Genomic DNA, 72,089 nt, shown 5'->3' with positions numbered 1-72,089 from the left:
ATCCATTCTGATCTCATTCCAGCATAAATCAGGAGCCACTCCTGTTGAAGTCAAAGGAGTTGCATCCTCTTTAGAGTGGGTGTGAGAGTAAGTTCAAACCCAGTGTGACTTTTCTTAATGCATTGTGCTAAAGTGTGGAAGCATTCTTAATATATGTTTCGGATCACCATTCATCTAAGCACAGTGACTCATGGCTCCATTAAATGTGTTTTCTTCCCTCCCCTGCCCAGATTTATTTCTATTTGCTTATATTTTTTAATAAAGACAAACAAACCATTTCAATGGAAATTACCTCATGAATAAGAGGAAAGATATCCTCAGCAGACATATTCAGGGCAGCGCTAGGGACAATTTTTTGTCTGACTCACCACGTATAACCCTCACAGGGTATAAAGGAGCTCAGAATCTGGCCCCGAGTGAAGATTATTTTATTTTGTAGCCCACATGATCCAATTTCTGCTCATTTGCATTTGTCTGCATGGGTATAACAAGGTAGAAACTGCTCCCACATGCTAGTATGTCAGGTCTGTTTAAATTAAAGCTAGTCTTCAATAATGGCCTAGTCAATGGATGGACAAAACACTGCACAGTCTACTGTGATGTCCATAGCAGAGCTGGACAGGCACAAAGACCATTCTGTCCTCCAAAGGTAAGCACATTTCCCACCTCACTCTCTACCACAGATAGAGAGAAATGGAGGAGGGAGGGCTTGATGTGGGATATGAGTGGGTATGGCATAGATTCATAGATTCTAAATCCAGAAGGGACCACTATGATCATCTAGTCCAGGATTTCTCAATCCATGGGTCAGGACCCAAAATTGGGTCACCAGAATGTTTCAAAGGATTAGGGGGCAGCTCTTGTAGCTCCTGTCCCATGGGTCTGGCTGGGCTCACTTCCCTGTTCCAGGCACTGCTACCTCTGGGGTCCCAGTGCTACTCAGGTTTGGCTCAGCCATCATGATAATGGGAATACAGGGAGACCAATTTTGAGTGAGTGGCACTGCAACCCATGAGCAAGGTCACAACTCCACTCAAACTAATTTGGTCCAGTCAGGGGAGCAGGGCCAAACCTGAGCAACACTGCAACTCCAGAGGTTGCAACACCCGAAGCAGAAAGCAAGCCCAGCCAGCCCCACAGCACAGGAGCTGCAGGAGCCACCACTGTGGGGTGAGTGTTGGCAGGGCTGTACCCAGGACAGGGCGAGCGGGGCAGCCATCCAGGGTGCAAAATCACAAAGGCAGAAAAATGGACGGGGGGGGGGGGTCAGGCCAGCCCTGCACAGCAGGGCTTGGAGAGGGAGGGTTACTTATGCCCCTGACTCACCTCAGCAGACCACCCAGCCTATCTGGGTTCAGGGGGTGCAACCAAAAAATCTGGGATGGACACATGACCCTGCACCCCACCCCCATGCATCCCCTTGGGGCAGAAAAATAACAGGGGGGAAAAGGAGTGGGGGAGAGAAATATGCTTGCTTGCTCCAGGCGCTAAAATGCCCAGTTACAGCTCTAAGTGCCGGCAGGACACAACCCCTTGAGGGAGGAGAGGCAAGATACGGCCAAAACCACCCCAGGCCTCCATCCCAGACAATTTACTGGGTCACGACAGACTATAAATATGTACAAATGGGTCTTGAGCCCAAAAAAGTTTGACAACCACAGATCTAGTCTGACCTCCTGCATACGCAGGCTGTTGAATGTTTCTCAGAAGCTGGATTAAAGTATGCCTTTAGGAAAAATATCTAATCTCATTTTAAAGACTTGAAGCAATGGTAGGTCTACCACCACCCCTGCTAAGTTGTTCTAATGCTTAATTATCCTCACTGCTAGGAAACTGCATCTTATTTCAAGGTTGAATGTGTCTAACTTCAACTTCCAGCCATTGGATCTTGTTCGCCTTTGTCTATGTAAGCAGAATCAGGATGAGATCTACCCTGACATCTGGTGGTGAGTCATGGTGGGTTGTGGAAAAGAACTTCAGGGGCTAATCTCATTTGCATAGGTACACCCACCCCGCCTAGACGGTCACTTTGGCTGCTGTAGGAGCCCCAGTTTCTCTGTTATTGGAGAAGGAATAAACTGTTATTATCCTGATTATGTGGATCAAGGACAGTGGAACTGTACTTGGCCTTTTGTTATGATGGAGGGTCTCACCATCAACTAAGTAGTACTCGCTAGGCAAGGCTCAAGGGTTCCAAAACCCAGTGAATGGAGAGAGGCTAGAGACAGGTATTAATACTTGGTGTATGGGTCCTATGGTGAGGGCCTTGTATGCTAATTGCACTTCCTTCTCTCTCCACTGTGGAAAATCAGAGCTAATTTTGATTCTATTAGGAGTCTAGTTACAGGCTGCTGAGCAGAATTCACTTTGGGCCAATGGTGCACTAGTACTGAGGCTCCCCTGCTAGAAGCTGAAATCACAAAAGAGCTAAACTTACTAAGAGCTGAAATCACTGAGTGTTGTGTTAAGTAGTGGGGGAGTCTGAAGATATAGGGCAGAGCAGTTTGTGGGGTGGCTGGCAGAGCAGAGCAGTTTGTGGGACAGCTGGAGTAGCTCATGGGACGGCTGGCAGAGCAGAGCAGCTGGTGGAGTGGAGCAGTTTGTAGGATGCCTGGAGCAGCTCATGGGAGCAGCTGGCAGAGCGGAGCGATTTGTGGGATGGCAAGAGGAGCGGAGCCCTATGGAGAGGTGGGGCGATCGGCTTTGGACCATGTAAGGTGCCCTTAACCCCCCCCCCCACATCTCCACCCAGGTTGGGAGGTTAATCTCTGCAGATAAACTTTTGAACTCTGGGGCTGCACTGACCAGGGGCAGAGACTTTTGGGTTGTTGGACTTTTAGGACTTTGGGAGATTTTGGGTTGCTGGACTCAAGAAGCAAAGGGAAAGGACATGCCCCAATTTGCTTGGGATGGGTTTTTTGCTCATGGGTTGTGTTATGAATCCTGTTGGTGGTGTCTCCCCAACATAATGCCACATTGTTTCTCTCTGTTATTAAAAGGCTTTTGGTACACGCTGACTCTGTGCTTGCGAGAGGGAAAGTATTGCCTCTTGGAGGCGCCCAGCGGGGGTGGTATATATTTGTCCCGGGTTACTGGGTGGGGGCTCGAGCTGGTTTTGCATTCTGTTATTGGAATGGAACCCCTAGATACTCGGCCCTTGTTGCTGCCAACTCTGACAGGCAGAAGGGTTACATCTTTAAAATTGAAAAGCTCCCCGCTGTCAGGTATCTTTTCTGTGTGTTAGGACCTCTATTACAATGATTGAGTCACCACTCAACTTCTCTTTGAGAAGCCGAATAGATTGAACTCCTGAAGCCTCACATCGTAAGGCTTGTTTGACACCTCTGTGACCATTTTTCTGGCCCTCCTTTGAACTCTCTCCAGTGTTACCACATCCTGACTGAACTGTGGTCACCAGGACTGGACAAAGTATTCCAGCAGTAGTCTTACCAATGCCGTGTACAGAGGCAAAGTCACTTCCCTACTTCTACTTGATAGTCCCTTTTTACATATCCAAGATCACATTAGCCCTTTTTGCCAGAACATTGTACTGAGAGCATATGTTGAGGCAGTTGTCTGCAATAACCCCCAACTCCTTCTCTGAGACACTGCTTTCCAAGACAGTCCTCCATCCTGCAGGTATAGCCAACACTCTTTGTTGCTAGATGTATTATACTGCATTTGGCTGTATTAAAACACATTTTGTTGGATTGTGACCATTTAATCAGGCAATTCAAATCACTCTGTAACAATAACCTATCTACCTCATCATTTACTAACCCACCCATCTGTCATCTTCAAACTTTACAGCAAAGATTTTTTTATATTATCATCTAGATCACTGATAAAAATATTGACTACTGTTGGACCAACACCTAATCCCCAAGTAATAGCCCTGCTCATTGATGTCTCTCGATTAATAACTACATTTTGGGACCTGTCAATGAGACCGTTTTTAATCCATCTAATGCCTACTCTGTTAATTCCATGCAATGCAAGTTTTTTAATCAAAATATCATGTGGTATTAAGTGAAATGCTTTGGACGAATCCAAGTATACTATATCAAGACAGTTGACCTGTGCGCTTATCAAAAAAAGAGAACAGGTTTGTTTGACAAGATCTGCTTTTCATGAAACAATGTTTTTGACTGGCATTAATTAATTATTTTAGCCTCTGATTCTTTGTAGATAGTCCTGAATTAACCATTTCATTATTTTATTTGGATCGATGTCAAGATAGTTAGTCTATAGCTACCAGGGTTATTCACTTTACACTTTTTAATATTAGAATTATGTTAACAGTCCTCCAATCCTTTGGAATTTCCCCAGTTTTTCAAGATTTGTTTTTTAAATTAACATTAGTGGATCAGAGAGCTCCTCAGCTATTCCTTTAGGACTTTGGGGTATAAATTATTGGGGCTTGGCTGCCAGCCCCCAGGGGGAGCTGAAATTTGTTATTTCCACCAAGAGGAATCATTTTGGTGGAAATCACAAATTCTTCAGGAAAAATAAAATTTGGCAAGGAAAATTAATTCTGAATTAGAAAATTAATTCTATGTTTTTTGCAGTGGCGTAGAATTCCCCCAGGAGTAATCCCCATGTCATTCCAAATACAAATCAGAAATATGCATCACTATTTAGGATTTTACCATCTGTATTGAGCAATAGACCTATACCAGCCTAGGTATTATTTTATTCCCATTATGTTTTAAAATGTCTTATTACCTTTAACTCTATTGGCCATGGGACCATTAGGAAAGGGATAGATAATAAAATAGAAAATATCACAATGCCACTATATAAATCCATGGTACCCCCACACCTTGAATATTGCATTCAGTTCTGGTCACCCAATCTCAAAAAAGATACATTAGAAATTGAAAAGGTACAGAAAATGGCAACAAAAATGATTAAGGGGATATCCAGCCTATCCACTACCATGTAGACAAATGTCTCTTTGACATGCTCTATGACGAGGACTGGGGCTACATCCATTACTTTCTGCCCTGTTTCAGAGTAACAGCCATGTTAGTCTGTATTCGCAAAAAGAAAAGGAGTACTTGTGGCACCTTAGAGACTAACCAATTTATTTGAGCATAAGCTTTCATGAGCTACAGCTCACTTCATCGGATGCATACTGTGGAAAGTGTAGAAGATCTTTTTATACACATAAAGCATGAAAAAATACCTCCTCCCACCCCAGTGTCCTGCTGGTAATAGCTTATCTAAAGTGATCGCTCTCCTTACAATGTGTATGATAACCAAGTTGGGCCATTTCCAGCACAAATCCAGGTTTTATCATGCCCCCCCCCCAAATAAATAAATAATAAATTTATTTTATTTATGTGTGTGTGGGGGAAGGGGGTGAGAAAACCTGTATTTGTGCTGGAAATGGCCCAACTTGATTATCATACACATTGTAAGGAGAGCGATCACTTTAGATAAGCTATTACCAGCAGGAGAGTGGGGTGGGAGGAGGTATTTTTTCATGCTTTATGTGTATAAAAAGATCTTCTACACTTTCCACAGTATGCATCCGATGAAGTGAGCTGTAGCTCACAAAAGCTTATGCTCAAATAAATTGGTTAGTCTCTAAGGTGCCACAAGTACTCCTTTTCTTTCTGCCCTGTGTATTTTTATCATGAGCAAACAGGGGACGTAACTACTTGTCCTGAAATGCAGAGCTGTCTACTCTAGAACAGTGGTCACCAACCGGTAGATCGCGATCAACTGGTCAATCCTGGAGCCCCTGACAGTCGATCACTATCCCCGGCCGCCAAAAGTCTGGTGGTGCAGCGGGGTAAGGCAGGCTCCCTGCCTGCCCTGTTGCCACACCACTGAGGGGCTGCAGGGGCATGATGGCCACTTCCAGGAGCAGCATGGGGCTGGGGCAGGCAGGGATTCTGCCTTAGCCCCTCTGCGCTGCCGACCAGAAGCCGACCGAGGTAAGTGCCACACAGCGGGAGCCTGTAACCCTCCTGTATTCCAACCCCCCACTTCTGAGCCCCCTCCTGGAGTCAGCACCCTGTACCCCCTCCTGCACCCCAACCCCCTGCCCGAGCCCTGAGCCACATCCCAGAGCCTGCACCCTGCACCCCCTCCTGTACCCCAGCACTCTGTCCCAGCCCGGAGCCCTGTCCTGCACCCAAACACCCTCCCAGAGCTTGCACCCCTCACCCACTCCTTCACCCCAATCCTCTGCCCCTGGCTCAGCCCAGAGCCCCCTCCCACACTTTGAACTCCTCAGCCCTAGCCCAGAGCCTGCACCCTGACCCCCTGTGCCACCCAGTAAAAGTGAGTGAGGATGGGGAAGAATGAGCGGGGCGGGGCCTCAGGAAAGGAGCGGGGTAGCTCCTGGGTTGCACTTAAACTCAAAAGGTGATCTTGTGTGTAAAAAGGTTGAAGACCACTGCTCTAGAATCTGCATTCGTTCTCTACTTCAATGGTCTGTTTAGGCCAAACCCCCATTTTCTAGGCTGAAGGTTCAGTGGAAGGTGTTAACTTCAATAATATCCCTAATTGTGCCATAGTGTGTTGGTGGGAGAAATTTCTTTCTGAACCCAGGTAGCAGGATAATTTCTACCCTTTGCTCAGGAATAGTTGCTGTTAGAAGTTACAAAATAACATTTCAGCAGAAGATCCACAGTTAGTTATATTAACAGGAATTGAAATGGAGTTTAAAAAATTTCCATCCATTCCATAATTTGCAGATTTATCAGGGCTTAGGTACCATGTTGCGCAAATATGTAAAATGGATGGGTTACTTCTAAATCAGTCTGAGGAATTTCTATAACATAATATATTTTATGTCAATGGAAAATTGGGGTTTCATTTAAATAAAAAAATTTCTACAGAAAGTGGCTGCTTTCCTCAAAAAATTACAAATTTTCATCAGGAAACTGAAATTTGTTGGCTGAAAAATTTTCAGGGTTTTGGCTAGTTGATGAAAGGTCAAAACTTCTCTGCTTATGTCAAGGTTCCTTCCCCACTCTGAACTTGAGGGTACAGATGTGGGGACCAGCATGAAAAACCCCCAAGCTTATTTTTACCAGCTTAGTTTAAAACTTCCCCAAGGTACAAACTATTTTACCTTTTGCCCTTGGACTTTATTGCTGCCACCACCAAGCGTCTAACACATATATAACAGGGAAAGAGCCTGCTTGGAAACGTCTTTCCCCCCAAAATCCTCCCAAACCCTACACCGCCTTTCCTGGGGAAGGCCTGATAAAAATCCTCACCAATTTGCATAGGTGAACACCGATCTAAACCCTTGGATCTTAAGAACAATGAAAAAGCAATTGGGTTCTTAAAAGAAGAATTTTAATTGAAGAAAAAATAAAAGAATCACCTCTGTAAAATGAGGATGGTAAATACCTTACAGGGTAATCAGATTCAAAACATAGAGAATCCCTCTAGGCAAAACCTTAAGTTACAAAAAGACACAAATACAGGAATATACATTCCATTCAGCACAACTTATTTTATCAGCCATTTAAACAAAACAGAATCTAACCCATATCTAATTAGATTGCTTACTAAGTTCTAAGACTCCATTCCTTTTCTGTTCCTGGCAAAAAAACCCACACAGACCGAGAGAACCTTTGTTTTTCCCCCCCCTCCAGCTTTGAAAGTATCTTGTCTCCTCATTGGTCATTTTGGTCAGGTGCCAGAGAGGTTATCCTAGTTTCTTAACCATTTACAGTTGAAAGGGTTTTTCCTCTGGCCAGGAGGGATTTAAAGGTGTTTACCCTTCCCTTTATATTTATGACAGCTTAGAATTTTGACAAAACGGGAGGGGGGGAGGGGGAGAGAGAATTTTGACCAGTTCTTATAATCACTGGATGGATAATTAAAGTAAATGGAGTTTATATTATGAATGCATATGGCCCAGTATATTTATATAGGTTAGAGACCCATATCTGTCTTCATTATATTTGCTGTGGGACAAAAAATCCTCGGCTGGCATAAATCAGGGTAGCAGCTTGACTTCAATGGAGCTATGCCAATTTACGACTGGTAAAAATCTAGCTTTCAATCTTATTTATTTTCCCTCTCTCGCCTGTCTGCAACAACAACAAATAAATTCAATTGTAGCGCTAACAGAAATTAAAGAAAGCTTGGGGTGGTCATACAGACATTTCTGCCAACTATGTTTTTTTGCAAAGAAGTAGACTTGCGGCATTATAAAGAAGAAACATTAAGATACACAGTAAAGCCGTATTAAAGTTTCACAGCACCAAATCTTACAAAGATAAAATAAGCATGAGGGACGAGCCAAGCCTAGCCTGATCTGGCTTTTTCCTGGACTGGTTGGTTCCTAGGTTGGCTCATGAGATGAGCACCAATGAGATAATTCTCAATTTGCAACCCTTCTAGGGTACACTGGTTGCATAATGTCCTCCATGCTTTATGTCACTGTTGATGCAAGAATCCAATAGTGCTTTCCCTATCAGCAAACCGTGTACTTTCAGATATGTGCATTCTGGACTATCACAAATGCTCTATGCCTTTAAGAGCCTATTAACATATTAACTTTTCACCAGCTAAATAACTTTCTATTATAATCAAAAATATACACTATAGACAGGAAGTATCCTGTTGGCTGGCATTTGTAGTACATGGATAACACAAATGAATGGATGGCTCAGGGGGTGGTCACGTAGGCAGAGAAGAGACCAGCATTAGCCAATTCAGGAATAGCTCAAGAACCTGATAGGAAGTGGAGGAGGTGATGGGAGATCAGCCAAGTTGGTTGCAAGCACTGCATGAAAATCACTATAAGATAGAAAATGGCACTGCCCTAAAATTGTCTCACCTGTAGTAAATTCATTTGTGAAAGGGGAGGAAGGGGAACCTCACTGGTGGATTAACGTGGAAAGAATCTGGCAAACAATCTGAATTCATCCCTCTTTTGTGCAAATGAAAAGCCCGATTGTGTTGATTCTGTTATGTGTATGAAACTGTTATCATGTTCTCACACATACTTGTGCAGAGAAAGGAATTCACAAACTGGCATTCTTTCTGGGAAGCTCTCTGGCATGTTATGCAGGAGGTCAGACGCGATGATCACAGGGGTCCCTTGTGAGCTTGGAATCTATGAAATAGCTTGGCTCAAAGCATTCTTTCTAACCAGCCTCATAAAATAGGTACAACTTGTAAAACAGTGTAATTCCATTGTATATCTGTGTTGCACATACTGAGTGGGGACAGGAAGGGGTTATAGTAGGAAAATTAAGTAACAGAAACATGGGTTATAAAACTTTTCCCGCCTCCTCCACCATCATTTCATTTTACAGTCTTTGGTTTAGTTACTTTTCCTCTTATACACCATTTCCAACCTCACACTTCGCAAGTGTAGGTTTTCCACACACTGTTCCATACAAGTCACACCATTTCACAGCTTACACTTTTTATATATTTATTTATTTTTGCGGTAGGGCTACTTTCGTGAGAAACGCTTCCACGAGCAGACCCAAAATGAATAAAATGGCAACTTGGGTAAAATAAAGGAAACGGAGTTTTAGAAAAAGAGCTTTCTGACAAAAGATGGCAAGTGAAAAAATATCTGCCATGGTAACGTAAAGGTATAGAATTTAAACGTCGTACAGCCTACCCCCCTCTTATACAGGATTGTTCCTTTAAAAAGTGTATAAAAATATGTATTTCAAGTGCATTTTGCAGTGTAGTTTCAAATATCTAATCAATTTCCTTGCAAAAGTATTTCACAATATAATAAATCTCACTGCTGGGATGTTCTGCTTGATATTCAACCTAATTTTTTCCTTTTAGTTTTATCCCCATGATTTCTATAGATACCTTCATGTACCATGCTATCTGAGTGATCTTTCACTTTATACTCTTCAAATATCTATAGCTCCTTATGTCCCCTGCTTCTTGGCTCTTAGCCAAGCTCTATTTCTCTCTTTTAAGCTTTCTTTATAAGTCGGTCTCTCAAACCTCTTAATCATTTTTGTTGCCCTTTCCTGAACTTTGTCAATAGCTTTCTGATAATGAGGTGATCAGAACTGAACACACTAGTCCAGGTCCAGGTGTGGTCTCATTATAGAATCATATAGAAAGCAATTATCTGCTGCCCTGCTCTCGGATTTGATGCTTCTGGATATACAACAAGATCTTTGAGTGAAAATGTCCCCTGTGCTCTTTGGGGCAGGATTGTCTTTTTGTTCTGTGTATGCAGAGCATCTGGCAAAACGGGGCACTAGTGCATGACTGGGGCTTTTAGGTGCTACAATAATAAAAATAAATAATAATAAAAATAATGATCAAAGTAGCACAAAAATCACATTGCCCTCTTTATTTAGTTTATTGCTGTATTGCATTGCAAGCACACATCAAATGTGCTGTTATCTATCCCACCAAAATCTCTTTCAGCAGCATTGTATTGTCAGCTTTCTCCCTCTGGCTCAATATCTGTTTCAGATGATTTTTCTCAAATGAAGTCACCTGCATTGTTTTTAGAGCTGAATCTCATTTTGCTATTTTTGAGCCATGTTTCTGACCTTTCTAGGTGTGTCTGTATTATTCCTCAGTCCTCTTGGGTGTTTTCAAGGCCTCTCAATTTGGCATAGTCTGTGAATTCCATCATTGTACAGCTGTTTACTCACTCTTTCACTGCATTAAAGATGTTAAACCAGGCTGACTTCTTCCGCCCCTCTATACCCTTCTCGCCAACACAATGCGTAGCTATTAATTAAAATACTTGACAGTGGCCCCACTTTCACCTGGAAGTGTCCAATTTTCAAGATAAAGTGTGAAATTTCATGGCTTTAATTTTACAAAATTCAACCAGTTTTGCAAAATCTAAATAAAATCCCCTTCCTTCAATCCTGTGTTTTTTTTAATTTTATTTTCAACTATTTGCACAACATATGGTTAGGTGTGCAATAGAACTGTGCCCCCTTTGTTTGTTTTTTTTTCCTCTCTCTCTCTCTCTCTCTGATTGATGGGTAGCTCCAAACTGCATGTAGAGGACTAGGACCACGTTTGGATAACTTGGTGTCTTTTTTTGTGGGTAACTTCTTCAGTATAATCAAAGCTGGGCCACTCAAGTTGGCTGCTAGTAACCCTCTTTTTCTGTCCATCCTCACAGTCATTTATTTGATCTATCATGTTGAATTGAGCCAAATAAGCCTCCCAAGGACTCTTTTCCTCAAAGAGCAGGACTTTTGCATCATTTCGGGTGGGACAGACCAGACTCTTCCCTCTGTGGTTCTATGGATTGCAAATGATGTAGAAAACTGTTTGAAATGTCCAGTCTTACCCAAGTCCCTATGGCTGGCTAACCTCCATGTTAAAGGGTCCCCTGCCGCCTGTGGCTTGGAGTCCTGGGGGCCCCCTCCACCCGCTACTCCAGGGTCCCCACCGTGCAATGGCAGCCAGGAGCTGTGGGGTACCCACACTGCCCACGGCAGCCCAGAGCTCCAATCCGCCACAGGCAGCGGCGGTACCCTGCCTCTTTTAACTTTTAGGCACCCCACCGCACAGCCCCACCACAACAACTGCTCAGTTCCCCTCGACCCTCCACTGCCCAGTGCTCCTCACCTCCTCACTGCCCGGAGGCCCCACACAAACTCCTCCAAAGACCCACTATCCTGTGCCCTGCCCCCCGGCCTCACTCACCATCCCCACTGGGAAGTGACTGTGTCTACCGGGCTGTGCGAGCCAGCAGTGTGGCCAGGACTGGTCAGGGATCACTCTGGCCCCTCGGGAGCAGCATGATCAGCCAGGCTGGAGCAGGAGTGCGGCCTGCCAAGGCTGGACTCCCTCAGGACCCACTTGCCCAGCAGGGCCCCCTGCATTGGACTGGTGACCCCTTTCCCTGCCACAGGGGACTGCTTTGCCTTCATTGTTGGCAGGACCTGACGGGACCTAGGAGCAGCTAACTTTGAATTTTTAGGCGCCCCTAGAATGCCAGCGCCCCTAGACATATGCCTACTGTGCCTAAATGGAAATCCGGCCCTGCTCGTGAGTCTTCTCTGAACCCTCTCTAATTTATCAACATCCTTCTCGAACTGTGGGCACCAGAACTGGACACAGTATTACAACAGTGGTAACACCAGTGTCAAATCCACAGGTAAAATAACCTCTCTACTTCTATTCTCAGCTAGTATAAATTGACTGAACTCACTTCTACGGGGCTATATCAACCTACGCCATTAAGAATGTGACTCATAGGATATAAAAGCATTGAAATGCAGCAGCCTCTGGGGGATAGAGGGAAGAAATTAACCAGCATACTGCACAAGAAAAGGGGCACAGAAATTATGACTGTTTCCTTGGGGGCAATCCCTAGTCTTATGAAAAATGCAATGAGATTTGTAATGGCCATGCCGATCAGGTGGGACTTGGTTTTTTAAGAACTAATCCGAAAGGGTCTGAATCTCAGATTTTCTCTCTTGAAAAGATGAGCTGAACCAAGGCTGCTGGGATTTGATTATGTGGCTGCCTGGAATTTTGGTTTTTCAGATATCATTACCATTATCAATATCACATCATCATATCAAACCTTACTCTTACACCATTATACCTTCCCCTCCAGCAAATGTGTCTGTTTATATCTTATTATTTAGACTGTCCATGATCTGCCTGATTTGATGAGACAGGAATCTCCATTTCTCTCACTGATGTCCAGCCAGGGGAATAGCTTATATACTTGTTATAGGCTTCCTCTAGTTATATCCTGTCTTTGAAAACAGCAAGAAAAATACTGCAATTACCATATTTTGATTAAAGACAATAAGCCAAACACTGGACTGGACTGCTAACATCTGATGGGAGAGACCAATCTAACCTTTTTAGGTTGTTGGACAAGTTCAAGTCTAGAACAGCTTTGGTTTTGTCAGTTATTCACCCTCCCTTAATTTTTTTAATCCCTTTTCCCCTTTAAAAAGTGAAGTTTCAGTTTATTTAATGCAAGATGAAATTTAGTCTTATGATCAAAACAAGCACTGTACTGTAGTATGACATAAATTGTCATGGATTAAACAGGTTTAGACCTGACAGAGTGTAAAGTGTCCGAGTCATTCAAGTATAAAAGAGATGAATAGCATCATGTCCATTGTGGCATGTAAACCTGTCAGCTGCAATTGTTTATGTGGCATTCTGGGGATAAGCAGAAGAATTAAAATCTGCAAATCACAGAGGATCCGATTCTGTGTTACATTTGCTCCTCTGTTGTTTGCTGCAGCACTTGTTTTATAGCAGGCTTTAAAATGTTTCCCACAGCACTGTTCATTTGCATCAGAAAACTCTCTCTACATCATTATAATTACGATTGTACAGTGCACAACCTCTGAGAAAAATATATGTCTTGATATTGGAGGAATAAATTGCCCTACGGAGGGGGAAGAACAAAAACTGGATTGTCAGCAGCAGCAACAACAAAGAGTTAGAAATGCTTTATGGTCCTAATGCTTTACTCAGCAAACCCTTTCTTGTTTAATTAGCCCTTCCAAAGTGAATGGACTGCTTGAGTGGAGATGGGTTTGCAGAATCTGGCCCCAAATGCACATCTTGGAATATATTTTTAAAAATGCAATGGACAAGTTGTCCATAAAACACAAACCAACACCACTAACTGACACCACGGTTAGCAGATGCAGCAGAGAAACCAAGGGAATGGAGAACGAACTTGTATGAGAGAAATCCTTCTAGCCATATATAGCTGAGGCAGACCGGCTGGAAGCTTGAACCACTGTTGCCTGTGAGTGAGGAGTCTGGTCTCCGAGCCTGTGAATCAAGCAGTTTGTGTAAACACTAAAATGGATGCAATTCTCACTTTAAACTGTGCCATTTATTTGAAAACCAAAGTAATGTTATAATCCTGAGCCTTTGACCTGCTGCCCTGCTACTGCTGAACTCGTAAGTCCACCTGAGAAACATATGAATGTGTGAAGAGGTAGATACCCCACCATGGATCTGTCCTGGGGTACCTGCACTGGAACCAAATGCAGTGGTTGGGTTGGGGTTCCCATACCAGCCACTAGTAAGGTGGGTGAAGCCCCTGAGAAGAAGGTAAGGACAACTCAGAGCTCTCTGAGAAGTGTGCACGGGCCATGAGGCCCAGGGTCAGGCTGTAGACCTTTTTAAGGACAAAGGACTGTTATTAGTTGGACTTTCTGTTACCTCAGAAGGAGTGGAACCAAACATGACCTGGCTGGAGGACTGAGTCACGAGAAGAGGCAGACCACAGTAAGACTGGACCGACCGTCAGTAGGAGGGTCTGCTTCGCCATGCCCAGCAGTGAGTCAGCTCTTCTACAACATGGCACAATTCACTCGTGTTATAGCAGCATGAGCTCCTTGGATCGTAGGTGCTCTCAAAAGGTCAAGTACAGATATATTAAAGTTAGGGAATGATTCTGATTGCTCTGTGCCCATGTGCATGCTTCCTGGTAATGGCTAGCAGAAGTGAGACCGTTTGCCTTACTTGATGGAGGGAAGGACTGACTTGCAGCCACTGGTGGGGCAGACAGCAGTGATGTGGTGGGGGCTACAGGTTGAAATCCTGTTTTCAGTGCTTAAATGTTATTTAATCTTTGGCAAAGCAGGTGGCAATGAGTGCTCCCTTTGCCCAGACCAGGACAGCAGTGTGGTGATGGAGAGGGGGCGCTTAGTCCGAAGTCAACAACTAGAAGTAAATTCCAGTGTGATTTAATCCTGTAGCACATTCTACTGGCTAGGGATGAAATTCACCCCTGGGCAAGAGGCTTATGTACTACTTAACTGCCACTTTAGACGTAAGTGATGCATACGCCCATGTGCTGACCTTTTGTGCAGGGGTGAATTTCACCCTTTGTGAGCCAATTCCTACTGCCAAGTACCAGTTCAGATGTAATGGAATGAATATAAAGATTTCAGTGTGACAGTTCTTTCCCTGTACCACACTGCTGGAACTTCTGGCAAGGTATCCTGCAGCACATATCTGCCCTTGCCATTCTGCAAACAGATACAAGTCCCATTGCTTTGCTTACAAAAGGATGTATTGGAGGTCTCTGTTGTGGAGCAGGCATATACGTCATCCCTGAAACTTTGGCTTATGCTTCATCTTGGAAGCTGTTGTGTTTTCTTCTGCAACAGCCCATTTACCAGGCAGTAACCTTCCCCACTCCATGCAACAATCTGTATCCTCTCAATGTGATTACAGTCCATTTCATTCCATAATAGGTTTCTTTTATTATTCCCTCAGGCATGCAAATCAAATTTTACTCCGTACCAAAATTTTTGTTCTACAGAAGATGTTGGCATCGAGCGCAATGAAAAAATAGCTTTGCTGTGTTAATAGAACACCCCCCCCCCCGATGAAAGCAAACATCTGTCAAAGTTCATTTGCTTCAGTGGAAAGGCAGTAGTGTGTCTTAAGGGAAAGCGTATGATAAAAGCAGATAGATTATTTTGCAATTATACCTTTCTCTGTCTAAAAGTTTAATTAGATAAGCTGGTGCACAGAGATTGCTTCATCATCCATCTGTCCTGTTTATCAGTGTTGTAAATACAGTGGATGTCTTGACAAATTTGATCAAAACAGCAAAAGTTAAAGGGGGTGTTGGCCATTTAAGCCAGGTCCAGAGAACAAGAGAAATCTTTAGTGAGCCTCTCTTTTTAGGAGGGCTGCCATTGGTCAGTCCTGGTGCCTGTGTCAGTGGCTGGGATGGGCCAACCTGAGAGCAGCTATCCAACAAGAACTGGCTGCTGTTTGTATGGCCAATCTCTTACGCCATTTTAGTTTCTTCTTGCTGCATGTGGTTCCTATTAAAAAAATATAAGGGTAATGATTTAATAATTATTTTACCCCCAGACATACTGAATGTAATATCTATTATTTGCTCATGCTGTACAGCTGGTGAGGCCCACAGCCTCCAGACCACTGCTGGAGAAGGTTCGGGTGATAGATCACGTCTTCTTCTTTCCTCCTTGCCAGCGCACCTCAGTCACTTTGAACTGTTTTGACCTCACTTTTGAGGTCTCCCGTTGTTATATAGGGCCATGCTCATGGGATGCTTGGGCTGGTGTGACATTTACGTCCTTGATTGGGTTGTTACTAGGCCGATTAGGCTATGGTTAGTGGTCCATTGCCTCAATGTGCATTGCCAGCAGCTCCTTGGGGATCTTTCAAGGTATCTCTCACAGAGTTTGGTGCCTGAGAAGACAGGGTCTCACCAACATGTCTGTGTAACTGAGTACAGATTTGGATAGCCTAGCTTGTGATCAGATATGATAACCGAGTTAAAGGAACTGGCAAATAGGTGTGGAAAAAGGATTGGAAAAAGGCAAATATAGTGCCCATCTTTAAAAAAGGGAAGAAGGAGAACTTGGGAAACCCTGGGAACTACAGCCTCACCTCAGTCCCTGGAAAAATCATGGAGCAGGTTCTCAAGGAAACCATTTGGAAGCACTTAGAGAAGAGGAAGGTGATCAGGAACAATCATCACGGATTCACCAAGGACAAGTCATGCCTGACCAACCCAATTGCCTTCTATGATGAGATTACTGGCTCTCTGGATATGGGGAAAGCAGTGGATGTGATATATCTGGACTTCAGCAAAGCTTTTGATACGGTCTCCCACAGTATTCTTGCCAGCAAGTTAAAAAAGTATGGATTGGATGAATGGACTATACGGTGGATAGAAAGCTGGCTAGATTGTCAGGCTCAATGGTAGTGAACAATGGCTCAATGTCTAGTTGGCAGCTGGTATTAAGCGGAGTGCCCCAGGGGTCGGTCCTGAGGCCGGTTTTGTTCAATATCTTCATTAATTATCTGGAGGATAGTGTGGATTTCACCCTCAGCAAGTTTGCAGATGACACTAAGCTGGGGGGAGAGGTAGATATGCTGGAGGGTAGGGATAGGGTCCAGAGCAACCTAGACAAATTGGAGGATTGGACCAAAAGAAATCTAATGAGGTTCAACAAGGACAAGTGCAGAGCCCTGCACTTAGGAAGGAGGAATTCCACGCGCTGCTACAGGCTGGGGACCGACTGGCTAAGCAGCAGTTCTGCAGAAAAGGATCTGGGGATTACAGTGGATGAGAAGCTGGATATGAGTCAGCAGTGTGCCCTTGTTGCCAAGAAGGCTAATGGCATATTGGGCTGTATTAGTAGGAGCATTGCCAGCAGATTGAGAGAAGGGATTATTCCCCTCTATTCAGCACTGGTGAGGCCACATCTGGACTATTGCATCCAATTTTGGGCCCCCCACTAGAGAAAGGATGTGGAGAAATTGGAGAGAGTCCAGCAGAGGGCAACGAAAATTATTAGGGGGCTGGGGCACATGACTTACGAGGAGAGGGTGAGTGAACTGGGCTTGTTTAGTCTGCCAAAGAGAAGAGTGAGGGGGGATTTGATATCAGCCTTCAACTACCTGAAGGGGGGTTCCAAAGAGGATGGAGCTAGGCTGTTCTCAGTGGTGGCAGATGACAGAACAAGGAATAATGGTCTCAAGTTGCAGTGCAGGAGGGTTAGGTTGGATATTAGGAAACACTATTTTACTAAGAGGGTTGTGAAGCACTGGAATGGGTTACCTAGGGTAGTGATGGAATCTTCATCCTTAGAGATTTTTAAGGCCCAGCTTGAAAAAGCCCTGGCTGGGATGATTTAGTTGGGGCTGGTCCTGCTTTGAGCAGGCAGTTGGACTAGATGACCTCCTGAGGTCTCTTCCAACCCAATCTTCTATGAGTCTATGAAAGTTGAACAAGCTGTCGTGCCCCTCTCCTGTTCCTGTAAAGTTATTACACCGCTCCCTGTTTTCTGCTGTTTTCACCTTTAAATGACTGCAACTAGGCATATATGCCTTCATCACATTTGGTTTTGTGCAGAACTCTGATAAAGGTTTATGTGGTAGTACCATATGTGGTGATGATATCTAGAGACCTCGACCGGCTCCCCATTGTGCTAAGCACTGTGCAGACACAGAATAAATCACAGTCCCTCTCCCAAAGACTTCACAGTCTAAAAGACAAGACATTACCAGTGGATGAGAAACAAAGGGACAAGGGTGAAGAGGATTATAAACATAACAGGCTGTTTTATCCCAGATAAGTTGTGTGACAGGTTCTTAGCCATTCCGGAGCTGGAATCACAAGAAATCAGACAGGATGTAGATTTCTGGATAACTGTAAAGTTATGATGCTTTGAGTGCCTCATCTCCTGATACCCAATTCTGTCAGGGCTTCAGGGATTTGCTATGTACATGAACAAAGCTTGGTGGTCTCTCTAACGGCTGGAACAGTGGATGACAATGAGGTATAGTAAGGATGTTAGTCTTCTAGAATTCTGCCCCATATCTATTTAAGGTCCTAAGGCCCCATTGCAATAGTATCTAAGCCTCTCACAATCTTTAATGTATTTATCCGCACAACACCCCTGTTAGTTAGGGAAGTGCTATTATCCCCATTTCACAGATGGGGAACTGAGGCATTTACAGGAAGTCTATGGCAGAAAAAGGAATTTTACCCTGGTCTTCTGATTGCCAGGCTAATGGCCTATCCACTGGCCTATCCTTTCTTGCATATGTTGCAAAACTATGGTTGCTCCATTTTTAATAGTGGTTTCTATCTTTCCTGCATGAGCAGCTTTTTATGAAGGCCCAGTAGAAAACGATCAGCTAAATATGTCTCTTTTATTTGCAAGCCCCAACACCAGAATGCTTACAGGGAAAGAAGCTTTGTGCTCCCACTATCGGAGAATTGGGAAAAGCTAGCTCTGGCAGGTTTAATTTGCCTATTATAATTTGTCCCATATGCAGTTCTGTACAGTGTTTTTATTGTTGTATTTGTGATGGAGTGGGAATTTTCTGTAATATTTTGTATGCATACTGTGTGTGCCTCAGTTTCTCCTATGTGCTCCAGGGTTAATTAGGTCGTGGGAAAAGGTTGCTTACTCTCTGCTGAAACCCAGAGAGACAGGTGTGACTGATGCCTAGCTGTGTGGGGCCAGGACCCCATGTCCACAGAGAGTCCGAGAAGACAATGACCACTCCAATTGCCTGGGCATTTGGTACCTAGCAACTAACGACTATGGATGGCCCACCTCTCCGCAGGAAGGCAGCCATGTTTGACCAGCTGGAGAAGAAAGGGCTGAGGAGGAGGGCCAAGTAACAATGGTTGCCCGGAACAAAAACAAAGGACGAAGGAGGGGCCAGGTGAGGGGTTGTTCAGAGCAGGCTGCTGGAAGCTTGAGACTCTCCTGAACTGGGAGAAAGAGGGATCAGAGGGCTCTGGGATCATCAAGATGGACCATGTGGTAACTTTCTGCTGTCTGTGCTAACCTACAGACTTTCTATGCTGTGTTCCAGCTGACTAATAAACCCTTCTGTTTTACAACACTGGTTGAGAGTCACTGCAGATGCTGAAGTGGGTGTGGGGTGCATTGCTCCCTTTGGATGTACAACTCTCTCTCAGGTGTCCAACTCAGGTGAACTCACTGAAGGGAACTTCTGGTGTAAAGCAGGCGTTCTGAAGGCTCCAAGGTTCAATCCCAGGAGGTGGTGAAGCCAAGTGACTGATCCTAGTGAAAGAGTGTGATCCTAAGGGGGGCTGGCACACTGAAGGGGTCCTCCCAGGGACTGTTCCAGAGCTGTTCAAGAGCATTGGATCTGTGGATCCATGACAATATTATTTGGCGCTTTTGTTCTGGCTTTTGAAATGATGTTAAATGGTGCATCAAAATGTATTTTTTTTATAATTGGGGATAACCTGTGAAAGGTAATGGGGAAAGCAGGTCACCCTAAGCTGATAGATAGGTGGTGGATGCAGGGTGGCAAGCTGAAATTCAAAAGGTGAGATGAGGTCAGAGGTTCACTGTATCTCAGTTTCACAATCTATAAAATTCATATAATAATTCTCTCTCTCTCTCTCTCTCTCTCTCTCTCTCAGGGATGTGGTGAAGTTTAGTTCATCCGTGTGTGCAAAGTGTTCTGAGATTGTCTGGTGAAAGGTACTTTATAGATGCATATTAGTAGCAGAAATATGTAAGATATTCACACTGAAAGTCACCAGCATATGAAATGCAGCTGATTTCAGGTTTGGTTACAGGCTTGAAATTCAGACTATGCCTGTTGATAAATTCAGTAATGAATCCCATCTGATATATGGCTTTGCATCAAAATAATCTGAAAATGGGGTTTCCAAGGGTTTTTTCCTTAATTTTACTTTGGGAGTTATTTGACCTAAAAACTCAGATGCATGAACCCATTTGGCTGAGGAATGATTATTGTTATTATTTGTTTCACCAGTCAAGAATATGATGATGTTGTATTTCGAATTTCCTTTAATCCAGATCTGTTCTTATCTGTTTGCCTGAATCTGTTGAACATGAGAGATTTTAAAAGAGTACTCCTTTTTTTAGACTAAGCATGGAAAATGTATTCTTTCGTGTTGTCATAGAGCAAAACCACTTTTTTAAAAAAATCAGAAGGCAAGAGAGGTTGGTTTTTCTATATGATCCACTTTTTCAAATGTTACTAAAAAAATGTACAAAAGGCAAATGTCATTGTAAATCAATATTTGTAGTTCCAGGGTGGAATGATGTTTCCAAAATTAGAGGAGCACGACATTCAGTCAGAATAACAAAACTGTAATACAGCAAGCAGAAAAACCCGCCGTATGGAATGAGTACTTTGCTTGCTGTGGGTTCGTTTCCTTTATTTCTAGGAGAAGAACATTACTGAAATATTAGTTTGTTTGTGTCTCTTTCTTTGTCTCTCCATAAACACTCAACTAAGTTCATTTCCTCAAACCATAACAGCCTTATCTGGATTTAATATCAAATGCACACAATATACTAAAGTTGCTTTTCTTTTTCCTAGTGGCTGAATTCTTGACCTCTTTTTCCCCTCTGCCAATCCTATAATTTCAGCATTCTTAACCTCTTTCTTTTCCCCACAGAGCATGAACGTTGCAATTTCGATCACTGCAGCTCTATTGTAAAAGCTGAAATAATATATAACCAGGATAGAAAGGTAGTTGTAGCGTCATACGCCTGTAGCCTTGCACAATGCAGAAGACAAACTGCAAAGTATGTTTCACCTACAGGCACAAGGCATTCTGGTTCTAATTAACTGTGGTGGTTGCTATGGCAGTGCATAGTTATATATGTATGCTGGTGTAGTCAAGTTCTTTCCTGCAGTATAGAATTTTGGACCAAAAGCACTACGTGATTATAGTCTTTCCAATAACATTCACAAGTGCAGCAAAGCACTTCAAAAGTCAACTGCCATTAGGATCAGTTTGACTTAATTTGACCCAGATGAATTCAAAATATGGGAACCTTCAGCCACAGTGTTAGTCAGATATTTCTAGGTTGAGAGGCTGGAGATAAATAAGGAGATTCAAATGGGTCAAAGCAAACTGTTTGCTTAGGGCAGGTTATGGCTGGTCAAAATTCTTTTATTGAAAAAATATTTTGATGAAAAATGGCTTTTCAAATACTATACAAAAATTTGCAAAGCATCATAGTATTTGAAATGTTCTGACTTTTCCATGAAATGATCCAAAATGAAAACTTTTATTTTGATTGATCCTAAACGAATTTTTGTTTGTTTTTGATTCCAGTCAGGTGGAACTGAAATTGATTTTATTTTTATCTTCAGTTTTTTGTGTGAATTCCAAACGACACCCAAAAAACAAAACAAAAAAAGAATGAAAGGTCAATTTCAAAATTACTCACCAAATGAAATTTCTGAAAAAAATTGATTTGGATTAATTGAAACACTCTTTTGATCATGACTTTGTTTTTATATTTTATGTTTTTAATGTTTTATTTTATATTTTAAAATTAAACTTTAATTATTTTCAAATTATAAAATAAAATTAAAATATTGGGTGTGACTGTTTCCCCCCCCATCTTTGTTAATTAGTTTGGAATTGGTATTCCAGTTAGTCTGGGATTTGGTATTAAGTTTGCTCATTCTTAACTGGCATTCTAACTGGTCATTTGAAACTGGTATTTAATTGGTATAATACAAAATTTTGAAACACAAAGTCATTTCAAAACATTCCATTTTGAGTTTTCTCTGTCTAAATGAACTTGTGTTCAAATCTATACGTGCATGTGAAAACTTTTGACAAATTAGCATTTTCTGACAGGAACTCTCCATTGGAAAGTTTTCAACTCGCTCTAGTTTGTATAAACTTTGAAACCCCCATTAAGATTACTGAGGCTTGCCAGGCTAATTCTTTCAAGGCTAGGCCCTAAACAGTGCTGAGCACTTTCATGTCCCTCTGAAGTCAATTAGGTTCTGCAGGTGCTCAACAGGTTCCAGATTGGACCATCGATTATCCCATGAGAAGAGGCTGTTGGGAATGAATGAGACAATTTCATGCCACTTCATCTGTGACTTTCGTAGAGTACATTGAGCTGCATGTTTATAGCTATGTATGAACTGAACGTCTCATTTTCATTACATATCCCTATGTCTGCTTTTACTGAATGATGGTAGTATGCAGAGCCAATGAAGAATCTCTGTATCTTCTAATACAGTGCTAGGTGTGTTTGTTGCTGGTTTGGTTAGCTGTTGAATTCTATTAGCTCTCGTATCAGTTTACTATCTGATGTGTCCTATTACTTGAGACTTGTAAATGGGTGAGTTTTCCACACTGCTCCAACTGCAGAACACATATGATGAGTTATGGTACCACCCCTTTCCTGAGTTTTGCCTTTTTTTTTCTTTTGTAACAAAGCCCTGAATCCTAGTCTGAGATCCTTCTAGGGCTGGCTGTTCTTAGGATTTCTCCCCGAAGAACTTCATACCCCTACATCTAGTCTTCTTCAGTGAGACACATAGATCTTATACTCCCGAGTTGGAGCTAATGAGACTCACCTATTCTGGCTAACAGGGCAAGTCAGCAAAATAGCTATGTACTTCCTCAAAGGGTTCTAATGCCTGATACTCAGTGAGAACTCTATTTTGCATTGACAGGGGATGGAATCAGTTACTCTAAATCCTGCCCATCACTTCTATAATAAGTTGTTTAAAAAAACACCCTACCAGCTGTTAAAATCGATAATCAGTTAATTTTTAACTGCCTTTAAATTTTAAGAAGGATACAGAGCAGCTACATATTATTTTTGTACACCTCCATCCCATCTCTCATCCTTGTTTTGTTTTCTGTATGCTCTGCTGTGATCCTGCAAACACTTAGGCATATGCTTATCATTTACACACTTTGAGTAGTCCCATTGACTTACACAGATTACTCATAATGTGTAAATTTAAGCATGTGAGAAAGTGTCTCTAGAGTCAGACCCTTAGACATCAAACTCCTGGGGCAGTGTCTGTAGGAGGCAGTTTCAAAAGCGCCCATTGGAACTTGTTGTCCTATATTACCGAGGCACTTTTGAAATCCCCATCTCTTCTCTGTTTTGTGGGGTAATTGGCATGCTTTTTGGTGCTCAGTGTATCTGACAATAATTCACACGTTAACATGCAAAATCAAGGGATTTTCCAGCGCTTTGGGCATGTTCAGTTTCTATAGCAAATGCTGGAGTTGTAACATAAATGCCCAACTGATTACACATCTCTAGAGAAGAGTGTAGAATTTTTCAGACTAGCTGATTGGGTTATGGAGATAAAGCAGGGACCTCCTTATGTCTCTGCTGAAACAATGAAATGTCTTTTGCTGTGTTTCACTCTGGACCATGGAGGAAATTTTGATGTGCAGTAGCTTGGAATCTCTGTGAAAGCATGATGCAAATAAACCCTGCTCTGAATAGCATACAACCCAGTTTTTTTCCAGCTCAGCTAACGCTGATGTGACAAAGGTAACTTTTGCTATGGTGCCTACTTCCCTGCAATACAATGCAAAACATCTTGTGTGGATTGTCCAACTTTTATGGCTAAAACTAAACACCAGCAAGGAAAACTGGTTTCCAAAAGGCCTGCAGTCTGTTCTGGGAGTCAGATATCCGAATGTGTTATTCCTGTATTCAGCATGTTCCTGTGTACATATCTACATAGACTTGCAGCCTAGATATGACCAAAGAAAAGTCGCTGGCTAGTCCAGATGGATTCACTATTGTACTTATCTGAGCATGACAGCATGTGAGTTTTTTGAGGGAATGTTTAGTCTGTTGGATTGTCTGTCAGACATGTATAAAGACAGGAATTTCCCTGTCCAATCTCCCGATAGTCCCCTCAGATAAATAGCACCTGGTGAGCCTGGATAGCCTCTTCTGATCCTTGTCCATTCAGCTGTTCTCCAGATAGCAAGCTCACAGAACTTGGACTAGATAAAGGGAAAATCTCCACATAAGTAGAAACATTCATTTCTGGGCTCAAAATATTTTTGTTAAAATAGGTCAGTAATAATACTTAGCTCTTACGCTATACTTTCTGCACAGGAATCTCAGAATGTTTTAAAAATAGGGCAAGTGATATTACACTGCCATTTTATAGATTGGCAAGCCAGGACATGGAGTGGGGAGGTGATTTGCCCAATGACTCAGTAAGTTAATGGCAGAGGCAGGAATGAAATCCAAGTTTCTCTATTCCCACTCCACTTCACTATCCAATGTCTTTGCTTTGAAGGGGTGGCTAGACCAATTTTTTTAAAATAAATGTAAACAAAAAAAAATAAATATTTGTATTAAAATACATTTAGAAACCAAATTTTATTTGAAGTAAAAGAGACAAGTGAATTTAACCCCTAACCTCAATAGAGAAATTAATTTTCCTTCTGTGTATGTGTAAGTGCCACGGTCTGAAGGAGCTCTTCCCTGTCACCTATTGATGAATTGGGACAAAAGACCTCACAAGCAGATGTATTTGCATAGACACACGCACTTTGCCTAGGTGATCCCCAGACAGACCTGCTTTGCCAAAGTGATCAACTCTGCCTGTTTTGGATTAACATTCACTTTTGTCTTGGATGCAGAGGTAATGAACTTTCAGAGTAACAGCCGTGTTAGTCTGTATTCGCAAAAAGAAAAGGAGTACTTGTGGCACCTTAGAGACTAACCAATTTATTAGAGCATAAGCTTTCGTGAGCTACAGCTCACTTCCTCAGATGCATATCGTGGAAACTGCAGCAGGCTTTATATATACACAGAGAATATGAAACAATACCTCCTCCTACCCCACTGTCCTGCTGGTAATAGCTTATCTAAAGTGATCATCAGGTGGGCCATTTCCAGCACAAATCCAGGTTTTCTCACCCTCCACCCCCCCACACAAATTCACTCTCCTGCTGGTGATAGCCCATCCAAAGTGACAACTCTTTACACAATGTGCATGACAATCAAGTTGGGCTATTTCCTGCACAAATCCAGGTTTTCTCACATCCCCCCCACCCCCATACACACACAAACTCACTCTCCTGCTGGTAATAGCTCATCCAAACTGACCACTCTTCAAGTTTAAATCCAAGTTAAACCAGAACATCTGGGGCGTTGCCAATTGTGCCCACATATCTATTCAGGGGACACCATCACAGGGCCTAATAACATCAGCCACACTATCAGAGGCTCGTTCACCTGCACATCCACCAATGTGATATATGCCATCATGTGCCAGCAATGCCCCTCTGCCATGTACATTGGTGAAACTGGACAGTCTCTACGTAAAAGAATAAATGGACACAAATCAGATGTCAAGAATTATAACATTCATAAACCACTCGGAGAACACTTCAATCTCTCTGGTCACGCAATCACAGACATGAAGGTCGCTATCTTAAAACAAAAAAACTTCAAATCCAGACTCCAGCGAGAAACTGCTGAATTGGAATTCATTTGCAAATTGGATACTATTAATTTAGGCTTAAATAGAGACTGGGAGTGGCTAAGTCATTATGCAAGGTAGCCTGTTTCCTCTTGTTTTTTCCTCCCCCCCCCCCCCCCCCCCCCAGATGTTCTGGTTTAACTTGGATTTAAACTTGAAGAGTGGTCAGTTTGGATGAGCTATTACCAGCAGGAGAGTGAGTTTGTGTGTGTATGGGGGTGGGGGGGATGTGAGAAAACCTGGATTTGTGCAGGAAATAGCCCAACTTGATTGTCATGCACATTGTGTAAAGAGTTGTCACTTTGGATGGGCTATCACCAGCAGGAGAGTGAATTTGTGTGGGGGGGTGGAGGGTGAGAAAACCTGGATTTGTGCTGGAAATGGCCCACCTGATGATCACTTTAGATAAGCTATTACCAGCAGGACAGTGGGGTAGGAGGAGGTATTGTTTCATATTCTCTGTGTATATATAAAGCCTGCTGCAGTTTCCACGATATGCATCTGAGGAAGTGAGCTGTAGCTCACGAAAGCTTATGCTCTAGTAAATTGGTTAGTCTCTAAGGTGCCACAAGTACTCCTTTTCTTTTTGAGGTAATGAACTGTTATCCTTATTGTGAGTCAAAGGCAGCAGACCAGCATTTAATATGCCCTAACGGGAGGGTCACCCAAAATGTAACCTCACTTGCTAAGAGAGGAGTAGTAATGCCAATGTAACACCAACAGCCTCCGGTCGTCTGCGGGTGGGATCGAACCAAAGACCTCTGGAGCTTAGTGCATGAGCCTCTACCGCATGAGCTAAAAGCCAATGGCCTGTAAGCTAAGGCTTTCTTTTGTTATACAGACTCAGTGCTTGCAAGTGGGGAAGTATTGCCTCTTGCAGGTACCCAGGGGTGGTGGTTAGTTTTCCCAGATTTTTGGGAGGGGGGCTCAAAACAGTTCTGTTTTGTAATGTTAAGAGGAACCCCAGCAAGCTGAACCTGGCCCTTGTTTCTGCCAACACCCTCTGGCAGAAGGGGTACGTATATATACACACCTAGCTTTTACAAAGCACTTTCTAATGGAGGTCATGACAATATTCCCATTTTACTAATGAGGAAACTGAGGCACTAAGAGGTGAGGTGACCTGTGCAAAGTCACCCAGTAAGCTAGTGGTAAAACCAGGAGTGAACCAAATCTCCTGGCTGCTCTATCTAGATATAAATATATTAAATTAGGATTGGTAAAAAAAAATGAGTGGAAAAACTTTTGTGTTGAAAAATGTCCATTTTCCACTCTCTCCTCTGAGGGCAGTTTGGTTTCACTCCCATTGGGAAAAAGGGGAGTCAGTAGCCATTTTGACAGAGAGCATCTTTGCTTAGGGCCACTGTGGCCTCAGTCCCAGATCAATAGGCGATGGCAGGCACTTGGAAAGAGCGCAGTGCTTCTGCTGAAGAAGAAATATTCAGTTATGGAGCAAAAGAGGCAAAAAAATAACCATTAATTCTTTTAAAAAATATTTTCAAAAACTACCCTTTTCACTGGATCTATTCAACATGGAGGTCAGGAGGCGGAATCTCAGGAAGGTGGTGTGTAGGTGAATTTGAGGGGCAGAAAGGAGGGGGAAATTGGTAGTGTGTGTTGAAAGGCAAGAGGGAAGAGGAGATTGGTTGTGTATGCATGCAGGGGAATAGGAGGCAGGAGAACTTGGGGCCTGTGTGCAAGGGAATATAGAAGTCAGGAGTGTGGGGGAAACTGACTAGTATGGTCTTAAATGTTTTGTGCTGTTCCAGAATGGAATAAAGGAGCCAGAGTGAATCCGGCTTGTGAATCTGCACCTCAAAGTTAAAAGTTTTGTTTTTTTAATTGATATTTCATATCTTCAAATCATTTAAAATCTCACTTAGTAACATTCTCTTTGGGTTTCTTGTTTAGTGATCATGTATAAAATTTTAATTATAAAAAACAAGGCAATTCTCAGATAAAAACTATGCTAAACTAGTTTTGGGAGTAAACATCAGTAATTTAAGAATAAAAAACATTACAGGGACATTGTAATCAAGCATTACAGACCTAAGGAATTGAAAGTTGAGGTTAAACTTAAAATACATTGAAATATGTTAAGCCAGAAAAATGCATGGTTTGGGATCCAGACACCCTTAATGCTGCCATATAGTGGTGCCAAAAATGAAAAAAAAATCCAATGTGTGTTTACAAATCAGTTTAATCTGGAGCTAATCATAATAGTATTGTTATTGCATAGTGTCACTACAGAGTTAAGATTGTTTGGGTACCTTATCTGTGCATTTTTATTCCTTAACACGTTTGGATTTATTTTAAGTGTAAAAGAGGTCCTGTGGGGGGTGGGGGGGGGGGAAGAAACAGTATTACATGTAAGCATGTAATTGAAGACTATATCATAATACATACACACAAGGGGGCCAAATTAAGGTTGCATAGGCAATTTTAATTTTAGCATTTCCTGATTTTTGTGTGCTCAACTTTGCAACCTTAGTAATATTCTTTTAATGTTGTTTTTTAGAGTCAATAATATCTATATTATTATAGACTATATTTTTGGGTGGTAGTGTGCATTCTCTGGGCTCAGGCTGGGGTGTTAAGTAAGGTAATTTTATTGTGCAATTGTTTATTGTTTGGCTGGATTTTAAGCATGCTATCTGTGTTCTTGTTATTTCTGCATGTGTATTTAGCAGTGACTATACGACAGAAGAAACAGGTTTTATTGAAGCTAGTGTGATACAAGGTGTGTACTGAAGTTCTGTAACGAGTTGGGGTTGGGAATAGAAGGGAAGTGAAATGCAGCATCAAAGGAGTAAGACCAGTTCAGAAGCTTTAAACCTTTTATCTTAGGTCAACTGCACTTTAGAACCAGGTACAGTACTTAAGGGCTGGTTTCTATTCAGTTACTTTTGTATTGGTAAAAAGTGCTGAATCGCTAGCTGTGGGACTGAAGTTCTCAGTTTAGCCCAGGGATTGTCAACCTTTGGCACGCGACCCATCAGGGAAATCCCCTGGTGGGCCGAGACAGTTTGTTTACCTGCCGCGTCTGCAGGTTCAGCCAATCGCAGCTCCCACTGGCTGCGGCTCGCCATTCCAGGCCAAAGGGGGCTGCAGGAAGCAGTGGCCAGCACATCCCTCCGCCCGGGCCACTTCCCGCAGCCCCCATTGCCATGGAACAGTGAACCGCGGCCAGTGGGAGCTGCGATCGGCTGAACCTGCAGACGCTGCAGGTAAAGAAACCGGCCCGGCCTGCCAGCGGATTTCCCTGATGGGCCATGTGCCGGAGGTTGCCGATCCCTGATTTAGCCACAGAATAGGTACAGCACAAGCATCCCCAGAGAGGGAAGATGGTCCAGTGGTTTGGGCACTCGTCTCCGACTCAGGCATCCCAGGTTAAATATGAGGCTCTACCACAGACTTCCTGTGTGGCCTTGGACAAATCCCTTAGCCTCTCTGTGCCTCAGTTCCCCATCTGTAAAATGGGGGGAATAGCAGCGTCCTACGGCACAGAGGTGTTGTGAGGATAAATACACTACGGATTGTGAGGTGGTCAGATATTATAGTCATGGGGGTTGGCATATAAGTACCTGAGATAGCAGGTCAAGCTTTGTCCGTCCTACCCAGCAAAATGACCTCCACTCTGAGCTGATGATACCACCTAAAGAGGTGCGAGGCCCCCTCAGTCTTTGCCTGTCTGCTGAAACTACCAAGAAGCGTGTCCGGTAAAGCTAATTATGAGGGTGGTTTTCCTTGCATATAGTGCTGGAGGATACGGATGAGTTTAGCCCTCCGACCTCAGTTATGGAGGAGCCCAGCTGAAGACGAACTGAGCTCCACTCGGAGTTCGGGTATTTCACAACATAGCCCTCTGCCTCCATCACTGGGAGCGGCTGCCTGCTGAACAGCTGCCTACTCCTGAGTACCTCTTTCTGGGAAGGAATTTTCACGCTGCTGGGATTTTCAGGCATTAAGGCCCCCAGTGCTAAGGCTGCCAGGGTTTACGACCTCACTGGGGAAGTATGTTAGGCGTAGCTCAGCCCACCGCTCACGCTGCTGTTGTCGGCAAGTTGTCTGCCTGTTGTGCTTCTCTGCTGTGGGCCCTGCTGGGATTGGGGTTATTGAGGTCTAGTCCATATCCCTTTTCATGTGGAACAAGGGCAGTTTTCTTGTCCCTCCTTCCAGAATAGCAAAGTCAGAGAGAAAAAAAGATCGGTGTTAAAAGAGCAAAGAGCCAGGCTGTGGCTGTTCTCATAGAGCTGCAGCAAGTCCAGTGTGCGAGCACTGTACTGAAATGGGCCTAATTCTCTTCCAGTCATAGCATCTGTGTCCAGACCAATGGATTCTTGGCCAGGGGGAGCATTTAAGTTGTATTAAGAGCAGATTAATCACATCTCTCAGGGCCTCTGAGCCCTGCAGGCACGGAGCATCAAACATGCTGTAGCCTAAGTTGTTCTTGTCAGTGCTTAGAATCATAGACTATCAGGGTTGGAAGGGACCTTGGGAGGTCATCTAGTCCAACCCCCTGCTCAAAGCAGGACCAATCTCCAACTCCCTAAATGGCCCCCTCAAGGACTGAACTCACAACCCTGGGTTTAGCAGGCCAATGCTCAAACCACTGAGCTATCCCTCCCCACCCACAGCCCTTGCTGAGCAGCATGATGGTGCAGTTTGGCCTACACAGTCAGCTTTCAGAGGGGCAAAAGATTAGCAGGGAGAGAGCTTTCTAGCATGACAGGATGGAGCCACACAAAAAACAGTTAGTGCAAGGGAGGGAGATTTGATTGCCAAACTTCAGGCATCTCCAGCAGAGGCAGGCTCCATCTGGGAACACTGGGGATTCTCCACAGCCCTCACCACAGACAGTGTTTTACAGCTGACAGTGAGCGCCCAGCCATGGTGGCCAAGTCTGTTGTGTGGGCCCTTATCAGAGGTTCTTACCGTGCCAGTCTCGGCCACAGTAGTATCTCCAGCTCTACCAGCACATTTCCCAAATAGAGGTACAAGTCTTCAGACTGCTTTAAGAATCTGAAAGTGCAGCTAGTTAGGCAAGCCTCCCTTTGATCCTATGACAATTCTCAAAAAAACCCTCAGGGCCAAGTGTTCAGAGGGCTTATCTGCTCTGTCTCCCAGGGCCTCCCTTTCTTGCTCAAAGACTAACAAAAAGAGAACAGGTTCATTCAGGAGGTCATTTTCACCCTCTGTATTTCTTTTTTCCCTTTGATTTCTCATCCCCTTGTACAAAGGAACAAAAATCAAAAAAGAAAATCCTGAACCTTCTGTTAATTGCTGCTTTTCTTTTCTTTCTCATTTTTTTTGCCTAGCGGCCAAAGCATTGGGTTGGCTGCTTTCTGATAAACCCAAAATCAATTTCCAGACAGTGGGGCAAGTAAAGATTAATTAATCCATAAGAGAGGGGGGGAAATTGTATAAAATACCCATATTTTTTGGATCATTTTTTCTGTGGTTAAAAGAGTCACTGCTGATGTTCTCAAGATGTAGTCCATGGAGCACTAGCAGGTGGTCTGCAAGCAGCTGTCATGTCACATGGTCCCGGCTCCTCCTATCTTGAGCTGCTCGATTCCATTAAAGAAGTTTAAAATCCATGGAATGCTTTCCCAGTGTTACTTCTCTGTGTAAGTATTATGCTGGTAGAGTCTAGAAATACTAGTCACAGATTATGGCCCCGTTATGCTAAGCGCTGTACACACACATAACAGAACAATGGTTCTCACCCCAAGGAGCTTGCAGTGAAGGAGATGGGACTCAACAAATCGTTGTTTGAGAGCCCAAGGAAGCAGCAAGACTAGAGCTGGTCAACGTTATTTATTCATATTTTTTTGATACATATGTTCTCTCTTCCCACCCCCCATTTTCTGATTCTTAAAGATTTTTTTTTCAGATTGTTTCCCTTCTCTTCTCTCCCTTTTTTTCCAGCCTCTTTTTCTCCCCTCCCCCCCTTTCCTCCTTCCATTTTGTCACTGGAAAAAGTGTGTGTGGAGGGGTATTTCTACATTTTGAGCCGAGAGGTGCGATGCCCAGCTCAAGGAGATATGCACACACGAGAGCGCCTCTGGGTAGTGCACCTATTCGAGGCAGCTAGCCTCTCCTGTCACTCGCTCAAGGGCAGCTAGCACAAGTACGTCTCCTGGAGTTGGAATCACATCCCAGCTCAAAGTGTAGGCATACTCTGGGGGGAGGGAAATGAGAATAAAAAGAAGAGCGAAAGGGGAGGAAGAATTGGAAAAAAATGTTGCTTTTGTTTTTGTCAAAAAATTGGAAAGTATTGAAATTGTTAATGGAAAATTTAAAAAAAAACAAATTTGTTGCAGCTTTTCATGAAATGTACTCTGACCAGTTTTTATCAGCTCTCAGTCAGATAGTTAATATATTTAGTGTAATAAGCAGCTGCCACACTAGCTGTTTTCCCAAAACTTGAATGTTTTGTTAATATGAGGGCTGCCATCTTAGCCAACATACTGGGACTGAACCAAATATCTCCAGACCTAAAAGCATGAGCTGCTAATGTTTGAATGAAAGACACAAGGCTTTCTATCTGATGCTGTAACAGACTCATAGCCTCTGTAGATTGGGCATAGAGGGACAGCTGTGATGTGTACTCCTCCGTGGTTTATAAGGGCATCAAGACAGAGGTGTTTTTTTGTGGGGAGGGGTGGGGTTTTGTTTTTGTTTTTAAGTAGATATTTGGAAGAGGATAAATAAGAGGTTCAGTGAATTTTTACAGGCAGCTCCTGTGGTATATCCAAAACCTCTGTTAAAATCGTAGGCTGTCACTTTACATTTCAGGATTTTTTCCTGGTCTTGCCTGCAGACTAGGAAGGCTCTGTGGGGAAGTATGTTGGATGGGCCTCACTGGAGTCAGTCTGCAGCCAGCCTACCTAGGGTAAGATGGTGTGAGCTGTGCCTTTCTGCCTTAGGGAGCAGTCTGCTTCGTCTCTCTCTGTTTTTGTGTGTTTATCATTCTGAATTCCAAGAATTAAAGTAGTGTTACATTGCAATCCGCTAAAGTGGTTGTTTCTATCTAACTTTTCTGTTTGTGCTGTGAACATAACAGCTCCCCATGCATTGGAGACATCAGGGGAGAAAGTGCAATTGAAAAGTAACTGCTGTCAATGCCACATGGCTATTATCCGTAGAGTTGGATGATTCCCCCCCCGCCCCCTAGCAAATAGATTTTTCACCAAAGAAATGCATTTTGGGGGCTCTGAAACTATTCGCAAATTCAAGTTGAATTCCACAAAAGTTTTGACTAAAAAAACCTTTTAAAAACTTTAAAAGACTAAATGTTTTGTTTTGACCATTTTGAAATACTTTCTTTTGACTGCATTTCATTTTCAAATTTGGCCAATTAAAAAAAAATAAAGGGTGAAAAACAACCCAAAACTGCAAAAATTAAACAAAAATAAATCAACAAAAAAGTTTCAGCATTAGCAGACATTTCAGTTGACTCTAACTGAATTGAAAAACCAAATGAACTTCAAGTCAACCTGAAACGTTTGTTAGTTTGAAACTTTTTTTTTAGTTTTTTGATTAAATGGAAAAAAAAATAAAAATTCATTTTAGCTCAAATCAAACTGAATTTTGGAGGGTCATTTTTCAGTTCGGCCCCTTGATCAAAAATTGTATCATTCACTCAGCTGCACAAATGAATGGAGAGATGGTCAACATGATTATAAACAGGAGGGGTGGTGTCTGCAAACACATTTTCTCTTAAGACATGGTAAACGCTATGAAAAAGTTGAAGAGCCCCTGTACTATGGCTTGTATCATTACTGTCGGGACTGCTTTAGCTGGAGAAAAGGCCTAATACTAGATAATACTTAATCCTGCCATGAATGCAGGGGACTGGACTAGATGACCTCTCGAGGTTCCTTCCAGTGCTTTGAGTCTATGAATTACCCTAACAAGAAAAAACTAAGGCTCTAAAATGAATAGATATCACCAGTCTCTTTTAGTCTGGCTTATCTTTATTTCTCTGCTGGTGTGTCATGATTAGACTCTCTTCAAGTTCTTAATTCTGCAGAGCTTTTCTAGCTCACAGAAACTTCTGGCTGAAGGCCCCGGACACAATTTGAGTTCCAGGGTTAACCTTCTACAAATGCTTTTTGATGAGATCAGAATTTTTGGCAAGTTATTAGAGAAACATCTTAAGGACTCCGCTGAGCTCAGCGTTCCCTCTAAGAGTGATTCAAATACAGATGCCAGAAGGCAACACAGGCACAGATGTTACACAAGTGATTATAAACTGAAGTTCAGCCAGACAATTTTTTTCTTTACTTTTCTAGAGTTAAGAAGTTATTTCCAAATCTCCCTGTCTCCTCCGGGGAACAGCAGAATAGCTGGCAATACCATTGGCTGGTTTGTATCATCCAGTTGCTCTCTCTGGGACAAATTAAGCCCTACGTGTGGACTGTGTCTGGCAGAAAAAGAGACCGAAGGGAACTGGCTTGTGCCACCCTAGTTACAGGAGTGCTGGGGACTGTTTCCTACTATAAATTATGCCCTGGATATTATGTCCTTGTCACATTCTGGGGTGCAATCCAGACCAGTGAAGAGTTGGGCCATCTTTTACCCTGTAACCGCAAGTGCCTCACAATGCTGGACCGCTGTGGGTTCTCTGCCTGGGATGCTCACAGTCAGCAACAAGCTTGCACTGTGCGCTAGTCTACACGAGAAGCGCTACATCGGGGCAGCTGCACAGCTCTAGCGCATCTGGCCCTGTGTCTATGTACTGGGCAGCCCTGGTCCAAAGCTTTGAATCTTGGAGCCTGCCTGCAATACCACAGATTTCCAGTGACTTCCATCAGCCAACTTGTGTGGTGACTCCACTCTCTCTCCAGCCCCATATTTTCTCAAAACATGTTTTTCTGAAATGTCCAGCCCTGTCCTGGAACAATCAGAGGGATATTAAGGTTCGTTGCCTCTTTAAGGAGTCAATATTCAACAGTTTGCTACTTTGACTGGAGTTACCAAACAGTTCAGTTCAAACACAATACTAGATTGGTTTAGATGAAAAATAAAACAAGTTTATTAACAAACGATGATAAGATTTTAAGCAAGTTCAGGTATAAGAGAAAGTTGGAAATGATTGCCAGAAAATAAACATGAAAATACGCATCTAAAAGTCAAAAACTTAATCTAGCAAGTTTGGGTTCAAGGCCTTGTTTACGATGGCCTTTCTCACCCAAAGTCTCCCAGCAAGAAGGTGATAGTGACCCACTTCTCTGTCAGGATCTCTCCCAGAGCCTCAGAGGTGCTGCTGCCTTTGTCATCTCAGGTGAAAGAGAACTTGGGGTTCCCTGCCCCTTTCTTTTCCATGGATCCTTTGAAATGGGTTCTTCTGAAGGGTACCCCTCCAAGGTGAAGCTTATTCAAACTGTGAGATAAGCGATATGGAGTCTGGTGCTGAAAGAGGCTCCATGCTCTTTCTTCTCCCACTTTTATGTTTGCTGAAGTGCAAATTGTTCTGTATTATGCCATCTCCTCACCCCCTGTTTACTACTTATATGTAAACTGAGGTAAACACACATTCCTTTGTTTAGGATACAACTGTTTAGCACTTTTTGCCTAGGCAGGTCTGTCTGATTTTGAACATGTGCTAATAACATCACACAGGGGGAGTTCATAACTTTACATATAGTGTTGCCACATACATTTCACATAATCTTATTGACCAGCGAGTTATTAGTTTTCCAGTGATACCTCACAAGGCATGCTTCGTACAGATATTACTACAATAGGGTGGGACTGCAGTTGTGCTTTTCGTCACAGTTCTCTATTGCTGCAGTCGGGGAAAAGCGGAGTGCAGGACTGCCCTGACCATGCCTCCTTCCACCTCCCGACTCCACCCTCTCACGCTGGGATACCCTTGCACCAGTTCTACATCTACGATCGGATGGGCCACGAACAACGCACTAGTGGGACTCTATCATCTTTGTGCAACTGGTGCAAAAGGGACATAGGGCAGGGATGAGTTTCCCCAGCAGTGGCTCTCTCCGACTGTTGGAATCTCTCTCTCACCCACATCGCCCTGTGCCACGACAGATTTCTCAGTTTGCTGGCAATTCAGAATTTTTTTTTTTTTAAATTTGAGGCTGAATCAAAACTGAGCCTCTTTGAAATTTTCATTGAACTGAAACGTTTTAAAAAATAATAATCTTAGGTCAATTGAAATGGTTTTGTTTTGGCAAACTTGAAACATTTTTTTTTTTTTACAAAATTAAATGACATTTAGAAACAAAAAGCCATTTTGAAGAGAAAAATCAAAATGTTTTGACTATTTCACAGTTTTCTATTTTTGTTTTTTGCCAAAACAAGCTGATGAAATGGACATGAATTTATGAAACATTTCAGTGTCACCAGATCTACTTTTTTTTTTATTTTTCTGAAAAAGGCTTTGTCTGAAAATTTTTTCCAGCTTCAGTTCTAATCAGTAGCGAGGGTAGTGTGTGGGATGCAGGGCAGACAGTAAGTGGCTGGTGCCAGAATGATTGCTTAATCATAGAATCATAGAATCATAGAATATCAGGGTTGGAAGGGACCCCAGAAGGTCATCTAGTCCAACCCCCTGCTCAAAGCAGGACCAATTCCCAGTTAAATCATCCCAGCCAGGGCTTTGTCAAGCCTGACCTTAAAAACCTCTAAGGAAGGAGATTCTACCATCTCCCTAGGTAACGCATTCCAGTGTTTCACCACCCTCTTAGTGAAAAAGTTTTTCCTAATATCCAATCTAAACCTCCCCCACTGCAACTTGAGACCATTACTCCTCGTTCTGTCATCTGCTACCATTGAGAACAGTCTAGAGCCATCCTCTTTGGAACCCCCTTTCAGGTAGTTGAAAGCAGCTATCAAATCCCCCCTCATTCTTCTCTTCTGCAGGCTAAACAAGCCCAGCTCCCTCAGCCTCTCCTCATAACTCATGTGTTCCAGTCCCCTAATCATTTTTGTTGCCCTTCGCTGGACTCTTTCCAATTTATCCACATCCTTCTTGAAGTGTGGGGCCCAAAACTGGACACAGTACTCCAGATGAGGCCTCACCAATGTCGAATAGAGGGAAACGATCACATCCCTCGATCTGCTCGCTATGCCCCTTCTTATACATCCCAAAATGCCATTGGCCTTCTTGGCAACAAGGGCACACTGCTGACTCATATCCAGCTTCTCATCCACTGTCACCCCTAGGTCCTTTTCCGCAGAACTGCTGCCTAGCCATTCGGTCCCTAGTCTGTAGCTGTGCATTGGGTTCTTCCGTCCTAAATGCAGAACCCTTAATCTTAATCTTAATCTGTTCCTGGTGGCCTAGCTATGTTCCTGAGATGACTAAATCAGAAGCACTTGTCTGAGTGCATGGAGCACTCTTGGGTGCCTTAATAAATCCCAGCTGAGCACCCAAGCCCTTAACCATGAACCATCCCCACAGTCTTGGTGAGTTCAGCCCCAAAGTGCTCACTGGGGCTACTTCGATACAAATAAGAAGGTGCTCTGAAAGTACCCTGACCGTCAAAGCTTCACTGAGCCCGATGTGGAGCACATTACAAGTCACTGCTCCCACGTAATCTTTTGAAAACTCTGGCATCCTTGTCTATGTGCCCCAGTGTCCCCACCTGTTACACGGGGACATTGATAATTTAACCTTTCTTGTAAACTGCTTTGAGGTCTACAAGTGAAAAGCTCTGTATAAGTGCTAAGGATTTTTATAATACTAGTTGGGTTTTTGTTTCCTTGTAGATTATTGATTAGTCTCTACCATTGTAGGTGCACACATTTATTTCAGTAGAACATGGAAAACAAAGATAAGAATCCCTATATCAAAGATGTTTATAATATAAGGACACCGTGTGATGTCATACTGAGCAAAACTATATTGTCTGGTAAACTAAATGGCATGTGGTCTTTGTAAGTGGAATGCTTCATGCAATGGGTGTTGTGCAGCAGGTTGTTTTAAAGGCTGAGAAATGAGAAGCATTGGATGCAATTTTCCAAAGAGACTTAGGTGTGCAGAAGCCTTAAAATTAGGCGCCTCTGGTATTTAGGTACCTAGCTGCTGTAGAAATCAATGGGAGTTACTGAAGATTTTATCCATCATGTATGTTAACTGGGAGAGTTGGGAAGTTAACCAGTTCAGACTGCAGAATGGGGAGAGATTTTTTTATTTCACCTTTGTGTGATATAAATCAAAAGCTAAATTGACTTATGTTACTTTTAATGCAAAGGTTCCTTGACTGTTCCAATTTTTCAGTCACACAAGCTCTGGATTGGTTCCCCCCCCCCACATACACTCCCCTTCTCATCCCGACTGCTTTATTCTTAACAAGCTACATTTTTGTCTGGAGGATGGAAAATATGCTGTTGGTTAACTTTGAGCAATAGCAACAGCATGGGGAATAACACGAAGGCACTTCAGCAAGATCAAAGAAAGCAACTTTCAAATTCTCTCCCTTCTCTTTCCACATGTAAAGGAGAGTCATGAGGCACTGGGCAAACATTGGTTAACGTCTACCAGAAGGTATCTTCTGCCTTGGGAAAAGAATCATGGTTCTGAACTAGAACTTCCCCAGGAAAACGTGCCTGCGTTTCAGACAGTGAAATACTAAGGTAAGTCCTGACTGAGCAGTAAAGAGCCATATAACTTCTGTTTCCTGGAAAAGATTGCTTAGAGGCAAACCATTTGTTCTCTGGAAAGCAAGTCTGCAGCTGAACTTCACATCTCAGCTCTCACTGCGGGAGCAGGTTACACCGTCATTTACTAGGGCACATCAATACAAGCCTCCAGATAGAAATACAGAGATTCTGTGTCAGTTAACATTGAAATGCTCCAAATCTAGAGCAAAATTTTCCTTTGGATTGTGTATATAAACTGAACTTAAATCACTGATGTTCCTTTTACCATTTTGAAAGGCTTTTTCTACCTACTAGACCTTTCAAAAGGCTGTTTTCATTTTTTTTTTTACATGTTTAGTCCCCTTTAAAAATAGGGCTGCATTGTTCCCTGACATAGTAATACCACTACCAGTATTGTGTTACAATATCACCTAGAGCAGGGGTCGGCAACTTTTGGCATGCGGCCCGTCAGGGAAATCCCCTGGTGGCCGGGATGGTTTGTTTACCTGCAGCGTCCGCAGGTTCGGCTGATTGCAGCTCCCACTGGCCGCGGTTCGCCGTTCCAGGCCAAAGGGGGCTGCAGGAAGCAGCGGCCAGCACATCCCTTGGCTTGCGCCGCTTCCCGGAGCCCCCAATGGCCTGGAATGGTGAATCACGGCCAGTGGGACCCAAGATCGGCCGAACCTGCGGACACTGCAGGTAAACAAACCGTCCCGGCCTGCCAGCGGCTTTCCCTGATGCGCCATGTGCCAAGGGTTGCCGATCCCTGACCTAGAGGCTCTGGCCAAGATCATGGCCCCCTTATGATAAGTGCTGTAATTGTCAAGAGACACTGTGTGCCTCAGAGAGCTAACAGTCTAAGTAGACAAAGGGTGGGAGAAAGCAAGTATTATCCCCATTTTACAGAGGGGAAACTGAGGCACATAAAGAGGAAGTGTTTTGCCCAGTGTTCCATAGCAAGCCTGTGGCAGCACCAGGAATTGACCCCAGCTGTCCTGGGTCCCAGTCCAGTACCTACCCACAGCCTTATTCTCAATACTAGTGAATGTGGGGAGAAAGGGAAGGGGAGGATAATCTGGTGGAATATTCCCCATGTTATTCTAGTGTGTGGGCAGGTCGGGGAAGGGTGCGAAGGGCTTCTGTCTCTGTGTAACTTTCCTCATGGGATTAATCCCAATAACTTCAGTATTACAAGAAGAAGAGTTACATCACACATGCACAAGTGTTTGCTGGAGCAGAGGCTGGCTCTCATTGCTGTATCTGGACTAATCCATGAGTTACCTTAAAAATCCTGGATATAAATATTTAAAACTATTTTCAGATTTATCAAGGTCTCATATCTTTAGGCACAAGACAAAATATGTAATCTTAAAGTAATGAATGTATAACTGCAATAAAAAAAATTCCCTTGCAGATTAAAAAAATAAAAAGACATTACCTACCAACCCAGCAAGGACACATACAATTGGAAGCACTGGACTTATTTGTGATATTCTAAAGTCTATTTCGGCAGGAGATGGCAGGAGACAGAAATCTGCTGTTTTCAGACTCCATCGCTGTAATTTTAGCAGTGCTGCAGACAGTGGAGATAAGAAGAGGGCGTTTAAAAAACTTTTTAACTGACAAAGTGACATTAATTTGAAAATAACATTTCTTACTGGGGAAATGAAAAGTGTTAGTCATGCAAATTTGCAACGCGTTCCTGATTCAAATTTCTAGCGCAGCATTGAGTTGTAAAATGATAAATCTTTCTCTGCAGAGCTTCTTTGTCTGTGGGGTAGCACAGTGTCTATATCCTGCTGTTCTGGTTGTTTGAAAGGATGTCACAAAGAAATTGGCCTTGTGCACACCAGCATGCAAACAGTCAAATGTTCTATCAACTGTCTCTTCCTTTACGATAAGTGAGAACTTTGTAAACTGAAGATTGTTTTCCAGAAGGCTGTGTTAAATGGGAAAGAGAACACTTGATTTAGACAGCAAAGGATACTCACAATGCAAGGGGCTAGTGTAACCCATCACGTCGGTGGAGGTTCATCCAGGATTCAAACTGCGGTAGGCCTCAATGCTCTGGATGAGCTTCTTCTGTCCAGGGGAAATATGTAACCCATTGATCAATATATGTTGTGTCCTCCTCTATGCCTGGTCCACAGAGACTATGAGTTTGTTGCAGCTCCCTAGAACTGAGCTTGGCTTTTTAGCTCAAACTGTAAAAGTTTATTCTTTTACCTCTGAACAGCCCAGGTTCAATCCCTACTGTTGGTCACCATGGCAGCCATATCACTGGGAACGTCTTTTGTTTGATTAAATGAAATTTTTTTGGTAAACAGGAAAGAGTTAAAATCAAAGAAAAAGGTACAGTGCGTGTTGGGGAGTGGGCGAGAGGGAGTGTTATTGTAACATCGACAGACCGCCCAGTCATCTGTGGGCGGGATCGAATCTGGCACCTCTGGAGCTAAATGCATGAGCTAAAAGCCATGTGGCTCTTAGCTAAGGCTGTAGAGCAGACTCATTAGTCTCTCTCAAAGTGGTCTCGGTGACACTAGTTGGGGCAGAGCACCACACCCAGGAGGTGTGTGGGTTACGCTATTGACTCAGTTCCTGTGGGAATCGCAGTAGAGTTATAAAAGCCCTGGCCTAAATTTTCAAAAGTGACTAGTGATTTTGGGTGCCTCCATTTTTGGATGTGCACTTCAGAACATCTTCAAAGGGCTTGATTTTTCAGAGGGTACATGCTCACTTGCTCTCAAAAACAGGCCCCTGAAAGGTGTCTCAGGCTGGGTACCCAAAATCAATAGTCACTTCTGAAAATTTAGACTGGCAGTCCTGAGATAGGATTTGCAAGGGTGTAAGAGTTGGCTCATGTGGACTCCATTAAAAAACCAGGACCAAACATAGTATTGTTATTAAATTTACTAGCCCTGATACTCTGTTTTGTCCCTTGTCCAGTCTGCAAAGAAGGTGCAAACTATAACCATTCTGATATGAGAGGAAGTTGTGTTTTAGGAACAGGACAGGATGGAACATCCTGGGTCATCAAGTCCAGTCCCCTGCTATAACAGGCAGCTTCATTGTATAATCCTATTAATAAATTTATGAAGCTTCATCTTAAAACTGCTGAGGTTGTTTGCCCCCACTTCTAGTGAAAGGCTGTTTCAGAACCTCACTCCTCTGATGGTCAGAAGCCTTCTTAGTCCCAGACTACATTTATTTCTGGCCAGTTTATAACCATTTGTTCTTGTGCCAGCATTGTCCATTAGCTTACACAGTTCTTCTTCCAGCCTAGTGTTTACCTCCCAGAAGTACTTATAACCCAATATCTTGCGGTTAAGGCTGTAGACTGAGATGGGTGATCTGCATTCAATGTCTTGCTCTCCCATAGACTAAGTGACCTTGGGCAAGTTACATAGGACCTGATTTTCAGAGAGCCTGAGGCCTGCCTGCACTTCCCATTGACTTCAGTGGGAGTTGTAGAGGTTCAGCACCTGTGAAAATCAAGCCCTACTCTCTGAGTCTCAGCTTTCCATTGGTAAACGGGGGTGGTAATACTTCCATCTCCTCACACTCTCTCGATTTAGATTGTAAACTATTCAGGGCAGGGGCTCTCTCTTATTATGCCTGTCAAGCTGTCTGGAGTGACTCACGAACATGAGTGCCATCCTCAGGGCAGACTGTTAAGCAGCAGGGCATGAACCCCAAACTGGGTGTGAGTTCTACACTTAGATTTCACTAACCAAGAACCAAGTATGAACTCCTCAAACACTATCCCAGCCTTTACATGGAGTCACAGTGTCCCCTTGGGCCCCCTGGACTATCTTGCTACCCAGGCAAGCCTGCCTTTGTGATAGATGGCCCCTTACACCAAACATCACATCAATATTCAGGTTACTCCCAGTCCGAAAGGACCAGTCACTTATCCCAAGTCAATTGTACTTCAGATCCCACACCAAAGACAATGCTTGTAGCCTATAATAAACTAACTAAAGATGTAAATAACTCATTTCTTTTATTAGTTAATACAAGTTTAACACACACACAGAGCAGATAAACATAAACCCAAATGAATTACTTTTTGGAACCTAAGACTGTAATAGAAGCTGCTGTGATATGCAAGGTTTCTATATCCTTTTGAACTAACCCAAACTAAGCAGCCTGGGGACCCCTTGCTTATGTTTAGAAATCTTGCCCTCTCCAAATTCCAAGCAGCATTGTGATAACAATTACTTCTTGATAGGGATTTTTATTTCCTTCCCCCTGAGTTCAAGTTGTGATGGGACGTGTCCACCTGTGAATCTCTTTTAATGGGTGGTAGGGTGCAGGGAGAGCCATTGACAAAGTCTTTGTTCTTTGATGTTTCACGTTGGTTTGTCTGGTTTTCTTTTGTTGGGCAGGAGATGACACCTCCTGTGGTAAACTAGTATTTCACTTGGTAATACTTGTCTCCTGACTGTAGGGGTTTCCAGTTTCATAGCAAACACTTTTGTATAGTTACAGAGCAAACATTTAAATATTACCTTATAACATGGGATACAGATATTAAAAGTGAGATTAAGGCATGCAGCAACTCACAGCATTTCATAAAGTCCAAACACATTTCTATAAATCTAATACCTATTTTAAAAATACTAATACACAGATGAGCCAGGCTGGTTTCCAGCTATGCATTTGTCAGTGTTCAGTGAGGCTTAGTGGCCTTGGCATGAGCTGGCACCTAGTCTGCCAGTGTAACAGTGCCTAATTAGTGTAACGGACCCCACTCTCAGATGGGGCCTCAAGGCATTATGGTAATATAAGTAGGAAACCACTTAAATTACAGAGAAATCACACTTTTTCGTGGGTTCGTCATGGCATAAATAGCAAATTTCACAGATGTGTTCGTACAGTGTACATGGAACAAGCATTGTACTGTACTACCGTTGCGTTAGTGAGCCACCCTGGATCAGGGAGTCTCCTAAATCCGCCGAGCAGCAGCTGCTGGCCAGGCGCCCAGCTCTGAAGGCAGCACCGCCGCTGGCAGCAGCGCAGGAGGAAGGGTGACGTAGCATCTTATTGCCACCCTTCCTCCTGCATTGCTGCTGCCGGCAGTACTGACGTCAGTGCTGGGCAGCCGGAGAGTCCCGCTGCTGGTCAGATGCCCAGCTCGAAGGCAGCACCACTGCCAGTAGCAACACGGAAGTTAGAGTGGCACGGTAAGGGGGGGGCATCACTTTTGCGGGGGGGAGGGTATCATCACAGCCTGAAATATTTTCAAAGGGGGTCCCAGCAAAAAAAGTTTGAGAGCTCCTGGTTTATGTCCTGCAACTTGACAGACACTCTCAATCAACTATCCACTATGACTGGAGTGATATCGCATGATTGTGGTCTACTTAGGCATTTTTAAGGAGGACTTGTGGCACCTTAGAGACTAACCAATTTATTTGAGCATGAGCTTTCGTGAGCTACAGCTCACTTCATCGGATGCATGCCGTGGAAACTGCAGAAGACATTATATACACAGCATGCAGGATGCATCCGATGAAGTGAGCTGTAGCTCACGAAAGCTTATGCGCAAATAAATTGGTTAGTCTCTAAGGTGCCACAAGCCCTCCTGTTCTTTTTGCGAATACAGACGAACACGGCTGCTACTCTGAAACCTGTCATTAGGCATTGTTGTAATCACAGAAGTTTTGCAGCATATGTTATGAATAATAACGTCTTTATTTTGAAGGTTAATTTCATGAATGATCCCATGTTTCATGATTTCTGTGAAATCATGAATTAATTAGGCGCCTAAATATAAGAAGTAATATTTTTGCACGGATGTAACTGATTACATAGCTTGCAAGGCAGTGAAGAATTGGGCCCCTGGTGTAGGATTTTTAGAGGAGACATTAAACAGTGAGGTCCTGCCATCTCTGTGCATACTTTATCCCATGCTGCTTTTCATAAAAATTATACGATTTGCTCATGTACTCAGCTAAAATGTTGTTTATTCCCAGTGTTTTCTAGTTGATGTTTTGGTTGATTTCACTCTTCTTTTTCTTTCTTTTTTTTAAATTTCATTAAACTGAATATCTTGACATATAAATATGGAGAAAATGTTGTGGAAAATGAAAGGCTCATAAAATTTCAAGCAGAAGAGGGATAGCAGGCAATTTTTCTTGTGTTGGGAAAGGAAAAGATGGGCAATACAGTGAGAAAAATGTGTTAATACATATATGTATACATAACTAAGCACACATACATAATCATTTTGTGATGGAGCACAGCAGGACAAGAAAAGAGCTGATTGTAGCTGTCAGCGAATGCAGACTGAGAATTAGGAGGTTATGCTAAGTGATTCCAATTCAGAAAAGTATTTAAGGACACACCTAACTTTTAATACAGAAGTAGCCCCAGTGACATCAGTTGATTGACTTCACTGCTCATGTGATTAAAATTAGGCATGTGCTTAAGTACCTTGCAGAACTGGGACCATTTCCAGGAAGTTAGTGATGTTCCTAGGCAGTATGGGTGCACCGTAACTTCACTGACAGATGCACCCAAACCGTGCTCCACCAAGATAGTGCCAGCCGCCCAACATGGCAGCAGGTGAATATGCCCATGGTGCAGGAGAAGCAGCGGCCAGCAGCAAGGCAAAGCTAATAGCCACCTCCCAGTCAGGGTCCCTTCCCACTCTTGTTAAGTCTATAGCCCTACCCTAGAAATATTCAGCTAGATTCTGGAGATATGTCTCCACTGGAGCTGGAAGGTATAAAGAGCTCACATAGCTCTTCTCAGAGTGCACTAAAAATAGTAATGTAGACACAGCGGCATGAGTGGTGGTGGGGGGGGGAGCCTAGCTGCTCAAGTACAATCCTGTCTGAAACCATAGGGCACCATGCGTTGGTGGAATCTTTGGAACTTCATCCATCTGTGCCTCAGTTCTCCATGTGCACAATGTGGATACCACTCCCTCTTCTCTCAGGGGTGTTATGAGGATAAATTAATTAATGTTTGTAAAGCACTCTGGTACTATAGTGTTGAGTGCCATAGCAAATCCCATGGGGCAGTTAATAATTCTGTCTTCAGGGTTTGAATAGTGAGCAGTAAATAAGGCCTAGGGCCATACCCTGAAGAAAGAGGAGACAACAAAATATTGACTAGCTGCTCATTCAGTGACCATTCATCCTCTGCATTGTACAGGGCAGGGGTCCTATGGCAAAAATTAGTATGTGATCATGAAATCAAAGACTGTCTCATAATGCTTCCCAGAAGGGACTGAATTAAAGTTGCACATACAACCTTAATTCTTGCATTTTCTAATTTTTGAGTGCTTGCCTGTGCAAATTTGTGCTTGTCTGTGTGTGTACAGTTAGCCACCTCCCTGGAGCAAAACATATCCAAGCTGGCAGCAAACCATTCTCAATACTAGTAAAGTACACTTCTGGTTTGGGATGGAAACTGGAAGTGCAGATTATTTTATATACTGTATGGTATCTCCTTAAACATTCTAGGTCTTGTACAAATACTTAATACCAGGCCCAGGGGGTTCACAATCTGAATACTAACTAGATAAACAAAAGATGGGTTGGAGGAAGGGGTAAACAACACCAAGTGGAGAGGGTGCTGGCTGGAATGCATTTTGATAGTTCCACCCTTTCAAAAAATTATATGCACAGCTAGTCCCCAGCTTCCCTACTGCCTAGGCATTATTAGCTGGCTCATTTCTTGTAGGCCCCACAACAGAAGAGGATTTGAATAGAGAGGACAGTGGACTTGCGGACTAACTCTGGGTGGGCTTCCCACTAAGTAAGGAACAGCTTGGAACAAAGCATGAAGATGATTATGCGAGAAGACGACAAACAGGGCATAAAGGCTGGCCTTGTTGGCGGAGCAGTGAGATTGGGGGTGGGGTTAACGTTATAAGGGGGGAAGGCAGATAATTAAGGATGGGTAGAGTTAGGCAAAGTTCCCAAGGTCGGGCCAGAAGTTTGAATATAATATGGGGATGAATGGGGAGGGAGTGGAGAGATTCCAGAGGGGGTGATGTGGACAGGAAGATGATCTTAGCAGGTGTGTGTTTGTGCTCTTGTTTCTTCTGACATTACTAGGAGCAGGAACAGGCACTTAAGTTATTAGGTTTCTGTTACTCTGGTTTCAAAGCCAACAAATGTTTCTTTAAACTGGATAGGATAGAGTGCTACTAATTGACAGTTTGAAAGGCAACAGATTCATGCTGTACTGGACCAAGCTTGGAACTGGGAGTCAGGAACTCCTTGAGTTGTAAGCCCAGCTCTGCAAATGATTCCCTCTCTGGCTTTGTGCAGTCCCTTTATTTGTCTCTGCCTTAGGGCATGTCTATACAAACATTTAGCTTGCAGTAAGCCAGTGTGTAAATCTACCCCTCACTAGCCTGCTACTTATTAAGTATCTGTGCAGACATGGCTGTTGCGCTTTGACCTACCCATAGTGCACCTTGACCTCCCCTGCTTTGAAACAGGAGTAGATTAAATACACTAGGGGACATTTAGCATGCAGCAGCAGGGACCACTGGACACTTAGTGCAGGGCAGGCTAATGCAGGGTAAATTTACTCCCCAGCTTGCCATGAACTAAGTGTTTATATAGATAAGCCACAATTTTGCCAGGTGTAAACTGGGGATAATACTTACCCCTTTATGCAGGTATTTGGTCTTTGCTGTAGGATTAGGATTTGGGCCTCCAATATTTTAATTTATTTTGTGTATTTGAACTAAATAGCCACCGGTAAGACAGACAGAGAGGCATGACCAATCAAAATATCCTTTCTGTCCCAGATGGGTTTAATGATGCCATACTTCTCATGGAAACAGATTTAATATCATATCTGACCAACTGGCCTTACCTAGAGATTAATTTGGTCCTGTTTTCCAGGGCCTAGTTAGACTATGCTGAATTCTCATTGCAAAGACGTATTTGAAATAAGCGTATATCAACTTTTTTTTTACTTCTAAATTATATTTGAGATTGTTGCCTGTTATTTTTGCAATAAATCTGCAGTACATTGCAGCTGGACGGCCCACGAATGGAGGCAGAGCAGTGGAAAAGTCAGTTCGGGTAGTTCCAAAACCTCCTATGAATCCAAAGGAAGATCCTCTGACCTAGACAAATTTTTAAAGCTGTGCCAGCCTTGTAGGCATTGGCTGATCAGAGACAAATTGGAATCCTTATAAATCAGACACAGAGCTAGCATTAGGATGGTACCAATGAACCAGCATAAGAATATTACTTTGTGCACATTTGGAATTCTGCCCTATTCCACATAAATCACTTGTATTATATTTTGTGTGTCGACCCCCAAGAGAGTTTAGTCTTCATCAACCAACTGTTAGGCATGCTGGGAGCCAGCTAAATTAATCATGAACCAAATAATAACTAGTGCAATGCAATACTTTTCTTTGTGGCCTCAGACATTAGATACAATCAGTTTCTAAATTTCCAAGATTATTTACAATGTCAGAGGTTATGAAACTGCTGGTATATATATTTTTTTCATCACCTGATATATCCCTGCTGTTTTTTAATATGTGTCTCTACTGGAGTGCTCTGTCTGTGTCATCAGCGCAGCACTTACTTCTCCTTGTTAACCTCTCATAATTCACCTCGGCAGCCCACACTGCACTTCTCAAATCAAAGCCATGCTAACAAAGCCATTAGATGAAGAGGAGATGTGATATGGTCCTGCTAGAAGATATTGGTTTGGAATTGTATGTTTGTTTTTCACAGGTCCACTTACTCTTCTATTTAGAAAGGTGGCTGTGTTTGTTAGAGCAGTCGCTTCACAGCAAAGTGAAGTTACAGTAGTGAAGGTTACATCAGGAAATACCAAACATTTCTCTACAAACATAGATGTCAGAGATGGAAAAGATCGGTCAGACTGTATGGTCCATTTCCCTGACAATGAGGGAATATTTCCGCCAATCCATAAACGTTGGGACTTTCGTTATAGAAAGTTTAAAGCTGTCTTGTAACATTACAATGTCAATATAGTTTGCATTCCATATATAAAACCACTTTGTCAAAAGAAAGTGATATAGGTTGCAAAGTCAAGCATTCAAAAGATAGGAAATAGCAGATTTATAGCTTCCCATGCAGCCCATCCTGTGCACTGAATGAAGCAGGGGCTCCTGGGAAAAATATCCTTTGTAATTGAGTCATTAAAGACTGAATCGTGATGTATACAGTCTTAGCGGTTGGTTTATGTCCTGAAACATGAGAGTTAATATCACTTAGACATTTTATTGTAGTTAGTGTAACTGCATTTCCCTTCTTACTGTCTAATGTCTAAGTGAAGGACCTAAATCCACACCGTGTAGAGGTCAAGCATAGGAGTTTCTTACGTACAGCACTGATGGAGTGTCACCTCGCTTATTAGGCTCAGAGACACTGTCAATCAATTGATTACAATGGAATATATGGATTTTCCATGGGCGGGGAAAGTGACGGGGTGGACAGTTCCACACCCTCGATAGGTTTAGCTGCAAGACATGATAGCACAGTAGCCAATGGTCAAAAGGTTACATAAGTCTCCGCCCAAGGTTTCAAGTTAACAAATTAACATTTAGAATTTAATTAGTACTTTAATAAATATATTAGTATAGAATATATGTTGGATTCAATTTGGGGTCCATAGGAATGAAATAGCTCTTTTGATTGTCCAACAGATACATATTTAGGGGTAAAAGCAAAGAAACAGTGAAAGTATATGGCAATAAAGATGGTCTTTCAAGTTGCTTATTTATGTTTTAAGGCAGGCATTGGTTCCTGGGAAAGGGAGGTGGGAGGAGGCCATATCTTATACTGACATGTTCCAACCTTTCATAAACTCAAGGTTGGATGTGTGGGAAGAACATCTCCCTACAGAAGAAACTAACACAACAGAAACAGGACTTCTTTGTTCTATTTGCAACTTTGAATAAGACATAATTATTGCCCCCAACATCTGGCGTTTTGCTGACCAGGCATATCTTAGCAAAAGTAAGGTTATTTTTGGTTATTCTGCTTTCTCTTAGCTACTGCTATTTGCTAGGCCTCTGACCTCTTGACCAAACTCTGGACTTTGGGCCTGTACACAAATCCATATACCAGGTTATTACATCAGCAATGGATTTTAACCCTTCACTAAGCTTTTTTAACATCCTGCTAAGCTGCTTGCCACAACGATACCATGTGGCAATATTGACAATGGGTTAATTATTCATTAATGCAAGTTTCCTTTGATCAGTTTTGAACTGTTGCCATTCAACTTAATGAAAGTCCCCTTGTCTTATGAGTGACCTGTTTACAACTCTTTATGTTATACACCTTTATCATGCCATCATTTTTTGACTCGCCCAGGTGGATTTCACTAAACGAAATAATCTTAGTCTTTTTAATCTCTGTTTATATGGAATCTTATTATGATGTATTAGTTTTTCAGGAGCACTCAAAGGTTTCCATGTTGATTGTGGCCCCATTGGGTGAGGCTCCGTTCACACAGGTAGACGCAGTTGTTACCCAGAGGAGCTTACAAATGTAATTGGAATAAGAGTCAACAAACAAATGTGACAAAGAATGTTTGTTCAGTGCTTAGCACAATGGGGCCCTGGCTAGCGCTCCAAGGCTACAGCAATGCAAATAATGGTAATTAATAGGAAGGAAAATGGTTGAGGGAGGATGAGGGTAATAAAAATAAGATTCCACTCCTTCAATGGTGTGCATCACTTGATACTGCCAAATCCGAATGGTGTTAAAGAAAGAAATATAATCCATTGATCCCAGCTGCTGCTGCTACTACCTTACCTCTTTGGTCAGTTGATTTCCTGTCTTTGTGTTTTTATTTGTTGCCCTTCTCTGGATGTCTTTCTGCCACATCTTTTTCTTTTTTGAAAAGGCAGATTTAAAGGGAAGGTGAACCACTGATATACATAATGGCATTATAATACTTTCTGTATTATTCTCTCTCATCCCCAACTGCCTAGTATTGTCTTTGCTTTCTTCTCCATATACAAGTATTCAGCAGATGTTTTCTGTGAGTTGTCCACAATGACACCATTTCATTTACAGTTAATTTAGAAGCTATCACTGCATATGAATACTTCAAACTCTTCCTTCTAAGGTACATTTAACTTACATTTGTCTATATTTTCCTTCCTGTGTAATGTACTGTGACTTTCACCTGTAACAAGTTTGTAATTACCAAGAAAGCTTTGCTACTCTTCTGCAGCAGAAGCTGTGACATGATGTAATGTCTTACAGAGCATTGTTTAGTGGTAAAAGAAAGGGATTGGGAGTTAGGATAGGAATCCTCACTCTGCCATTCTCCTGTTGTTTTGTTCAGGTTCAGACTAGTGTGAAATAATTGGCTCAGATACCATGGTGACGGGCACCTTATATGAAAGACTAGATTAGAGATCAAACAAATGTTCAAATTGCAAGCATCATAGACTATCAGGGTTGGAAGGGACCTTAAGAAGTTATCTAGTCCAAAGCAGGACTAAGCCCCAGATCCCTAAATGGCCCCCTCAAGGATTGAACTCACAACCCTGGATTTAGCAGGCCAATGTTCAAACCACTGAGCTATCTCTCCCCCCGTCCAGATTCTTAAGGATGCCTTAATTATTGATTTGGAGTTTGGGGGCGAAATCCTGGCCCCATTGAAGTCTTGAAGTTCTTAAGCCTTGAAGTTTTTAAGACCTGACCCAATACCCATTGGAGCGGGAAGACTCCCACTGATTTCAGTGGGCTTTGGATGAGGCCTTCATATAGCCTTAGTCCAAATCAAATTCTCATTCTCCTATCAGGGGTGTCACCACGTAGCTAAAATCAGCAAAAAATGAATCCTACCAAATAGTCTGTGTAATGCAATATTATTTCTTCTTATTCCCCATAGCACCAGTTTTCATTTCTGTAATTAAGGGTAGCACTAATTGCAGCCTGGACAGCCGTTGCTGTGCCTGCAACTTTGGGGTGGGGTGGGAGGCCAAGAAGATGCTTTGATGGCTGTTGTGTGAGCTCCTGAGGAGAGGCAGGCAAGTGACATGAGCTTCACAGCATATCATGGAATCACAGAAATATAGGGCTGGAAGCACCTTGAAAAGTCATCCAGTCCAGCCCCCTGCCTGGTGCAGGACCAAGTAAACCTAGACCATCCTGTGCTTGCCCAACCTGTGTGGAATCCCCATCATTGGAGATTTTTAAACAATCTCCCTTGGAAGCCTATTCCATAGCTTAACTACCCTCAGAGTTAGAAAGCTTTTCCTAATATCTAACCTAAATCTCCCTTGCTGCAGATTAAGCCCATTACTTCTTGTCCTACCTTCAGCGGACATGGAGAACAATTGATCACCATCCTCTTTATAACAGCACTTAACATGTTGGACAGCTGCTATCAGAATATCCCCCGCCCCCCACTCAGTCTTTGTTTCTCAAGACTAAACATCTGTTGTTTTTTTTAACCTTTCCACCTAAATCTGGTTTTCTAAACCTCTTATCATTTTTATTGCTCTCCTCTGGACTCTCTCCAGTTTGTCCACACTCAGAATAAATTGAGCAACTGTCTTGTCAAGCTTGAACGAAATAGAACTATTGCAAATGTTAGGCCTCAAACTTCCGTATACTATAAAATGTAAGCCTTGCAAAAACAAAGCTTAAGCTTGTGACTTGTGGGCAGGACACGCTGCAACCAGATAACAATTTATGCAGACTCCTATGTACTTATCAACCCCAAATTAACCACATTCAAGATCTAATTGGCTACATAAAATAAATAGGATACGAACAACTAACAATTGGACAGAAAAATTAAATATGCATCAATTATACAACTAGGGCAATCACATAAACAATGTGGCCCACCCTGATTGGTTGGTCTGTTCTAAAACATGGCCGTCAGATCAGATAAAAAGAACGAAGGCACGGGACTGTATGTGTGTGTTTTCGGTAAACCCGACCCACACCCCCTGAACCGAAGGGACATGCACTTCTCAACTGTCTGTACCTTCCAGTGCGGAAAGTGGCCGACTAAAGGGTAACGTATTTTCGGACGAATGCCGGGTAAGTCTATGGAGTAAAGAAGTCTGGCTGCTTCAGCCACATTGATCATAGTTGTATCTATACTGTAGTATAAAATCAATAGTAGGTAGCTGATGCATAATAGCTTTGCATGTATTAGTGCTTGTCTTTTAAGTAGTCCGAGCAAATGCATGTAGTGCTGTCATTCATCAGCTTTATGTTGCCTTTAAAATAGTTTGTCACCAGAAATATAAAGCTGGTGAATAATAGTTTTACTTATGCTTGTCTTCGGGGCTTTTATAATGACCTGCCAGGACCAGCATATGTAAAGCCACTGTTCAGAAACTCGCAAATGGTCCACAATATTACATATACTTGTGCTTGTCTTCAGCATAATCTGCCTTTTGTATTCATTCTTATTCAGTGCTGGTCTTTGGTTTTCTTTTTCTTGTTTATTTATGCTGTTATTATAGTCGGAATCATTAAAAGCCTTTCTTGAGGAATAATTAGTAGTTCTTACTTATTTTATATGGACACCACTTCACCCAACACAGATGTAATGAGGTTGTGGGAAGTAGCAAACACCCCGGGGTGAAATAGGGCCCCGAGGCATGCCTCCTTCTTTCTTTGTCTCCGCACACACCTTTCCTAAAGTTGGGTCACCCAAAGCTGGACACATCCACCCCAGAATGGTATTAGCCCTTTTTGCAACTGCATCACATTGCTGACTCATATTCAATTTGTGACCCACTATAACCTCCAGGTCCTTTTCAACAGTACTATATTCCCCATTTGGTAGACGTGCATTTGATTTTTCCATCCTAAGTGAAGTACTCTGCACTTGTCTTTGCTGAATTCAGACCAATTTGCCGAGGTCATTTTGGCTACTAATCCTGTCCACCAAAGTGTTAAACTCAGTATTAATGTCCTTTACGGCAAGTACTAGTTTTACTGATTGTTAATCCAATAAAATGTTTTCACCACATTAGCTGTGTGCTTTTGATTGATGATAAAACTGCACCTTTCTCCTTGACCCCAAGAGGAACATGTAATATGAACATTTTCTGTTCATCCAAACATATTCTGGGCCAGATTGTGAGAAGCCTTTCTGTACGGGCACAGAGATGCATAAAAGGTCACCTCCATTTCTGTAATGGCTCCAGGAGAGCCTATGACATTAGCAGTCTCTGTGCTCTGGGGGGCGTACAGGACTGCTTGTTCCTGCTACCCTAAGCAAACAAGACACCAAAAATGGGGCTGGGAGGAGGTGGGCTCATACCCTTGCACACTGATGGAAGAAATCTCAACGTCTGTCACAATGGGGCCTCAAACTGGATTGGGACCTCTAAGTACCACCGCAATATAAATAATTGCCTTAACATAGTGTTATCAGAGCCAGACTGTGGGCATAAAATGCTCCCTTACACCAGCTTGTGAGATCTTGGGGAGTGGCATGGAGGGAGACCAGCCTCCCTGGGGCTAAAGAGGAAGGATGACCCAGTGGTTAGGGAGATAGCCTGGGGCTGGGAAGATGTGGGATCAATTCCTTGCTCTGCTGCAGTCTTCTTGTGTGACCTTGGACAAGTCATTAGTCCTTCTGTGCCTCCGTTCCCCATATGTAGAATGGGGACAATAGCACTTGCCTTGCCCCTTAAGGGTGTTGTGAGAACAGATACAATAAAAAGCATGAGGAGCTCAGGTACTGTGGTAATGGGGACTATAGAAAGTACCTAAGACAAGTAGTCTGTGCTTGTGAGTAGGAAGGAACAGGGAATAGTTGGAGTGTTGGCTCTAACCTTTCATCATGCCAGCCAGTGCAGCTCTCCTGGGGGAAGTATGCTGCACTGGATATGGGGCTGGTGCCTGGGAAATACCACCACAACCCCTGGCGCAGGGGAGAAACTAGGAAGCAGATAGACAGCATCTGTGGCAAAGCCACAGTTGACCTTGGCTATGTGCGTGGTCCTTGTTCTTGTTTTGTACCTAATGTTTTTTCGAGATTCTTGGCAATGCTGGCTACAAAGAGCACCTGGAATTCCAGGCAGCGCCCAGGGACAGACTATACAAACATATACTGTGATCTACCGTAAGTAAACATTAAAATGCTAATTCAATATAGCTAATAGCACACCCCTGTTACCAAACCACAGTGCAATTCTGGCTGTTCAAAAAAAGAAAAAAAAAGAAAAAGAAAATACAGTCTCCATTTTAAACCGAAATAAAGGTTTTAGGATTAGTGATTTTACAGCACCAAGAATTTATGATGACGAAGCATCAGTAGCTGCTGAAAGAGGCTGTTGAGAATTCAAGTACTGTACTTGTAATTTTATAAGATAATTATTTTTCTGATAAGGTCTGCCATGTATGAGACTTAGTACATTGTGGCCATTGGATTCTTGTACAGATAAATTGTTTTCATCTTATTTTTTAATTATATAGGAATGCAATTTATTTTCATTGCATCTTTCATGCACACCATACCCCAAAATATTTTACACAGAGTAAACAGAAGAGACACAGGCAGTTTATACAAGGTAGAAAAGATATTAGGCTTGATTCACTCACTGAGTTTTGCCAGCAGAACCAGGCTGTAGACCTCCAGCAGCATTTGTGCTACCAGCCAATATCTAAAACAAGCCATATGAAGTGGGTGGGGCCATCCAGAAAGGGGTGGAGCCATGGCAACTAGAACATATGCTGATTCAGCATCTCTCAAACAGAGTTGGTGGAGTCCAGCAGATGATTAAAGTGTTGTTAGCTTAACTGTTTTTTTCAAAAGGCAGATCCCTTCTCCTGGGGATTCTAATGCTTAATAGATACTCCTTTTTGACCCAAGCAGCTAGTGAAAGTCCAGGGCCCTGCAGGTCATTCCAGTTAGGAAAATAAATTGAAGATGGAGTCAGGTACCTTTGATGCAGTCCTGTTTATTTCCAAACAATATACAAGCCCTGTTCCCTGAACACAAAAGGAACCAAACAACAGGAGGTAATGTGTTTGATTATAGCCCCAAACCTCCTTTAGCCAGCACCAGAATCAAAAGCTCCCTGTCAAGGTTCCTTCCCCACTCTGAACTCTAGGGTACAGATGTGGGGACATGCATGAAAACCTCCTAAGCTTACTTTTACCAGCTTTACTTTTACTTTTCCCCCAAGGTACAAACTATTTTACCCTTTGCCTTTGGACTTCCACTGCCACCACCAAACATTTTTCTGGGTTTATTTTTTATTAGAAAAGCATCATTTGGAAACATCTTCCCCCCAAAAAAATCCTCCCAACCCTTGCACCCCACTTCCTGGGGAACGTTTGGTAAAAATCCTCACCAATTTGCATAGGTGACCACAGACCCAAACCTTTGGATCTTAGAACAATGAAAAAAAAACATTCAGTTCTTGAAAAGAAACATTTTAATAGAAGAACAGTAAAAAGAATCACCTCTGTAAAATCAGGATGGTAAATACCTTACAGGTATTAGATTCAAAACATAGAGAATCCCTCTAGGCAAAACCTTAAGTCACAAAAAAGACACACAGACAGGAATATTCATTCTATTCAGCACAGCTATTTTCTCAGCCATTTAAAGAAAGCATAATCTAACATATACCTAGCTAGATTACTTACTAAATTCTAAGACTCCATTCCTGTTCTGTCCCCAGCAAAAGCATCACACAGACAGACACAGACCCTTTGTTTTTCTCCCTCCTCCCAGCTTTTGAAAGTGTCTTGTCTCCTCATTGGTCATTTTGGTCAGGTGCCAGCGAGGTTATCTTTAGCTTCTTAACCCTTTACAGGTGAAAGGATTTTTCCTCTGGCCAGGAGAGATTTTAAAGGTGATTACCCTTCCCTTTATATTTATGACACTCCCACTCTAGGCTTTCCCAGGAACACACACTCAGTGCTTGTTCAGGCTGCATCTGGCTTTCTTCTCTTCCCTGTGTCTGTTTCTATGCTGTCTCTTCCCCCTCACACCACACATTACCCAAAAACATACCCAGCGAAGCCCTCCACCCATATAGTTCTGATTCCTGGATGGAGTCACATATCCCTTTTGTTTTAGGAGGGGTCTGCTATGGAGGAGCTTAATTGTTTCCTACAGCTCTCTTAAAGGAAGTGCAGTGATTACACTCACCAGCTTTAATGAGATTTTTGTCCAACCATAATTTTTTTTAAGGTTCTTTATTTTAAGGGGGGGGGGATTTCTCTCAGATGCTCACGGGCCGTCTCCCCAGAATGGGAGAGTCCTGTCTCCATTTTTAAATAGTTAAGTAGAAACTGTAGATAAAGTGTCTCCTTGTTTGGAGGGGAAGGGGCAGTACATAGTAGGGGAGAAGGAGGCAGCAGGTGCTTCTTGGGGTGACTTCTTTGCCCCAGTTCTGGGCTCTCCTGTGACCCCTGTGTGCTGGCTCCTGGGACTACAAGGGCCACAAAGCCAGCGTGTCTCTCCCCGCGCACACACAATCTGGGAATTCCCCTGGCATAAGGAGAATTTCCTGATGGCCAAAGGCCAGCAGAATGGCTCGTATGCCAACTCCTCTCTCAGCCCCTGGAGGGTTCCCAGAGGCATGAAAGTGTGGACTGGAGGAGGAGCACCCTGTGCTCCAGCTATTCCGGGGTGCTGGAGGGCTCCATAGGGAACCGCTGAGGGCCGTGTATAATAAGGCACCTCCATGGAGCTTCTCTAGCTTACACCAGTGACCACTGGTCTCCTCAGTTGCTTCCATTGCTCAGGAAGCACAACGGCTGCACACAGCCTCCTTTCTCCCCATGCTCCCAGGCTGTGCCAAGCTTAGTTCTACCACTGCCCAGAACCAGGGCACTTGCTTCTATTTCTGGGAGGGCTTATGGACAAGTTGTTAGAACAAGGGGACTGGGAGACAGGGCTGTTTGGTTCTTGGTTCAAGCTGTAGGGTTTCAAGTCTGGACCTAAACTTCTCCAAGGTTAGAGAGGAGGAGGGAGGTCCAGAGCTCGGGTTACGGGCTGGCTTAGCCCCATCACACAGCACCACAATTCACGAATGAAATCCTGGTCCCATTGAAGTCAGTGGGAGTTTGGCCATTAACTTCAGCGGAGCTGGGATTTCACCCCATATCTTGATCTGTGCTTCCCAACGGACTAGGAGTGTTCAGATCTGGGGGTTTGGTTTGTCCCTGTCTCTACAGACTAAACATTCATAAGAACTCACTGTCAGCTGAAACCGAGTAGCTGAAAATATTGACATGATGGATTAATTAATTTAATTTAGCACACTCTCTTTGTATACGATAAAGATTTCCTAAAATCTCTGCGGGCTGGTTTTGAAGCCTCAGAGGGAATAGAATTGCAGAGAAGCAGGGGAGAATTTTCAATTAACAGTAGAACTTTCTAAATGCCCTCTCCCAAAATGAAACACTCCCATGACCTATGCAATGAACCAAGACTTACAATTTCCAACACCCTTGATTCCTAAATGGCAACAAACTATAAAAATGTTAAAATATTTTACAGCTTCAGAATTTTACTACCACTGAAAGCATCATTAAGTTTAAATTGATTGCATTAAAGACTGCATTAATTAGGAGTGAAATGTTGAAAATACCCTGATTTCTAGCTGACGTCATGTCTCTCACAGAAAATAATGGCTTTCTTAAGAACAGCAGCGTCATTTCCAGTGCAGAAATGCCTGAAGAACATAGGGATGGGTTGGCTCAGTAGAGTGTGTCGGTTTGGAATTTATTTGTAGCAGTGGCTGCTTTGTATTGGGGTGCAATCCAGGGAGGGGTCGGGTGCCTTCACCCTCGGGTGCCTCACAGTGCTTTGCTGTTACAGCTTCCAACCTGGGCCGCTCTCAACATTCTCAGCATGTAGGTCGCACCCTGAGAATGTGTGTGCTGGGCAGCCCTGGTTCAGCACTTCTGAGCCCAGCAGCCTTTCTACAGCCCCACCCTGGCTGGCCACCCAAGTGCAGACCCTGAGATGCAGGTAGGCTTGTCCATGCCGCTGCCTGTGCAACAACATCCATGCACGCTGAAAACGGAGCTAGTGCATGTCTGTTGGCCTGGGCTGGGAGGCACACTCCCAGCTGCAATGTAGACACAACCCTGGGGGCCAACTTATCCCCTCTGTAACGTCCAGATCAAACATGACGCTTTGTTTATAAGCAAAAACAATGTTTTTTCTAACTGTAAGCAGGTCACGCTCGGCAAGAAAAGCTAGGTTCATTCTGCCCCACTGCCAGTAGTAAAAGTAGGCATTATTAATTATTATTATTATATTTTATTTATTTGTATTACCATAGCACCTAGGACCCCTGGTCGTGGGCCAGGACCCCGTTGTTCCAGGTGCGCTGCAGAAGCAGAACAAAAAGATGGTCCCAGCCCCAAAGGGCTTAAAAATTTAAATAAAATCCTGCCACCAGCACTTAGCTGAGGTTTTTGCTGATGTTAGATGAGGAAGAAGGGAATCCAGCTGCAGCCACTGCTCTGCAGTGCTACTATTAGCAAAAAACTTGCTATCAGTAAAGTGGGGATGAGTCAGACCCAGGGAGGAGATATGCTGAGTAAATAGGTGCAGTTTTAACATCGTCAATTTGCTGTCACCACAATTTAAAGAGGATAAGCCTCAGTCTAGTAGTGTGTCTATTAAGAATTGATGAAACAGCTGGCAAGCTGTCCCTAAAGTATCCGCAGACACTTTCCAAGCTGATGTACTGTTCAGTTTCACCCTCACTTCCTTTCTTTGGCAATAGACCTTTACAGCACATAATTAGTCACTTTTGGAAGCACTTAATCCACGATGTTCAGATTTGTAGTAGCAGAACAAGCTATACGTTCAGCTGTAGTTCAGACAGCAACATATCATTGTATTACATTTTCATTTACCCAGGAATTACGACATACCCATCAAACTGGGTTTTCACAAACAGCCTTTCTCTTCTCTTGGTTGTGGCTCCCGTCTCTCAGCTGATGTGTGCACTGAGTGTGTGTTGTGTCCATTCCTTGCTAGTGACACTTTGCCTAACCCTTGACAGTATCCTGTAATGGCTGAATGGCAGGTAGGTAAATGGTGGAAACAGATAATGCTTTGTATACTATCTATCTAGGTTCTTATATAGGGTCCATTACTGGTGGTATCTGAGTGCTTTGCTAAATTATAAATGATGCATACAGATATATACCCACAAATCTGGACGTCCTGCAAATAACCCATGTCTCTACAAAATGTCTAATATAAATTAAAACTCACATATAAGAATTTGGGTCCTATCCTCAAGTGATCTCAAGGATCATGTCCATGTAAAGCTTCTTGCAAGTTCAGGGAATTCTATCTATGGTACTTACATGACCTCCAGTACCATAGTGTCTGAGCACCTCACAATAGACTGCACCCTCTCTCTCTCTCTCTGGTACCTATATGAGCCCCATCATCACCACAGGGTTGGAGCACCTCACAAACGCTGAAGTATTTAGCCTCACAACAACCCTGTTAGATAGGGCTGTCTCTGTTATCTCTGTTTGCAGCAGCACAGAGACAAAGCAACTTGTCCAGTATCTCACATGATGGCTGTGGTGGAGCAAGAATTGAAGCCAGGTTTCTCACAGCCCAGGCCAGCAGTCTAATCATTGGACCATCCTTCCTTGCCTTCTGCCTAGCTTAGTAAGATGAGATCTGAAAGAATCTAGAGGAATAACATAGCTCCTTTGATCCCCCAAACCAGAAAGAGAGAGAATGAAAACACATACATGAGTACACGTCCTAGTGTTCAACACAAACGTTCCTCACAGAACTGACCTCCCTTTACAAACCCAATCCGGAAACACTAAGTATTATCATTATGAAGAAGGGAATATGATAACCAACTTCTAAACTCCAAGGAAGCAAAGGAAATTTGTTATGTGATCCAAGGGGATAATGGGATGAAAAATGCAGGAAAACATGGACTGTGGTGTCCAGGAAACCTTTCAGTAAGAGCTGTAAAATAGTTCTCAAGGGAAAGAGAGGTAGCCATGTACCTTGAATCTTTAAGAATTAAACTGGACAAAGTGTCAGAAAGTTAGTGTAGGGAACAATTCTGTAGTGGTGGGGTTGGGCTAGATGATGGTGCTCTGCTGTAGCACCCAAAGCGTGCTAGATGCTGTACCAAGAGGAAGGCACAATCCCTGCCTGGTAGAGCTCCCAAGCTAAAGACGGACAAATTAAAAACAAAACAAAAAAACAGATAGCAGGTAGGGTAGAAACATATATAGCTGTGTGTGTACATATGTAAATATAAAACAGGACTTGTAAATTATACCCAATTTATTCCTCAGGCATGCTATGGCCTAATATGCAGTGGGGTGTAGAGAACAGATCACTACACAGAGAACTGGGACTCAGAAGACCTTTTTTCTATTCCCAGCTCTGCCACTGGCTGCCTAGATGACCACTTAGTCGCTTGGTGCCTCAGTTTCCCTATCTGTAAAATGGGTATATGATACTTACCTCCTTTGTAAATCACTTTGCCTCTACTGATGAAAAGCACTGTATTATTAATAGTTTTTATCCAACGAGTCACGCTGTCTGGAAGCCAAGAAATGCCTTATAGTTAAGAACTGAACTATGCCACATTTTTGCACCAGATTGTAATACCTTGTGTTCTATAACAGTAATCACAAGAATCTGACTTTCTTGACACAGATGATTTCTGACAACAGATGTCAAGTGGGGAAAGTCTGAATCCTGGGGAAAAAAGTCATATAATTTTCCACTGAATCCACTAAAAGCTTTTAGTTTCAGGTGCTCAAAGAATACAAGCAAATTATCATTGAGAAATGTCTCTCTTATAGGAAACCTTTTTTCTGCAAATAGTTCTTTTAATCGAGCTATTTCTTTTTTACAGATGCTGGCCATGAAGTCAATAGTCTCCTCTTTGTTCTCCAAGCTTTAGCCCATTTCACAAAAACATACAGAGATTTTCACAGTTCCACTCAACTGATGGTATTTGTTCCTATTAAAAAAAAATCTCAGTTTGTAAGTAGCTGGCAGTTAGCAATGGGAATACTCACTTGGTGAGGGAACAGGCCTAAAAGGGGTTTAAGGTAAATTAAAATTGCTTCTGTCACTGTAGATTTCTCTCTCTCTCTCTCTCTTTTTACTTTCTTGGCTTGAATCCATTTCTAATCTGTATAAGGAGTTAAATCCCTCAGTACAGATTCCCTTTTGTAACCACTTATAATTCTTAGCAGGACAAAGCTAGTGTCCTGGTTCTGTACATCCCTACTCCTGTTGAATAGGCCTCACTCCTATGGGGCATCATTGAGACTGTACACTCTAAGGAACAGTGTGTAGCTGTGTCGCCCCAGGATGAGACCTGCACCCCTTTTGCTCCAGAATGAAAAGTAAGTTACTTCAGTTACTGGAAAGGGTGAAATGTATTCCAACCCTTGCACCCAGACAGTTCTTCTGGATGTTGCAATGGGAGATAAGAGCCATCGATTTACACCCTCCCAGTCCATTTACTCACACTGGGATGACTCACTGGCTGCGCTGCACAGGTAACCGACTGTGAAGATTCAAGGAGCCCTGAAGCACCCATGCAGGGGCACTTACTCCCCCCTACTCCCCTGGTTAGTCATTGTAGAGCTAGCCAAAATCTAGCCCAGGAATAATGGTCTGCGGGTTTGGGCCCTAGCACATTATTTTCCTTTTTATTGTTGATGCCTTGTTTTTTCTGCTGACTTGCAGTTTTCCAGAGCCCAGTCCTGCAACTCTTAGTCATATTTGAATAACTGGCAGGGATACTCAGGTAGAATTGCAAACCTGTTCCTAAACCTGCAGGTGAGGGAGTTATGCTTTTTCAGACCTTGGGAGAGATGCGCTGTAAGTTATAACCTTTGATGGCCAGAAAGAACACGCTATAATATAATCAGCCGCAATGTGACAGCAAGAAGGCATTGGACTGTATCTGATTTTTATTGAAACACCAAATGGAATCTGAAGTCTTGTATCACCAGGGGTATCTTTCAAACAAAATACAGGCTCCAGCCTGTACAAATTAAGCTAGTCATTATAAACTTAATCCACAGGCTGAATGGTGAAATTGAAAAGCACTCGAGCGTTAAACTGCGCTTGTAAAGGTAAAATAATAAAGCAATATGGGGAATGTGTAAATCACCATAAAGATTGCTGGCAGCAAGTAGAGCTGGGCTGAATAGTTCAGCAGAAATTGGAACGTATTACGACTCTTAGTGAGGTTCAATGTCTTCAGTACCTTGCTTTTTTGCCACAAACTGGTTTGCAACCACCCTTGTCCGGGTGGAGAACCTTATGCATTAAATCTGTTTACGTTTGTAAAGCCAATGGGATAGCTTGTTATATTTAAGGTGCTATTTGGCAATTTTTTATCATTATCAAGTCATGTTTAAATCTTGCAGCCTGCTCAACATCAAACTTAATTCACGGACGGCAATAAACTTTCCCAGATCCATCAGTCAAAGGTCTTCGTTTTACCAGGTAAATATCCATTGTAACTGTGTTTTCTTATATGAAGAGATCAAGGAGGATTGTAAATGGCAATAGGAGGAAACAGATAAGGGGAATAAAAATCATCATGTCTGTGCTCTTGTATGGCACTGGAAGGCTCCTAAAGTCTGAACATCAAATGCCACTGCAATTTGTGCACTTTAGATTCTGTTTTGTACCACCTTGTCATTGCCTTGTACTGCAATTGGTAAGCATTTGTTTCCAACTTATTTTGTCCTGTGCTTAGTGAGGGCTTGATCCTGTTCCCATTAAAGTCAATAGCAAAACTCCCAATTCATCAAAGAACTTCATCACATACTTCATTTTATCTTTGACTTTGGTGGGGCTACTTTCATGCTTAAAATTAAGCGCAGGCTTGAGTTCTACTGCAGTATAAATGCTATAACTAGGACACCCTGGAAGACAGCTTGCCATCCTGATTACGGGATGACTTCTGATACCCTTATTTATCTTGAATCATACCTTACTCCACAATGGTCCCATTGATTTCAAATCATTGGGACCACTTGTGTATTAAGGTGCCGTCCAGCATGAGTAATCTCTGTAGCTGTTTATCCAGGTATGTATATGGCCCTTGTCACCACAGTATTCGTAGCTCCAGTTCAGTGAAGTATTTAAGCATATGCTTAAGTTCATCGCTATTCAACAAAGCATTTGATCATTTGTATTAAGTCAGGAGGGTTTAAAGATCAGCTTAAATTTAAGCACATGCTTAAGAGCTTTGCTGAAAAAGGATGAACTGCAGAATTAGGGCCTGAATAAGGGTATCAGAATCTGGCTCTTCGTGGTCACCTCAACAAAAAGAAGAAAAGGAGGACCTGTGGCACCTTAGAGACTAACCAATTTATTTGAGCATGAGCTTTCGTGAGCTACAGCTCACTTCATCGGATGCATGCCGTGGAAACTGCAGCAGGCTTTATATATACACAGAGAATATGAAACAATACCTCCTTCCACCCCACTGTCCTGCTGATAATAGCTTATCTAAAGTGATCATCAGGTTGGGCCATTTCCAGCACAAATCCAGGTTTTCTCACCCTCCACCCCCCCACACAAATTCACTCTCCTGCTGGTGATAGCCCATCCAAAGTGACAACTCTTTACACAATGTGCATGACAATCAAGTTGGGCTATTTCCTGCACAAATCCAGGTTTTCTCACATCCCCCCCACCCCCATACACACACAAACTCACTCTCCAAGTAGTTTTGCCTTTATATACTGTGGCTTTTTTCCATCCAAAGATCTCAAAGCACTTCATAAAGGTGAGAAAGCATCAGATGGGGAAACAGACTCAGAGAAGTTAAACAACTGAGTGAGGTTACCCAGCAGTGCTAGGATTAGAATCAGGGCTCCTGACTCCCAGATCTAGCAATTAGACCATGCCACCATGCTGTGAGACTAAAAAGAAGCAGTTGAAAATAAATGTGCATGAATAAAATAATTGTTTGCACTTAAACAGCACCCTGCAGCTGAGCATCTCAAACCCTTTTTCAACATTAATGAATGGAGTTTCCCAGTTTCCCTCTGATGTCACTATCCCATTTTACAAGAAGGTGAAGCTAAGAATCCGAAGCTAAGCCTAAATTTTCAAAACGGGCATCTCATTTGGTGGCCCATTTCAGGTACCTAGGTCTTGCTTTCAGAGGTGCTAAGCACCCACATTCTATCAAAGTGCACTGGAGTTATGTATGTTCAGTGTCTCTGATATACAGGCATTAGATGTCTTAGGTTCAGAACCCTGCAAAAAATTGAGATACCCAAAACTAAGTGGATGCTTTTGAAAACATCAGCCTAAGTAACACAGGCAATCCGTGGTAGAGCTGTGTTTAGAACCCGGATCTCCTGTGCTTGAACTAAAAGATCTGCTGTGTTTTCCTCTCCAGGTAAATGATATTTTATATGTTTCATCTTCATTTGATCTTCTTGTCTATGTTGGTTTGCACTTGCCCAATAAGTTTCAGTGGGAAGGGACAAACCCAAAATCTCAAAGCAAAGCTATTTCAAGCTCCAAGTGTCACCTGTGTCAGGAATCAGGACCTGCAGCGGAGCCAGCCGGGCCCTCGAGGACCATCGGGCCTGGGGTGCTTTTGTTCGATCCCGCATCCACCTCCTTCAGGAAATGGATCGCGGCTCCTGCTTCTTCTATGCCCTGGAGAAAAAGAGGGGGGCCAAGAAACACATCACCTGCCTCCTCGCAGAGGACGGCACCCACCTCATGGGTCCGGCGGAGATGTGCGGGAGGGCCAGGGCCTTCTACGCAGGCCTTTTCTCCCCAGATCCGACCGATCCTACGCTTGCAGAGTGCTCTGGGACAAACTCCCGATGCTCAGCGTGGGCGACCGAGACCGGCTAGAGCTGCCTCTCAGTCTGGCCGAGTTCTCGGAAGCCCTCCGCTGCATGCCCACCAATAAATCTCCGGGCATGGACGGGCTGACCGTGGAGTTCTACGGCGTGTTCTGGAACATCCTCGGCCCAGACCTAGTCACCGTCTGGGCCGAGTCTTTGCAGAGCGGGGTTCTCCCTCTTTCGTGCAGGCAAGCTGTGCTTGCCTTATTGCCAAAGAAGGGGGACCTCCGCGATTTACGAAATTGGCGTCTCGTCTTGCTCCTCAGCACGGACTACAAGGTCGTAGCAAAAGCCATCCCGCTGCGGCTAGGGTCCGTGCTGGCGGATGTGATCCACCCAGACCAGACCTACACCGTCCCGGGCCGCACCATCTTCTGGTCCGGGACCTCTTGGAACTCGAGTGTAGGGATGGTCTGTCATTCGCCCTCCTGTCCCTGGATCAGGAGAAGGTGTTTGACAGGGTGGATCACGGGTATCTCCTGAGCACTCTGCGAGCGTTTGGTTTTGGACCCCAGTTTGTGGGTTTTCTCCAGGTGCTGTACGCCTCCGCAGAGTGTCTGGTCAGGCTTAATGGACCCTGACCGAACTGGTCAGCTTCGGGCAAGGAGTACGGCAGGGGTGCCCCCTCTCGGGCCAGCTGTAGGCTCTGGCGATCGAGCCCTTCCTCAGTCTCCTCCGCAGGAGGTTGACGGGGTTGGCACTACGGGAGCTGGAGCTGCGGCTGGTCCTGTCGGCATACGCTGACGATGTGCTCCTTGTGGCCCAGGACCCAGGTGACTTGGCGCGGGTGGAGGCTTGCCAGACCATCTACTCGCCAGCCTCCTCCACCCTGGGTCAAGAGCTCTGGCTTGGTGGTAGGGGACTGGCGGCAGGCGAGCTCCCTTCCACCAGCGCTTCAGGCCAGCCAGTGGAGCGCGGGTCCTCTGCTCTATCTGGGCATTTACCTTTCTGCCACGCATCCGTCTCCGCCGGAGAACTGGCACGGTTTAGAGGGCAGGGTGGTAGAGCAGCTCCAGAGATGGACAGAACTGCTCCGGTGTCTGTCCCTTCGAGGGCGGGCACTGGTGCTCAATCAACTAGTCCTGTCCATGCTCTGATACCGGCTCAACACCCTGGCCCCGGCCCCGGATTTCCTGGCCAACCTCCGGAAGTTGACTGTGGAGTTCTTCTGGTCAGGACTGCACTGGGTCTCTGCAGGGGTTCTCCATCTACCCCTGGAGGAGGGAGGGCAGGGCCTGAAGTGTCTCCGCACTCACGTCCATGTCTTCCGCCTCCAGGCCCTGCAGAGGCTCCTTTATGGTGCAGGTAGTCCGGCATGGAGCGTACTGGCGCACGCCTTCCTGCGCCGCTTCCGAGGGCTCCGATATGACCGGCAGCTCCTTTATCTCCATCTGAGAGGTCTTCTGCGAGACCTCTCTGGGCTGCCGGTCTTCTACCAGGACCTCCTCCGGACCTGGAAACTGTTCACAGCGACCAGATCCATGGCGGCCTCCGTGGGGGAAGATCTCCTCACGGAGCCCCTGCTACACAACCCCCAGCTCCGTGTGCAGGTGGCAGAGTCCCCCTCGGTGTGCCAGAGGTTGGTCCTGGCAGAAGTTACCAGAGTTGGAGACCTCCTGGACTACGACCGGGGAGACTGGCTGGATCCCTGATGCTCGCTCAGCGCATGGGGCTCTCCAGACCTCGTACTCCCCTGCGCGTATTCCAAGAGGTGAGGGCTGCTTTGCCGCCCACTGCTCGGGTTTACCTTGACCGGGTCCTGCAAGAGGGCGCGCCCCACCCACCCTCCACCCCAGGCCCTCTGGACGTTTTCATCGGGCCCCTGCCCCGTGGACCCGACCGACCCCCCGTCCCTTCACCGTGAGCCGGCTACAGAAGCTGCAGCCGGTCCGGTTCCAGACCGCGCCAAAGAAACATCTCTACACACTCGTGCTCCACACCCTTCATGTCCTCACCCTCGCGTCCTGCCCTGACACAAAGTGGCGGGACCTCCTGCCACCTCTAGAGGGTGAGGAGCCCTGGTGGGCCAGCCTATATTTCACTTTAGTCCCGAGGCCCGCCAGGGATATCAGTTGGCGGCTCCTTCACAGTGCCGTGAGCACGGGCGTGTTCTTGGCGTGGTTCACCCCAATCCCGGACACCTGCCCCTTTTGCGGCGTGAGGGAAACCCTGGCGCACGTCTACCTGGAGTGCGCCAGGCTGCAGCCCCTATTCCGGCTCCTCACGAATATTTTGTTAAGGTTTTGGTTGCACTTTTCCCCTCACTTCCTTATCTATGCACACCCTGTCCATGGCCCCACTAAGTCACGGGACCTCCTGGTCAACCTCCTCCTGGGCCTGGCTAAAGTGGACATCTATAAAACCAATGAGGAGGAGTCTCCTGCGACTGTGACGAGGTTGGTTGGGTGAGGAGGTTGGCCAATGGAGTCTCCTGCGACTGTGGGGCCTATTTCTGATCCTCTGTCCGTTCACGCCTCCGGCAGAGTTCCTCTGGGTGGCGTCCACTGACTCCCTTGATGCCTTTGAGGAGCAGTGGGTGCTGTCCGAGGTTCTCTGCTCGGTATCCCCGTCAGGTTTCCTTTGTTTGACCCTTTGACCGCACTCCTGTCCCTGTTGTTCATTAGTTGTCCCCCGTAATTATTTGGTTTCCCAGGTCCTGTGGACTCCCCCCTTAAGCTGGGGGGGGGGAATCCTTTAGCACTTCCTGGATCCCAATAAGGCGGAGCCAGGCTCGGGGCAACCCAGTGAGTACAGGTGGGCTGCAGTAGGCTGCCTGATTGGCTACATCACCTGATTGGTGGGAAGAGTCAGCAGACCAGCTCTTAAGCCCAGCAGCAGGCTCAGTTAGCTGGCTAGTCAAGGTATTTGTTCTTGGTGGTGATAGTGTTTCTGCCTGTTTGTGGCTACTCTTCCCACCCCAGGTAACAGCTTTACCCTTGGCTCTGATTCTTGAGTTCTGGTTCTGACCCTTGGCTCTGAATATGGACTTCTGTCTCTGAGCTCCTATTTTTGATGACTGTCTCCTGCTCTAACCACTAAGTATGACTGCCCATGTCCTGTCTTCTGACAACCTGCTTTGGCATCAAATCATGTGAAATTACTGGTAAGAATCTTTGTTTTATTGCAAAACCATAAATTGACTCAGGTTCTTGCAAAAGGTTCATGAAGCTGCATGTACTTTTCAGTGAATCTGCTCTGAGTTTTGAGTCTTTAACAAAACCTCAAATCAGGCAAGTTTCCTGTGATTGTTGGATTTTATTATGAATAGTCTTCTGAACTCTGCTTTTTTGCCAGTCACAGGCATTCCTCCAGTTAACTGGAATTTATGCTAATGCTGTCCTAATTAAGCAGCAATCATTGCCATTCACTATCATTAGATTCAATTGGTTCCTTGGGAGGTATCATGATAAAGTAGTCATGCTCATTAAGAAGCGTTCATTGTAATAGGATCTGTATGAGCAGAGGTGGGAGACCATCATTTAATAGACCTGAGTACAGTATTTCCTCACTAGTTAGTAAAAAACTAGTCTAATACTACTTCCCAGAGTGAGAGATTTCACAATAGCTTTCAAAAAGGGTATCCTTCTCAATTTCCTTGTGATATTTGTCATTTATATTATGTTAACATCAGGCAGTCAGTGCCCCATTCTGCTAGGGCTTTACACTGTACTGTTTCCTTCTGAAAGTGAGGTGAAGCATTTTCCTTTTGAGAGGACAGGAAGCAAAAGGACACATGGGCTTAGAAATGACTGTGGTGAAATATGAGGGGCAGCTGCACACTGGAAGGACTGGCTGGGAAGTAGGTTGAAGAGGAAACAGAAAAATTGTATTTATACTTCTGGGAAACTGCTCTTTTGAAGTGGTCTGTAGCTCACGAAAGCTTATGCTCAAATTTGTTAGTCTCTAAGGTGCCACAAGTCGTCCTCTTCTTTTTGCGAATACAGACTAACACGGCTGCTACTCTGAAACCTGCTCTTTTTATTGTCTCCCTTGCCTTTTAGATAGCAAACTCTGTAAGGCAGAGACTGTCTTGTTTGATGTTTGCACAGTGCATAGCGCAGTGGGGTCTCAAACCTGGCTGGGGCTGATAGGCAATGCTGGAATACAGAAAATAATATAGCACAGAGATTGTCCTGGCCCTGAAGGCCCCTACAACCTAAGGGTATGACCACACAGCAAAAGCAGTGCATAGGCTGGCCAACCTGAGCTAGCTGCATCCAGCTGGCATGGATAATAACAGAAGTGAGGAAAGTGCAGGATGAGCTTTAGAGTAGGCTAGCAAGACAAGTACATACCTGGGGTCCATGCTGGGGTTGTATCACATGCTATGAGGCCTCCACCGTTGCCCGTGCTAACTGGATTCAAACTAGCTTGGTTAGGCTAGTCCATGAACAGCTTTTGCTGTGTACATGTATGCTAGGTGGATTAGTATATAGACGACTAGTGGCTAAAACAGATGGGGGAGCACAAGGAAACAATGATGTGGTGCTCCGCTTTAACACAGCAAACCAGCTGCCCAAGCATTGGTGAGTGCTCTTCTAATGGGTTTTTAATGTCCATCTAATATGATTGAGAGCCAGATCTTGCTCCCATTAATTGGTAAATCAGTGTCTAATTCACATTGATTTCAATAGGAGCAGGTCCTTTTTAGTTACTTCATCATTAGTGTTGAAATGGGTAAGTAGGCACCATGCATTCAGGAGGGTGGTGTACAAGCTATGGCAAACCTTGGCCTCCTTCTAGTGCCAGTGGCTGGCTGTGCTCTCCAGTCAGGGATCTGTGTGGCCGTGGGTGCTCAGGGGATTATAAAAACAGCTTGAGTCATGCCAGAGCGCCCTGCGCGCTCTGAGGGATGAGTGCGACAAGATGGCCGTGCTGGGCCCGCAGCTAAGGGGCTGGGAACTCAACTGGGATTTTCAAAAATGCTCTGATGCCCCCATGTACTCAACCAGACCGCAGACTTAGCTGTGTCATGGGTATGATTAGGCCTTCAGGCACCAGACAACAGAGGTCGCTGTGCAAACAACACAGGTGGGTGCCACACTCCAAACAGGGTTGAACAGACTCAAACACACACAAGACACAGACAGCAGGAAAGAGAATAAGCAGTAGCTAGAGGGAGCTCAGGGTCTAGGGCAAGACAGTTGCAGGGAACGTGGCAGGGGCCAGGAGCATGAAGGGCAATGCAAGTCAGGGGGAATCTTGTGCCAGCATGGTCACCATATGAGCATGGCTGGGCTATAGAGTCAAAGGAGGATGGGTCATGGCCAGTCTCTGCTCAGTGAGGATAACCTGAACTTGCACTCAACAGAATCTACAAGCCAAGGAGAACCTCATGGGTCTGGCAGATCATCCAAAGGACACGTGTAACCCACACACCTTCTGGGTGTGGTGATATGTCCCAGCTAGTGGCACTGAGGTGAGTGTGTGTGTGCGCTAACAGCCAGTTGGCATTTGGCTCATGCACTAAGCTCCAGAGGCCCCCAACCATTCCACTCTTCCCTGATGAGCTGGGGGAGAGGGGGAGTCAGCAGAGCTGGCAAACAGGAGCTGCAGCCAGTCAGTTTCTGTCAGCGTCATGGCCTCATTAGCCTCTTGCTAGCTTGCCTGTGGGCTCCCAGTGCTGGGGTGTGTGTGTGTGTGTGTGTGAGCTTTTATTTAGAGTGTGGTTTTAATAGCATAGTGCAGATTATTTTGTATGGAGGGCTGTATTTTTCATAGCACTGGTTCTGCCTGTTGGGCAGCTGCATGTGGCAGCATTTGGGGGATTGTGTGAATGTTTGGGAAGGGTCACAGAGGTGGTAAATCTGCTGCCTTGAGTTTAACATCTGGTGTTAGCAGCCTGAGGGTGGTGTACCCAGCAGGTGCTCACCTCCTGTGATTCCCTGTCCCTGCACATATGGAATGCATTCAGCTAAGGGATGAGTTAGAATCAGATATTCCCTCTGATGTTTCCTATCAATGGCCTTGCATGCTGGTAAACTACTGGAGGGGAGGATTAAACTTAAATTAGCAGCAGAAGCAACCTGTCTCTGAATTTGAGGATAAAGTTTCCTTTTTTTTAAAAGGAACTGCAGACTCTGACTTGGAATTGTATTGTCCGCTGAGAAGAAGAAATGCTTAAACAGCTACAGCCCAATAAAAGAAAATGGCTCTTACAAACAGAATGAAAACAAAGGAAGTCAGAGGACCCACCCCTGCCCCTTGAACTCACTGACAACTTCCACTGAAGTCAATGAGAACAGGATTGGGAAAGAAATTTTCAGGATTGAGCACCCAGTCCTGCTCCCATGGATGTACAGGTAAACAGAATTTAGAGCATAAGCTTTCGTGAGCTACAGCTCACTTCATCAGATGCATATCGTGGAAACTGCAGTTTCCACGATATGCATCTGATGAAGTGAGCTGTAGCTCACGAAAGCTTATGCTCTAATAAATTGGTTAGTCTCTAAGGTGCCACAAGTACTCCTTTTCTTTTTGCGAATACAGACTAACACGGCTGTTACTCTGAAACCAGAATTTACAGCCTAATCCTGGGAGCTGCTACTCCTTCCAACACACATTCACTCTAGTGGGTGTTGAAAGGTCCCATAGTCTCAAAGGTGATAGCTCATAGAATCATAGAATATCAGAGTTGGAAGGGACCTCAGGAGGTCATCTAGTCCAACCCCCTGCTCAAAGGAGGACTGATCCCCAATTAAATCATCCCAGCCAGGGCTTTGTCAAGCCTGACCTTAAAAACTTCTAAGGAAGGAGATTCCACCACCTCCCTAGGTAACGCATTCCAGTGTTTCACCACCCTCCTAGTGAAAAAGTTTTTCCTAATATCCAACCTAAATCTCCCCCACTGCAATTTGAGACCATTACTCCTTGTTCTGTCATCTGCTACCACTGAGAACAGTCTAGAGCCAT

The sequence above is a fragment of the Lepidochelys kempii genome, chromosome 2, assembly GCF_965140265.1.
Source record: "Lepidochelys kempii isolate rLepKem1 chromosome 2, rLepKem1.hap2, whole genome shotgun sequence".
Lineage (NCBI taxonomy): Eukaryota > Metazoa > Chordata > Testudines > Cheloniidae > Lepidochelys > Lepidochelys kempii.
Note: the sequence above shows the minus strand (reverse complement) of the source record.